We start from the raw sequence: 72,089 nt of genomic DNA on the forward strand, positions 1-72,089 counted from the left end.
ACGGAGATTTCATCTCAAAGAAATGAGGCATGGCCTAAAAACACTCTCCAATTTAGCCACTGTTACGACTAGGTTGAGAGCCTTCGAGGTCTTCATAACCTTGACGTTGGCCCACTGAGTATCTGTGTAGTGACTCTACATTCCCGATGTGTATCCAATCAGGGCTCTACACTGCCACCTAAATTGGACCAATAACTTAGAAGGTCTACACGCCACCTCAGCAAGCTAGCCGTGAAGACTACCCACTGCAGTAGGGAAGGGCTCTGCCCGGTCACCATCAAAACTTGTGGAAGCTCAATAATACAATATATGCATAGGAACCATAATGCCCAGATCCAGGACACCATCCTTATACCTGGGATGAAAACCAAATCCACAAGTCTCAATGGCAAAAGCATAACAATGGGTAAACATGTTCATAATATCACTTTTATGTCAACCTAAAATATAGTTATCAACCTTTGAAATTAAAACTTAGTAGTTTCCCATGTAAACCAACATCATAAAAAACTATTCAAACCAAATAAAACATACATTTAATACAACAAAGTCATTTTGGTAAATAAAATGAAATGTCCATGCTCAAGACAATCGTATACATCTTAAAAAGGAAAACTAGTCTCCTAACCACTCAACCCATAAGCAACTGATTACCAAAACACAATTCACATATACGACAACTATAATGAACATATAAATATATTTAAGATATTATATCTTCCTTTGCATGCAAAGGAATCAATTAAATCTTTTCACATATAACATTGCTTTTATGATTATGATTGCCATTAGATTCCATCATCGATTAACCTAATAAACTTTCTTTTCATCCATCTTTGAATATAATAAACAAATTTCCCAAATGCAATCCTCACAAGTTCAATGGATACATCATCAAGAATTAATACGATCTCTAATCTAAGACAACAAGTATAAGATTTAGTATAAGATCTTGATGACTGCACTTTGCATACATGTTTTCATACCCTAATTTCATTATTTTACTTGTTCTCAAGTGTACTTTTATACATGAGCAGTGCTATTATGGGTATTCTTGTCATATGTGCAGAAATCAGGGGTTCAATACGTTTTGGGGCAAATTCGGGATGAAAATACCCCACAGGAGTTCAAGTGTTCAAGCCTGACACGGGCGGGACACGCATGTGTCATACCCCCAAAGTTCTCATCCAATTGTTGACACAGTAATATTTCGGTACTGAAGGATAGTTGCAAGATCGACACGGTCAAGACATGGTCGTGTCAATGCCCCCGAAAAACCCAGGCCATCAGCGAACTCATAGGAAAATTTTTGACACGAGCTGGGTGCCCATGGCATAATCGTGTCATTGCGTCGCACGGTCACAACACAATCTTGTGCTTGCCTCTGAACTTTGCTGGTGAGTCATTCCTTATCGCTTATGTCATCCCCAGCATGACACGGTCTGAGATACGATCGTGCGCAAACCATGTCGAACACGAAAAGTGCCTTTTTTAACTCTAGTTTTTAGGGTTCTTCTTCATCTTGGTTCAGGGATCTGCTTCTCCACCAGGAGGACTTCGATGAGGACAAAAATCGAGCTTATCCACAACTTCTAGAGCATAAAGGAGCAAGTTGGAGGCACAAGGGAAGTGGTGTTAATTAGCAGAAGGAGCTCGACATCGGAGGCATATCTTAGAGTGAAGGGAGTCAAGTCTTCTTTCTCTAGATCTAGTCTTTTCTCCTTCATGTTGTACCCACCCATGAGGGGCTAACCGGCCACGGTGCCCCGGGGTGGGAACCTTGTACTTTGGGTGCTAAAAACACTAACACTCTTTTGTTCTATGGAGGTCTTTTGTTATGTTAATTTTGTGTTGGTATAACTCGATGTGTTTGATGTGCACAGTTGTTTGGGTATGACTTGATGTTTGGATTGCCATAGTTGTGATTACCTGGCGTGATTGCAAAACTTGATGTGCAAGAGGCCATAGTTACCCTAGCAAAACTTGGTGCATTTGAGAACCATAGCTGCCACATTGCTACTGAGTACACACCAGAACCTTAGAATGTACCTGGTAGAACTTGAGAGTGAGTGAGCATTTTCGAGTGCAAGGGGAACTTCCCAGGGCATTGTTCTCTTCTGTTGACACTTGATCCAATTGCCTTTATCTCCATCCTTTCTCTTTCTTATTTTCCCTTTAATTGTTCTTCTATTTTACTCAACTTCATCATCCATTTAATTGTCACTAGAGATCAGTGTTAGGTTAGTATTTTTAATCCGGTCCCTGAGGTTTGACAACCTTACCCCTCATGGGGTACTACTATATTACTTGTGTGCGACCCGTATACTTGTGGAGAACGCATCAGATCTCCACCTAGATAATATTAACCAATTTTCCACTAATAACAAATATACACATCAAGCTCATGAATTTCACTCAACTATAATTATATTCTTTATATACATCCCTTAGATTAATTATAACCTCAAGTTACATTAAGTCTCCATGCACTTTACTCATAACATCATACTTTAAAACTTTATCAATTCTTCAATACAATAGTAAGTAGATTTCTCCATAATTCACACATAGTGTTAAACAAATTCTATTATCAACAACATAAAAGACTATCCTATATCAAATTTAATTATTAATCCTCCTTATTAACATCATGACTTATAACCATACATTGGTTTGTTGAGATGACAATTTAATTCATCAAGACATAAATGATCGATCTCATTTATTTCTAATAAGCTCATTGTAATTAATAGGATATTCAATATTTCCCATTCATTCAATATATATATATATATATATATTCCAACATGCTTAAACTTGACCATCGTATCTCAATGTCATAACAAAGTTTTCCAAAGTATTAAAGATAAAATGCTTACCACCATTCTCATCATAACTATAATCTATAGAGGCCAGATCAACACCACTTTCAAACGATTAAAACATCAATTTAATACAACAAAGCCATGAAATATTTTCAATAAACAAGTCAGACATTTGAATATCCTAATAGATTATGCATTCAACTTAATCCGCTCACAACATAGGCGAGAAAAGACCTCAGTGGTGTCACTTCTCTACAGGCTCTTTGCCTTGCAATGAACCTTCACACCTAACCAACCAAGCCCACACACACACAACAGCAAGAAGAAATTAGACATAGAAGACAAGAATGAAACCCTAGGTTATCAAGCAACACAACCCTAACATGCCCTACGATTGGCTCAAAATTCAGTTTCAAGATTTTTCAAAGAGTTCTTAGTGTTCTTGGCTTCTCTCTAAACCAAAGAAACAAGGAAAACAACCTAAGTTCACTGGTGATACAGTAACTCCAAAAACAATGAAGAAGAAGGTTCAAGGATTCCACTAGATTGAAGCAATACAAATCAATCCAAACACTCCTGCCAAGATCCACCAACAATAAAAAGGAAGAAGAACAAAGATCAAGCTCCAATTTAAACTCACAAACCAACCCTAGCTTCAACCATCCAAATAATGAAGAAGGAAGGAGAGAATGAGAGCTTACCTTGAGCAAAGAATGGATTGATCTTTAAGCTCCATAATCAAGCCCAAGAAATCATCCAAACCTAGCCTTTAAACTCCAAAGAATGGCAAAAGATGAGAGGAGGAGAGGATGAGAGAGTTAGGGAAGCCCAAGAAAAAGCACTCAAAAGGGCATAAATAGTCCTCAAACGTGTGTGCGCGCCCTGATGCATGGCTCGCGCAGGAGGCCACACAAACACCTGGCCATGGTGTGCGGCTTGGTGCGTGACCACAAGGAGGACACACATGCAGCAGGAAAGGTTGTGCGGCCTGTACACAGCCCACACAAACTCTATGAGGCCTGTGCACAACCCACACAAGGTTTATGGACTCCATTTACACACTCCACACATTTTAACAAACTCGTTAAACCATACTGAGGTAAATACAAGAAAAACTCGAACAAAAAATTGAGTCAACATATAAGAAAAGACCAGAATCTCGCACTCTACATAAGAAAGAAAATCAAAATACCACAATAAAAATTATCAAAAGTCAAACTAAAAACTAAAAAATTTTCACCATTTATTTTAAATAAAACTTTATGCATCCTTGTGGTTCTAATTTTAAATAGAATTTTAGAATTTTATTCAATCTCATCGACATAAAACTTTGTATTGTTTTTGAGTAAAATCAAAATATCATATATATTTATTTAATGTACACTATTGATTCAGTGTATAATGCATTTTAGTCTTTAAATTTAGAATATGCATTATAATCTTTATATTATGGGTATAAAGTTAATTTTATCAAAATAGCTTATATTGCATCCACATGGAATTTCGTTCTCTAATTAGAGGTTTTTTTTTTAATTGATAAATGCTGAAGTGGATAAGATTATCTAAAATGTCTTAGACATTGGTAGTTTTTTTTTCAACCAAATATGGGCACACCATGTGCTAAGAGCATACAAAGAACGGAGTTAATCCCTCACACAAACTTATGCCCTCATCCAGCGTGTTCTAGGTTTTCAACCAAATATGGACACATGATGTGCTAAGAGATGAACACCTTACATAAAAAAGATCCAGTACTAATAGATTAACATGCCATTAGAATATGAGGTCATTTAGAGTTGATATATAAACTAAATTAGTGAAGAACTTTGAAGTAGCTTTGAGAGAGAACCTAAAAATATTGATTTTGAGATTACGTATATGTCGAAAAATATACATCATACTATTTAAACACTTAAAAAAATAAAATGTAAAATATATTCCTAGTTTTTTCAAAAAAAAAAAAATACTTGTTTAGAATTAATAAAAAAATTTGTAATTTTAAATAATGTCATACATTCTGAGTAAAAATGTTTTCCTAAAAAAACATGAAAATAAAAATATCCTAAAACAATGGTGCATATTGCCGTGAGCATGATATCCTTTTCTAGACGATTTTGTCCTTACAATGAATCAATAGTTTTTCAATATGTAAACAATAATTATAGTGACATGTATACTTTTATTATAATGTTATTCATATATATATATAATTTATGAAATTTATTATTTTCTTGACTTTAAACACTCTTTTTGAATGAACACCATTTTGTGTGAATAAAAATTGATGAATGTATAATTATTCATTATTTAATATTATTTTGTACACTCATTAGCTGTGTATTATAGAAATATTATGATATTCGATGCTTAGCATGGTATATTTTGCATTCTCAAGTTTTGGGCAGTGTTTAGAGAAGAGAGAAAACCAAAAGAAACAATCTTAAGCCAAAATGATGTAGATTGAGCTCTCTCGGTATCAATCAATGAAGAATAGGCCAAACAGGCTCACTTATGGGCACCTTACATTCTTGCTTACGGTCATAAATCCCTTCTAGAGAACCTTACGGGGATGCTTATGCTTGTAAAAGAGAGCATAAGGTCAATCAGAGGGACTTACGGGGAAGACTTATGCCCTTAAGTCAGATAATAAAGACTGTTCCAAAGGAGCTTACAAGCACAATATACGCCTGTAAAGATGGTCGCAAGAGTTATCCAGAGAAGTTTACGGTCCAATGCTTACAGCCATATGTTGGATCGCAACACTAGATAGAAGACCTTACGGACATGACTTACGATCGTAAGTGATCTCTTAATGCTCGCTACCCATCATCTCTAATTCCTTACGACCACGTTCTTACTCTAGTAAGCAGCCCCTAAGTAGCAAGGTATAAATATTTTTGATAAGGGCTTTGAGAGGATCTTTTATTCTATTCAACGGTGAGGCTTAGGGAAAGAGAGGGGACGGAAGGAGAGGGGGGGCAAGGGTGTGCTTGAGCACCCCCCCCTTGCCCCATGGAAAAGATTATATATATATATATATATATAATTAAAATATTTGCAATTATAATTCATATACATATAGTTCTATCTTTATTTATTTATTTTTAAAATTCCACACATGCTATTTAAAATAAATTAAATAAAAATAATAAAATTATTATATTAGACAAAGTCGATGTTCAGTGATAATAATAAATAATATAATATGGGTAGTGAAACTTGTATAAATTTAAAATTTTATATTTTAAATATTTATTTTATAGAATGTATCAATTTATAATTATCAATTTTTCTAAGAATATTGATGTAAAAAACAATAGTATGATAAAGAAAATAAAAATCTAAAAAAACACAACCACTGACGAAACAATATCTAAGAAAGACGTAATCAATTTCTCTTTCTCTTATAAATTAAAAGCGTGGTACTATAGTGAAATTTAACTGATATAATACCATAATTGGTCCATCTACTTTTCTATCTCTTCCCTTTTAGTCCCTCTACTCAAAAATACTCCCAACTAGTCTCTCTACTTCTGAAAATGTGCCCACTTAGTTAGAAATGGTCCCAACTAGTCCCTCTACTATTAAATAGACCAACAAGAAAACCTAAAAAAAACATGAAAAGAAAACAAATTGAAAATTTGCCAAAACTAGAAAATTTCCAATTGACATTATAGAAATAAAAATCATAACTAAACAAAGCGAATGCCAAAAACGGCACCTCAATCAAAGATTCATAGCCTAAGATATGGCTGGACGGAATCTTTCCATAAACGGCAAAATTACTATTTTCGATGCCCAGATGAAGGAATTTGGCCGAAAACTGATATGCTCACATGTTTTCCATCTAATGGGACCCTCTAATAACTAAAATTAGCCTTATAGAGAAATTACCAAAATGACCCTGCCTAGGTCATGTTCCACTTGTCCATGTAGGCACATGCTAGTTCATCAATCCAGCCCGCATCAGTATTGTACTGAATCAATTACTATTCATTCTTGTGATAGGGGTTTAGTATATTTTAGAATTTCTCTCGGTTCAGATAAGATTGCTATATTTATACAACCTTTGTTATTGACTTATAAAACCCTAGAGAGACTCTGCGCCCAAGAATCCTAACTCCCCTTGATTCAAGACCGATTTCATTTTCGTGTCCTTGCTTTTTATTCTCTTTCATTTACACACATCACAACTTTTAGTTAGGCTAGTTTTCGGAGTTAGGATTAGTACTAGTATTCTTGATATTCTATGTGGATCAATACTGTGCCTTAATTTGTACACAATTTAGTACTTGATCGGCGTGTATACTTGCGTCCCCTATCAAAAAAACTAAACAAAAAGAAGAAGCTATTTGTAGGCAAATTCATTTGAATAATGTGGGAGTATTATTAACAATGATAATTTATATTTTTTTATTTTAAAAAAATGGCTTTGTATTGATATGTTGGTGGAGACCAATTAGATATATGAGACTTTCATGCTCAATACAACAATATATGATGTAATAGCAACTCCATTTCACTTTTATTAGAATTTATATTTAAAATAGTGATTATACTCCTTTTATTTTTGCATTATATTTTTAATTAACATCTTGTTCCATTTATTAAACAAAGTGCTAACTTTTGCTTCTCAATTTTTTTTACTCATCTTAAATATTTAGACGGATATAAATAAATAGTATTAGATTAAGTCTCTTAATGGGCTTCAATACATGTTAATATACCTCAGGATTTTGTTGTTAGTATTGTAAATAAACAAGTATCATAATATAAAATTTATTTTGAAAATTTATTATTACTCATTCGCCACTACAACTGTTGAATTAGAAATAGAAATTTAGCAACAAAATTATTCTGTTACTAATTAACAACGAATCAATAACAAATTACTTATCCGTTTCAATTTTAAAAATGAACTTTACATCCGTTTCAAAGTTTGAAACGTAAATTTCGTCCGTTGCTAATTTGTTACAATTTACAAACGGATTTGTAATCCGTTTGTAAATTAGTAACAAATTACAAATTTGTTTTCTAATATTAGCAACGTAATATAATTTTGTTGGTAAATTCGAACGGAAAGAAATTCCGTTACTAAATTTGTATTTTTATTAAAAAATATTTTTTTTTCTTTATGATGATTTAGATAAAATGATAAATAACTTTTATGTATATGTATATGCATAATATGTGTTTAAAAAATATATCATAGAGATACTTATTCATAGGATTAGTATTTAATGAATATTAATATTAGACCAATATTTTCAAAATTTGATTATATTTTTTTAGAAAAATTTATTACTTGGAATCAATTAACCAAACCCAATTGGAAACTAGTTGAGAGGCATATCATTGAAGTGCACAAAGGCATAACAAGTTTTGGATAAAAAAGCACATAAAGAAATAGCCAAGACTACCGCAAAACACACACAACTATCAAGCAGTATTCCCAACAAGATAATTGTTTATAAAACAAGCCTTAGATTCAAATTGTTATTTATATTTATATATTTAATTGAGAAACAATTATTACTACCATTTATAAAAAAGTTAATTTTATTGAGAAACAATTATTATTAGCATTAACTTATTGAAGTTATTATTTTATATTATTAATATCTTCACTTTTTTAAAAAATTATTATACATATTTATATATGTAAGTCATTTAAAATCCAAATAAAATTATTTGTAAATTACAAACGAATTTTCAATTCGTTTGTAAATTAGTAACGGATTACAAATCCATTTCTAATATTAGCAACGGAACATAATTCCGTTGGTAAATTAGAAACGGAACGAAATTCCGTTGCTAAATTTAAATTTATATAAATTTAAGTAACTATCAATTTTCTTAATTGTACTCATGAAATATCATTTTGTAATTATTAATTAAAATTTTAAAATGTACAATTTTTATAGATATATTAACTCTTATTAGATATAATTTTTTATAGATTATTATCTCCTTTTATAAGTATATCTTTTTAGGATAAAAATTATATGAGAGTTTTTTAAATGACTTAGATATATAAAATAGACGAATAATTTTCTTAAAAAAAATTAATATATATAATTCGAATAAATACAATAAGAACTTACAATATAGAAATTTTCTAAATATACTGATTATTTCTAGGTAAAATGAATTTTAAAAAAATAAAAAATATATAATTGAAAAATAAAATTGCAAACGGATCCAAAGATTTGTTGGTAATTTTACAAACTGATCGGGGGATCCGTTTGTAATTTTCACCAACGGCGAGGATCCGTTTGTAAACTTACAAACAGATGGTAATTTTACAAATGAATCCCTGTCCGTTTCTAAAATTACAAACGAATATTTGGATCCGTTTGTAATTTTTTTTTTGGAATAAATTTTGTTACATATATAAATCATAAAATATTAATTTGTAATTATTAACAATAAATTAAGAAATTTATTATTATCGAGAAACAATTAATTTGAGATATTAATTGAGAAAAAAATTATTATTACCATTTATGAAAAAGTTATTATTATAAATTCATAAGAAAGTTAATTATTATTTATAAAATCATAACATATACCACTACATATAATAGTATTTTTTATAATTTTCATGATATATAATTAATATTGCATGATTGATAAATTTATAATTACCAAAATTTACTTTTGCATACGGATCTACGGATCCGTTTGTAATTTTATCAACGGATCTAGGGATCTGTTGGTAAATTTAGAAACATATATGGGGATCCGTTGGTAATTTTACCAATAGACAAGGATCCGTTTGTAAATTACAAACAGATCCTTTTAAATTACAAACGGATCCTTGTCGGTTGGTAAAATTACCAAACGGATCCTTGTTCGTTTATAAATTTAAAAACGGATACTCGCATCCGTTTGTATAATTATCAACAGATCCCTAGATCCGTTGATAAATTTACAAATGGATCCTTGGTCGTTTGTAAAATTATAAACGGATCCCTGGATCCGCTTGCAATTTTTTTTTAAATTAATTTTTTTTTTTTTTTTATTTTTCATTTTATCTCGAAATAATCAATACATTTAGAAAATTTATATATTTTAAGTCTTTTTGGAAACTTATTATGATTTTTTAAATATTTAACTTATTATCATATCTATTTAAATTATATATATTAATTCTTTTAAAAAAAATTATTGGTCTTGTTTATATATCTGAGTCATTTAAAAAATTTTCAAATAATTTTTATCCTAAAAAGATGTAAGGAGAAAAATAATGTATGAAAATTATATCTAAAAGGAATTAATATATTTGTAAAAATTATATATTTTAAAATTTTAATTAATATGAGTACAATTAAAAAAATTGATAAATAAATATGAATATTGGGAATTTGATTATTTTATTTTTTATTTGAATGAACTTATTTTTTGGAATAAATTTTTGATAATTACAAATTTTCTTAATATTAATTTATAATTATTACTAATAAATTTATAAGATAGATTTATTTGTTTGTTAATAAGTTTGCAATATATAAAATTATTAAATATATTATCTATTTTTTGATTGAGTGATTTTTAAAATTAAAATTATTATAAAATAATAATAATAATTTGTGAAATTCACATGACCCGTTTGTATCCGGATCTGTTTTCTCTCCATCTCTGTGAACCCTAGCAATCAGGAGAGCAATCGGGAGTTTAACTGAAGCCCCTTCCTTTCTCCGCTTTCCGATCTCTCCGAATCTCGGTGTGTTAGTTCTCCGATTCCCGATCTCTCCTAATCTCGTTGCCACACTTCACCGAATCGAGTGTTCTCCTTGGGTTGGCGGAGCCGGAGCTCCGGTAACTCGCCATTGATTTCGGTCAGGTAAAATCAAAACCCTAGCTCTAGAATGAAAGAAATCATGAAGAATTTGCTTGTACTTTTAAGTGATTGTTTTTCTGGTTTTCCTTTTTCAGCAATGCTATAGAGGCAAGCAGGTACATGAATCACATGATCTTCTTTACAAGACCAAGGCTAAGGAAATCCAAGATTTTAACCACTGTGAGCTTCTTCTTCTTCTTCTTCTTCTTCTTCTTTGTTTGAAATCTTATAATCCTTGAGGTTGGAAATGGGATGAAATCGGAGTATTGGCAGTGGCTCAGGGCTTCCGTGATGAACTCCGTGAAGCAGAGTGGAGAGTTGGGAGGTCACCAGTTCACCGTGCTGTTACTGCAGCTGATGGCACTATTAAGGTAATTGTTTTACTTGCATTTGGGTTTTGTTTTGCAATTCTTGATTGTGCTGTTGAGGATGGCTATATTATGCATACAATTAGTAATTGAAATTGCAGAGAAGTTACAGATACAATTGTTTATAATGCATATATCACGCTGTCATATGATTTTTCTTGAGGCTTGATAATTTTGCTTGTGTGAACCAACCAACCTTGAGCCGCTTTTTTTCTTATATATTTTTATCTCTTTGTTTTCTCCTTGTGCTGCTAGGTTCTGTGGCAGTTTCCTTTTCTTTGATTTTCATTTGCACATCTTCTATTTGGTTATGTCATCAGGAAAGTTTATTAGTTCAAAAATGAAAGCTTGATCTCCTATTATGAGATCTTCCTGCCATTTTTGGACCTCTTAGAAGAACCTGCGGTGCATGGAAATTTAAACATATTTGTGTGTGTGTGTATATACTATTAGATGATTAATGTATTATACAAAAAAAATCTAATATGATTTAATTAATACTTATTAAGGGTGCATATTATTGAAAAGAATATGCACCCTTAATTTTAAACATTAAAAACTATATTTATATATATACCAATATGAATTACTATTAAACAATACCAATATGATTTAATACTTATCCAAAGTCAAAAGAAGGAAAGGACTCAAAAGATTCGACTCTAGAAGTGAATTTTTTTGGAACCAAAGAGAGGATGAAAATAGTAGACGTATCATAGTAATACAAGAACACTTTGTTGAGTGTATGGGAAGTTCTATTCAATCTTATCATCATGCATGTTACATGCATGTATGTATATAATTCATTAATATATAAAGATGCTTATTCGATCACATTCATATATAAATCTTTTAATCATAAACTTGCATCCAATTCCATGAAAGCCATTAATTCAATAATATTATGCATTTCACTTATCCACGCGAGTAACTAATCTATTCAAACCACTACTTTTCTATTCCATATAATTGGCATGTGACCATGGAACATATTTATGTCTAGTATTGTCAAGCATATGATTTCTCTGATTTAGTATAAGTGGTGAGATTGACATTGTCTTGTAACCAAATCTCTTCAAAATTTACATGCACTTGAGTATTATTTCACACTCTTTTATAATGGTCAAGTATTATTTCACCTTCTTTTTATATAACTAGAAGATACTTTTGACATCTTAAAAATTATCTCTTTAGGATCTATTATCTCTCTTCTATTGCTTGAATTAATTGTGCCTCTGTTTTGATTCTTAATAAATTTTTTTGATGAGTAATGAATTGTACTACTCCTTATGTTTGCAGATCCTAAGAAGTGCTAGACAGCTTGGAGATTTTTTGCTTGTAGGAATATACAGTGATCAAACAGTGAGGTATTTTTATTAGATTTAGGGTTTGTTTTATTTTACTCTATTCATTCCTTTTTCTTGCTGTTCAGTGGGGCAAATCTTTGGATTTTTCATTTGGCCGCAAAGGTGGTGTTTTCTCGGCAATTCTGCTATTTTGAGCGGGGTTTGACTGTGGAGCAGGGGATGGGATTTTCTTTATTTACTTTGTTTTCCTAGGAATTCAAAAGTGGTGTTCTTAGGATTTAATTTGTAGTTATTTTTTTGTTTTTTTGGAGTTTCTGATGTGAATCAGATGTGCAATATATTAATAATGCAACAGTCTGTACGTCACACTGTCTCTTTGGACATAAGAAATGATTTATTTGTTATTTGCGACTATTTTTCTTTTGTTAAAGTTTATTTTGGACATTTTTTCCTAAATGCATTAATGAAATCATTTTTTGTTGGCTTTATTGGATGAAAAAATTTGTCATAACAGGTATTATTTATATCAATTATAAAAATAAATGTGATATTTTTTTTAATTATTTAGGTTTTTAGTAACGGATTACAAATAGATTAAGTTGTTTCAAAATTTAATTTTATATATATATATATATTTCTTTAATTTTAGCAACGGATTTGCAATAGAATAATTTTTTGTGGCTAATAAAAAAACAAATTTAAGACAAAATATGTTCCATTGCAAATCTGTTTCTAAATTTCGAACGCAATAATTTGTTGCAGAATGTAGCAACGCTTTTGAAATGGACTAGTTTCACGATTTTTTTTAAAATTTTGAAATGAATTGTTTTCTGTTACAAATCCATTGCTAATATCTGCAATGGACTATTATTTTGTTTATAATAAATTAGCAATACATACTTTAGAAACAGAAAACTTTCATTTCTAATTTGTTGCTAATTCAATTTAGCAATAGATTAGAAAAAAAAATGCTGTTTGTAAATTGCAATTCTCTTGTAATTCATTGTTCACATAAGTATATATGAATTAAATTTAACAAATAAAGTTTTATTGTATTGGTATGTTGGTGGAGGCACATTAGATATATCAGCCTTTTATGCTCAATACCACAATATGTGATGCAATAGCAACTCCATTTCACTTTTATCAGAATTTATATTTAAAATAGTAATTATATCTTTTTTTTTTTTACGTTATATTTTTAATTAATATCTTTTTCCATTTAATAAACAAAGTGCTAACTTTTGCTTCTCAATTTGTTTTATTTATTTTAAATATTTAGACGGATGTAAATAAATAGGATTAGATTAAGTCGCTTAGTGGGAAAGTAAAGTTTCCATTTTAATCCTTGTACTTATCGAAATGTGCCCTTTCCTTTCCTCTACTCTAATTTGTGCCTTTTAAATCCCCTTACTTTTTTATTTGAGTCAATGAGTCCCTCATGCTGACGGCTGTGAGATTTGCCGTCCAAATATACTGATATGGCGACATATGGCTTTTTATAATGTTTTTTATGGGTGAGGTGGCATACATATATTCCCTTTGGTTTTTATAATGATACATATATTTCCCTTTGCGACCCAGTAATTTGGTACAACAAGGACTTAAATAAAAATCAATATTTATGATACACAGATTGCATCCTAACCTCGGCTTCACCCCGGGCTTCCCTTTCCTCAACGCAAATTTAAATCTTGTTGGGCAGAGTTCTTCTAAGCTTTTTCGATCTGTCAGCCCGGGCTTCAGCCCCGGCTACCACCCATGTGGGTGCGCCCCTTGATTTCATTTCCATAGTCACCACAAGCATAAAAGGCATACATGTATATATATACAAGGGGAAATTACAAAAAAAAAAAAGCATTTTTCTTTATATTTCTCAACCAAATAATTAAAAACAAAATATAAACATCACAAACCACAAAATATAGTGATTATTTTAATTTCTTTTTTTAAGATAATTTTTATTTAGTTTACTTTGATTTCATTATGGTGGATGATTACTATTCAATCCCTTATATGCAAAAATTATTACATGTAAGCCCCAAAATTTTAATTATTCTTCCCTCCCAAAAATAAAATAAATAATTTTATTTTTCTTTGGTGAAATATTTCAACTTACATATCAAGTAAGCATTTTCTACAAATGTAAAATTTAAAAAAAAAATTATTTGATCATTATTTAAAGCACAATTAAAATTGAAGTTCAAGCAAAATAACATGAAATAAAATATAATAAAAATACATTTTTGCAAAAAATTAATAAATGTAATGTATCATCAATTATTAGTTAAGAATATTTGAGAATATTAATTATGAATAAATATAAATTAATAATTAAAATAACCCATATTGTAACTACAAGTTATTTCTTTTTCTTTAGTATTTTATTAATCAAAGTTGGTAATTAATTCAAACTAATTTACAACCCATCAAAATACCATCCATATGTCTTTTTTAGGTTTCTCACACACCATCTTCATTGTCTCATATCTCCATTTTTTACAAATTAAATAGATTCATATATTCCCTCTGTTTTAAAGATAGTGAATACTTATGTTTATTTTTTTTATTTTTTTCTTTAACAAAATTAGAAAGAACCAATTCTATAAATATTTCATTAAAAATAACAACTAATTTAGATGATATAGTATATGCGCTTCATATAAATAAAATAAAATATTTAGAAGATAAGTAAAATAAAATGTTCTGCTAAATAATTGGATTTTTTTTCATGATGCAACAGTTTTAATTTTTATTTTTCTAAGGTTGAAAGCTATGTGCATTGAAGCTTTTTGGTTAAAATTTTAATAGAAAATCTATTGATTTATAAAATCTAAAAAAATAAATACAACACTCAAAAATAACATTTAAGTGGGATTTATTTATATTAAATTTTATTTAAATAACTCTGATTCAATTAATAAAAATTTACACTTTTTTGACAAAAATAAATTAAACTATGAGTTTTTTCAATTAGAATGAACTAAATAGGTTTATTAAGAGAAAACACTAATGGTTACTCTCTCAACAATAACTTATTCTATATTTTGGCAATATATTTATGGTTTATTCTAACAAATTTTCCTGTTTTTTCAATCATAGCAATTTTGTATTTTTTAATATTATAGTTAAACATTTTTTTAATATCATTTCTTTCTTTATTTTATTTTAATTTTGCTTGTATACCCTTCCAAAACTATACTAATTATTTACTAGATCTTCAAAATTTTCTAATTATCTCAATATCCTCATAAAAGAAGTTGATTAACTTATAGTAATCTACAATTTTCTTTAACCCAACTATGGTTAGTGTCACAGCTTTACCAAAGGAAGGTTGCCGTTCTCAACACTTAGGTGGCGTTTGGTTGGATATAATTCTAAATGCAGTGTATTTCCAATTACAATGTAACTGGAAATACTTGATTTTCAAAATATAGTGCAGTTAAATCTTGTGTTTGGTTAGGTGTAACTGGAATTACTGTATTATAAGATTTTTTTGTTTGTTTGGAAGGATTTATATATCTAGAATTGGAAAAATACATGTGTATAAGTGTATGTATATGTGTGTGTATATATGGAAATCTATATACATGTATATCAATATATATATCTATATAAGTATATGTATATGTGTGTATATATGAATATCTGCATATACATATATGAGTATATGTATACATAAACATACTATGTATACATATATGTATATGTGTGTATATACATATATGAATATATATATATATATAAGTAGAAGTGTATATATTTATATATATGTATATGTAAACATACCTATGTATGTTTATATAAAATATATATGTATGTATATGTATATATATATGTATAAGTATATGTATGTGTGTATATATGCATATGCATATGTGTATATGTATGTGTGCGTATGTGTAATTTCTGTATATGTATATATATGTGTGTATGTGTATGTATATGAGTATGTGTGTGTATATATGTATATATATATATATATATATATATGCATATACATTAATATATACATCACCTAAGGATTTTCAACTACCAGGATTTCGACTTACGCCCAATTTGGGCGTAAAACCAAATCCCACATTGGATGTAATTTGAGTTACATGGGTTTTTAAAATCATGTGAACCAGACACTAGATTTCTAAAAACCAAGTAACTCAAATTATATGTAACTTCAAATTCATCCAAATAAACACTACCTTAGTTTTTCTCTTCTTTTATAGTGCGATGCCACCCATGCTTGTCACTAGCCAAGTCATTCCTCGTCACAAATATTACAATAGGCAAACGAAAGCAAACAAGAGAACACACAAAAGAAAGGCAACCCAAATATTTAGACTTATATTCATCACTCAATAATAAATCTCTTCATACAAAACTTCAGGCCAAAGACCTTGTCGAAGTTACAAGAGAGCATGGCGGATAGAATAACTAACCACTAAAGGCATGGGGTTGACGGCCACTCCACCACTTTGCTAAGTGGCCACATTACAGAGAAGGTGGCTCAACCAACCTTGGCAATTGCCCGGCGCAGCAGCTCCCGCCTGGCTCTCGGTCAAGCCATCTCACCACGTCCGGTGAGATCCCGCATGCCCCTTGATCATGCGCTAGGGAGAGAAGGTTAACCGTATCCACTAAGGTAGTGTTTGGATAGTGGGATATAATATTCCATGGATGGGAGATATCCATTGATAAAATATCCATGGATGGGAATATCCATGTTTAAGTGTTTGGTTGGAGGGATTTAATAGTAAGGATAAGATTGTCTGGTGTTTGGTTAGAGGAATAAGGATATGTACATATTTGGATATCCATTTTTAAGTATGTATTTGATTTAAATAACGGATATTAATAGATAATTTTTTTATTTATTTAGCATGAAATATTTTTAATGGATTATTAATTAATAACATAATAAACGGAAACTATTATGAATAACTAGAAACTACATCAAATGATCGGAAACTATTATGAATAACCAAAAGGTTAAAAACTAAAAATGTACTTTCAAATTTATCATTAAAAAATATTTTTAAATTGTTTAATTTAATTTAATTATTGGATGATATTTGTAATTTATTTAAATTTAAATATTTTAGGAAGTATTTAAATAACAGATAATTAATAAAAATATATTTTTTTTATTTAGTTTAAATTATTTTAATGGATTATTAATGAATAACATATTTATTTATTATTTAACTTAATTTTTTAGTTGAAATTAATTAGTTTAAAATATTTAGAGAGATGTAAATGGATGAGAGAAGGAGAGAGAGAAAGGGATGAGATGGTGGGATGAGTGGCATCCTACCAAATTGGTGGGACGCCACTCATCCCACTTTCAGGGATGGGGACATCCCATCCAGCCCTCATCTAGGAAACCAAATACCCGGATGGGGCTATAGCCCTGGATATCCCATCCCTATCCTGGGATATCCGGGGCATAAAACACTACCTAAGTGTCCAACCAATTTGGCAACTACTTGGTGCCAACGTTCGCACCTCAACCACCCCATGACCTTTAGCCACATGTGGACACCACTCTGCACATCTCCTGGTCACATGCGCACAGCATTTAGCCCACGAATGTGCCTACTTGGCCATGCACGCACCCGTGACTCTCGGTCGTGCCTGCCTAGCCCGTCCAGCCGAGGCATGATTACTCAGCACTCTCGGTCACGCGCCCACTCTATCATGCTTGATGGCCAGACCCAACATCCAGCCTCAGTAGCACCAAACACATGTGTTGTTGCCTTACCACCTGCGCCAACCATCTTTTGGGCTTCCCATACTTTGAAATTTCTTGGCTTTCTTCCCCTTGGCCAAGATCTACTCGACAATGCTGAGCCACCACTGGGCGCCTAGTTGGGCCACTGCAATTTGGGTCCTTTAAAATGTCAAAGGTGCCCTCATCCTCCTTTCCTGATTTCTCTACCTCAACTCATTAAACTTATTTTATAGAGCAAAAAATATTATGAAATAATACCAACCAGCAACATTATAAGTTATCGTGTATGATAGCCACTATAATTTGAAAATATTAATTTGAGTTGTTTAATTAATCAAGACTCATATTGATATTTCATTACTATATATCCTGAATAATGGTAACCTTAAAAGAATAGCATCATTTACCTGTCTATTAAGCTTCTACGTGTGAATGATAGAGAAATTAAAATTTGGTAATGATAAATCATTAGAGTGCATAATCTACTGATTTCCCTAGAATTTAAATCTAGGATACTTCACAACGGCCATTAGATGTAAATTTAACAACCACTATCCATTCGCATAGAGTGCCTAGTAATTAACAATACTTAACATTAAATCTACACACTACCCCCACAAATAGAAATCATTAAATCATGATCTAATAATTGTCATGAAACCTCCCTAGATTTTAAAAAGCCAAGGATGCGCTTGTTAGGTTGTGGATCACACATCATATAGGGATATAAGGATATATGTGCATAAATCGTATAGGCTTACACAACTAATGTTTATAATTGTGTTCATCTTATTATATTTAATTTTGAATGAACCCAATTGTGGTGACCTAATTAGGGATGGCAATAATCCCCAAACCCGACCCGACCCGACCTGACCCGACCTGACCCGACCCGAGTTTGACGGGATAAAACCCGATTTTACTGGGTTTCGGGTCGAGTTCGGGATAAAACCCGACTAATGTAAAGTGGGTGCGAGTGCAGGTATGAGAATCCTGATAGCCGACCCGTAGCCGAATCTGAACCCGACCCGAAATTAAATTATATATATTTAAATTTTTATTTTGTTAGGGTTATTTTAAAACTAAAATTACCAAACCCTATCTCATTCTCAGATCTCTCTCCATTCTCCAACTTTCCTCTCCGAACGCCGAAGACGAATCCAACCCGAACTCCGATCTGAAGCTTTCCTCTCCTCATTGTTGTTGGTGCTCGCCAGAGGCCTAGAGACTACCCTTTCTTCCCCTCATTTGAGGTCATCGGAGCAGTCGTCTTCCTTGGCGCCGGGGCCAGCTGGGTACCGTCTCTTTGATCGCGAGCGGAGTGTTCACCAAATCTTCGAAGGAGGCAGAGGTGATTTCTATTTTATGAAAGTAACTTCAGATTAGTGGCTTTTTCTTTTGATTTTGTCATTTGGAAGTAGAATTCTTGGGTGATTCTTGTGTTCTTTGTGTTATTTTTTTAGTGATTGGTTTCTTGTACTATTTGATGGTGAGTTTTGGTTTTCCTGTGGATTGGTTGAAGATGAAAAGCAAAGATTTGATAATTTTAGTGTATGATGAGTGCATACATATTCATTTATTCATTCTGTTAGTTCTCAGGCTTAAATCATTGTGTTGAGAGTTTTATGTTTTGTTGATTGAGTAATGGTCTTGTTTGGTTTGTAAATGGGAAGAATACATCTTGGGGAAAGACAGACATCTCTTCTTGTTTTATACAACTTGGATAAGTGGGACTGTGGGAGTTGAAAATTGAAATGTGTTTTTCTTTTTATTCTTTGATTGCAAGATAATAGAATTAAGCGTTTTTTTTTTTGAAAGAAATTTTGATTTTATTTTCAAAACCAGTTTTTAGTTTTCAAAATAATAAAAAAAAGGTTTATCCACATCATGTAGACTTCAATCAACTCAATTCAAACAAGCCCTTGAATTTGGAATCTTTTAAATTTTGTATTTAAAAAAATAAATTAGATTTCATATTGCAATCTTTTAAAACTAATCTACTTATATTGTTCCATAAATTATATTTTCAAAAACTAATTTAAAATTTTAAACTAAAATATTTCAAAGACAGATGCATCAACTGCCATGATTTACATTTTCACAAATGAAAAATAAATAGCACTTTTCTGTAAAGATAAAGTTTGCCCAAGTTATTGTTGCATAAGCAGATCATTGTTTAAAATTATATTTTAATTTAAATCGAAGAAAACAAATTTTGTATTTTAAAAATGTGTAAGCAATTTTTAAATATTAATTTGCCTACTTAATTTGCTATAAAAATATTACAAAAATGGATGCATCATAGTGGATCATTTATTTTTCCAATTCCTGCACATCAAGGCCAAATTAAAATAAGTTTTGGATCTCTTGCCACTACACCAATTGTCTTATCTAGTTCATCTACCTTTCTATTGGAAAATGAAGGATCAGTCTACATATTGATAAGACCATCACATAAATATATCAATCCATTAGATTAGACACCACACTCAATACTTTCTATTTAGTATCTACTATTAAAGAAGAAACTTAGTGTATATAGAATTTATATACATAACAAATTCATAGATATATGAGAGATGGAAACACATGCAATTAACTTTAGTAGCTTTCAACAACCTGCCACTCAATGCATTCACAGCAGGCAACCAGCTCTTTGCTTAAATGAACCCATTCCCAAGAATTTTAAGGAGTTTCATGTTGATAATTTTAGTGGCATTGAGTATCTTTATACAGTTAATATATCTATTTATATATTGAGTGGATATTCAGCGTATTGAGTGGAAGTATATAATATGCAAATGTGTGAAGGTTAATTATGCATGTGTGTTGAGTTCTTATATATATATATAATTAGCAGAGCATGTTGTAGTTACTCATTTATCTTTGATTCAACTGTAAATTTTATTTTTAATTTTTTTTAGATGGGTGACGATATTGGTTCTCATCAATCAAATGAAATTGAAAGTCCTAATCCTGAAGGTTCTTTTCCAAATGAACATGCCATTGAAGAAGATGTAGGAGATCATACGGAGTCTACTACACAAAGTGGAAGGTTAAAAAGTGTTGTGTGGTGTCATTTTTAAAAGACTCAAATTAATGGAGAGGACAAAGCTCAATGTAATTATTGTAAAAAATTGCTCGGTGGGAAATCAAAGAATGGAACGAAGCACTTGCATCTACATATGGAATCATGTATCCAACGAAAGATTAGCCTAAAAGGGCAAAAACTTATCACAACTAAGATGGTGAATGGCAAACAAGAAATGACAACTACAATTTATGATCCGGAATTTGCAAAGAAGGAGCTAGCTCAAGCAATCATTATGCATGAGTATCCACTTTCGATAGTGGATCATCTCGGTTTTAAAAAGTATTCATTCGCACTTCAACCACTATTTCAAATTTCCTTCTCGAAACACTATGAAGAAAGAAATTTTAAAAATTTATGATAATGAAAAAATGGTGGCATTAAAATTGATGGACATTAATGAAGGAAAAGTGGCAATTACAACAGATATGTGGACAGCAAGCAATAAAAAAAAAGGGGTACATGGCAATTACTGCACATTATATTGATCAAATCTTGGAATTTGCAAAGCCGTATTTTAAGGTAAATATAAATTTATTTTATGATTATATATTATTTTTTCATAATAATAATAATAATAATTGTTCTTTATTTTTTTTTATATATTAGAATGATTGATAGCCTTCTTTTATATTAGGTTCATTTATGTCCCTGCGCCTCACACAAGTGAGAGACTTAGTACTGTATTGGTTGGGTGTTTATTGGATTGGAATATTGATGGCAAATTATCCACCATAACTTTGGATAATTGTAGCACAAATGATTCCATGATTGAAAAAATAAAAAATAAGTTGCATCTTGGGTCATTGCTAAAGGATGGGTCTTTGTTTCATATGCGTTGTTGTGCACATATATTAAATCTAATTGTGAAGGATGGATTGGAAGTGGTGAAAGATTGTGTAGAAAAAATTCATGACTCTGTAGCTTATTGGACCGCAACTCTTAAAAGAGTGGAAAAATTCAAAGAAACAGCTAAACAACTACGCATGACATACACTAAAAGCTTGTGTTTGGATTGCCCAACTAGATGGAATTCAACTTATAAAATGCTTGATATTGCTATATCATATAAAGAAGTATTTTGTAGGCTAAAACATTGTGATGATATATACATTTGTTTGCCAACAACAACACAATGGGAATTTGCAAGTGAAGTTTGTGAGAAGTTGAAGATTTTTAATAGTGTCATAGAATTGTTTTCTGGTACTAATTATCCTACTGTTAATCTTTATTTTCCCAAAGTGTGAAATTAATTTGGCAATATCAAGTTGGCTTACTTCTTCCAATGTGGTGATTCAGATAATGGCAACAAAGATGATGGATAAGTTTAAATGTTATTGGAGTGTGATTCATGATATTATGGGAGTTGCTACAATATTGGATCCAAGATACAAGATGAGTTTACTTGAATATTATTATCAGAAATTGTATCCTGCTGATGCCTACCATGAAGCTAATAGAATTTGAAAGCTTTGCTATGATTTGTTTTTTTATTACGAGTTGAAGAATAAAGAATCCACTAGCTCTCAATTTGAAGATATCAACAGTTTTGTGGTTGATGATTCCTTGAATGATTTTGATGTATTTGTGAAGAGTTAAAAAAGGGCAAAAACAACACATCTTGAGTCAGAGCTTGATCTTTATTTGGAGGAAGATATTTTACCAAGCACATCTGATTTTGATATTTTGATGTGGTGGAAGTTAGACGGAGTTAAATATCCCACACTACAAAAAATTGCAAAAGATGTGTTAGCCATTCCAATATCTACTGTAGCTTCTGAATCTGCGTTCAGTACTGGTGGTCGAATACTAAGTCCGCATCGTAATCGACTTCATTGGCATACTTTAGAGGCTTTGATGTGTGCTAGAAGTTGGTTATGGAGTGAAGAAAATAAAGGTAAACTAGTTTTCATACATGTTTTATGTATTAATATTTTAATATGTTATGTTTTATTATCAATAACTCATTAAAATTCATGTGGCTTACTTAGGAATGAGTTCTAAAGGAATGGAAGACTATGGTAATTTACTTGATGAGATTGATTCCGAGGATGAAGGTAAAAAGAAGATTTTACAAATTAAATGATATTTGGTGCAAAATATATAAATTTTATTTTTCAAATCTAAAATTCTTTTTGTTTAATGTAGATGAACTATTAGCAAGTGGAGCTACTCATGGATTGGAAGATGATTTATTATTTGGTGATGAATGGTGATCACCTAAACACATAAATGCTTTTATTTTGAATTGAATTGAAGTTTTGTTTTATATATTAATAGTATAGTATTTATGTTTCATTATCACTAACTCATTAAATTTTATATGGGTTATATAGGAATGAGTTCTAAAGCAATGAAAGACTTCAATTTACATAATGGGAAAGATTTTGAAGATGAAGGTAAAAAGAAATTTTCACATGTTTAAAGATATTTGATATAAAATATATAGTTCTCGTATGCTTACATTTTAATATTTATTTTGTTTTATGTAGATGAATTATTGGCAAGTGGAACTACTTATGGATTAGAAGATAATTGATCTCTATGAAGATGATGATGAATGATAGTCATTTGAACAAAAAAAAAAAACACACTATAGTTTTGGATTAAAATTTTCTTATTCCTACTCTAACATTATTATGTGACTTTGAATGTCTATTTACTTTGAATGCCTATTTTGTGTTGACTTTAAATGTATTTTGAATTCCTACTTTGAATGTTCTATGAGTTAGGGTGACCATGAAGATGTATCAATGTTTAGGTGTTTGGAGGGTTATCAATGCTTGCATTTGATGCATGACAATGATACCATGGTTTTAATTTGGTTTTCTTTGGTTTGTGAGATCTAGTTGGTGTGTTTATATTAGCATATCTTAAAAATTCTATGTCTAATGTCTATTTTTAATTTTTATTTTGGTATTTTAATTTTATTTTAAATGTTTTTATATAGGGTCAAGCGGGGCGGGTATACCCGCGGGTACTCGATTACCCGTCGGGTGCGGGTGTGGGTTGGGGTTTTGAAAACCTGTCTGGTTCAGATTCGGGTTCGGGTTCAGGTATGGGGGCGGGGTAGCGGGTTCGGGTGCGGGTATGGCAAAACCCGCACCCGACCTGACCCGTTGCCATCCCTAGACCTAATTAAAGTTTAGATAGGGTCCTATTTATCTAATTTTTAATGTGTGGATTTACATATTAATAATATGATATGTGGAATTTATAGGGGCAAAATCGTCAAGTCTATAATGAGCAAACTTATAATTAGCCCCAAAAAGATTTATTATAAATAGGGTGTAGTCCCTGATTAAGCATGCAAAGATATAAGATTCAGAATTAGGTTTTTTTGAATTAGGGTTCCCATCTCCCCTCTCTGTGTGTGATCAGTTAGAAAAACCATAAAGCCCAATCATTATCATCATTATCAATGGATTCAAGTGCATGTATGCTTCCGCCATTTTCTTTGGTCCTAAGCAATCTCCAAAAAAAAATCCAAGGTTTTACAATATTTATACACATTAGATCCATCAACGCATAGAAAGAATATGATGGTATTTTTACTTAGTTTTATTAAGTGATTCAGTATAATGTATTTATCAAATACATTGAACCAAATGTAAATAAATAAATAAATATATATATATATATATATATTCCATATGTTAATTCTAAAATATTTTTGCAAAAACAACCAAATTTTATGAGAAATATGCAATTATAAATAAAAAAAACATAGAGCATTAACCAAATATGAAAAATTACAAGAAGATTTAAAAGAACACTTATTTTTAAAATAATAAAACAATATGGATAATTGCATAAATTTGCTCTTATTTATTGAAATTAATTTCAAATCACTAATCAAACAAAATACTTGAACTAAAATTTTTATATAAAAAAGAAATTAATACGCTGAACACTATGTTTAAAAATATTAAGAATATTAATTATGAATATATATATATATATATATATATTTTTAATAAAAATAATCATATTAATAACTAACACATATTTGTTTTAATTGGTATTTAATTGATCAAAACTATTGACATATTTTTCGACAAATATTTTAATATTTAAATTCTAATTAATCCCAACTAATCACAATAAAACTACAATCCATGTGTTTTTTTCACGCACTATCTTCATTTCCGCACTCTCAGTATGACTACTAATCTATTATAAGCATTGCCAACCATAATTTGTTTTCACAAATCAAATAGAGGCCTTCGTAATTTTATTGATTCATTTTATAAACCATGTATTTATTTTATTTAACAAAACTAAATTACTTGGAAGTCAAATATCTTGTAAAGGATATATTAGAGGGAACCAATTTAACAAATATTTTATTAAAATAAATTCAAATTTGCAACTCTAATCTAAATATAAAACTGTGGGAACATTAAGTTTGCTATTATAAATTAAATAATGAAGTTTTTAAAGTAATAGAGTTTACCTTAGAAAAGACGGTAACCATAATAAGGTCAGAACTGTCAACCTAATCATTTTATGCATGTTTATAGTCTTTCCCTCAATTAAATTATTTTCAAAATAACTCAACTTGGAAAATCAATTAAACTGGTGCATGAAATTTTAATATAATTCAATTAAATGATTATATAGATAACTACAACTCTCCAAAACTATTTCATTTTTCTTTATGTATAAATTTATAAATTACTTAAAATTCATGGAGGCGATCAATAAAATTTTAAGTTTGTTTTAAAAACAAATAAACAAACATTGAGTTTTGTTAAGTTAAGATGAGGTGATGGCCATTCTTCTAAATTTATGTTAACTTTATAAATTATATTTATGATGTAAAATTAAAGAAAATGGCGAATTGATTGGAGGTGATTTTTTTTATTACATGACCAAAAAAAAAGAAAAAGAAAAAACTTGATGAAACCAATTTAACAAATATTTTATTAAAATAAATTCAAATTTACAACTCTAGCCAAAATATAAAACTGTGGGAATATTAAGTTTTAGGAACCGTAGCCTAACCCAATGGTAATTATCTAAAGTTGTAATTTAGAGATCTCGAGTTTGAATCTTTCATATTACAATTCATATTTAGGGTCCTCTGTGCACCTCCATACCCATTTGTCTTTTTCTTTGTCATTTGTTGACTTTGTCAAAAAAATAAATAAATAAATAAATAAAACATTAAGATACCCGGAGGTAAGTCAAGCCACCATAACTTATGCACCTCCATACTCACTTGTCTTTTGCCTTGTAGTTATTAATTTTGTCAAAAACAAAAACATTAAGTTTCCTATTATAAATTAAATAGTGAATTTTTTAAAATAACAGAGTTTACCTTAGATTAGGTTGTAACCATAATAAGGTTAGAACTGTCAACCCAATCATTTTATGCATGTTTATAGGCTTTTCCTCAATTAAATTCTCTTCAAACTAACTCAACTGGGTAAATTAATTAAAATGTTGCATACAATTTTAATACAATTAAACTTTTAATATGATTTAATTAAATGATTATATATATAACTACAACCCTCCAAAACCATTTTATTTTTCTTTATGTATTAATTTTTAAATTACTTAAGATTCATGGAAGCGATGAATAAAATTTTAAGTTTGTTTTGAAAACAAATGAGGTGATGGTCACTCTTCTAATTTATGTTAACTTTATAAATTATATTTATGATGTAAAAATAAAAAAAAATTGGTGAATTGATTGGAGGTGATTTTTTTTTTTTTTGAAAATTACATGACTCTAAAAGAAGGAAAAGCAAAAAACTTGAGAAGAGGTGGAAGTCAACCCACTTACTTTTTTTTCTTTTAAGTTATAAACCAAATAGTTATAAACCAAAACTCATATTTCTATAATATTTTTCTATCTCAAATTTTTATCAATTGCAATTTTAAAGGTCCCATTTGAGCTTATGGCTGCTTTTTCACACGAGTAATTTTTGCACAATATGCTAGATTAGTATTAAATCTAACGTGGTAAAATTAGTTACTTATAGTGATAAATAAGCATCATGTCATTGTCAAAGTAAACAATATTATTGTCCAAGTGAAAAGATTGTGTCACCTATTTTAATTTCTAAAATTATTATAAAATTTACAAAAAATTGTCAAAAAACTCTCTAAGTTTGTAATATTACCAAAACACCCCTTTAATTTGGCAATCCCTAAAAACCCCTTTCTTTTAAACACAATATTTTCCAAACCCGCATAGCTTGTAACTGTGGTTAACAGAGTTATTTTGAATTTTCTGGATGAAAGTACCCATTGCATGGGAAGTCGTGGCACTGCAATCATTTCGCTGGTTTGAAAAGAAGTGGGGGGTTTTTTTTAGGGTAATCCCAAGAGACGACCTTTACTGGAGCTGAATATGTTTTTTCTCAACTTGCCTCTTTAGCTTTTCCCATCCGAAGTTGTCTCTATCCGGACATCCTCTGAAATTTCAGCTTTTTTTCCCTTTCCACCGGTGTCTTGAAGGAGAAGTCCCACGTAAGTATTCGGCATTTCATCAGTTTGCAGTCTAAGGTATTGAAGAAGTTGTGATTATCATTTTATTTTAACTATTCTGTTACAAAGAGAGATTTTTTGGTTTTATTTTGTGGTTTTATTTTTATTAGAAGATATTGAAGTCTGCAGGGGCATTTCTCGGCTAGGGTTTTGTTAGTCCATAGGGAGATTTCTCGGCTAGAGTTTTGTTTTGTTTTACATTTCGTCTGTGTACACGATCGAAAGAGTTTTCGATTGTTATGATTTGTGTAATGTTTATAATGTACGTTTCCCTTTTCATTTGATATCGTTGCAGTTTTACAAATGAGGTTTTCGTTTAAGAAATTAGTTTTAGTTTAAAACATTATGTCTCCATTTAAATATTATGGTTTCTGTTTAAGAAACTAGGTCTCTGTTTAACAAGTGATATCTCTGTTTAAGAATAGAGGTTTCCATTTAAAAACTTATCTTTCGCTTAAAAATTTGTGAATACTGCTTTGAATGTGTTGTTATTGTCGCAGGCTTGTGATTATGGCGGTAAATCTAGTTAATAGGCGATGCTACTTGACACCAGTAGTAGAGACCTTGGCTGAATTGAAAGTTCACATGACCCATCGACGCTAGGAGATCATCCAAAAGACACCGTTTACAGCATTCACTGAGCTGGAAGCTGTCTTCCAAGAGACGGCCCTTCATGATTCTCTGTTACAAAAGTACGATGGCCGCACCAATAAATTCAGGATCGAGGCAAGCCTGCTAAGTTTCAGGCCTGAAGATGTGGCTCTCGTTCTTGGTCTGCGTTACGATGGAGAGGCAGTCGTGTTTCATAAGAAGAAAACACGCTCAGCTTTCGAAGAGAGGTATTTATCAAAAACCTACGAGAGACACAGAGACTCCATCAAGAGAACTCTTGAGCAACTTGTTCGACAGAGGAGAAAAGAAGAAAATTTTTTCAAACTCCTGATGGTGTACCTCATGCTCGGTTCTGAATTGGCTCCTTGATTATGTCGATGATCTACCTGCCATGTGGCGATACGCATGGGTGCAAGCGACACTCAAGTGGCTTATGGAGGATGTTCCACAAACTGTCGCTCGAGTGCAAGCTAGATGCGCGTGGAAAAAGACCAACACGGGGTATATTAAGGGTTGCTCGATCGCACTGAACATCTGGTTTTATGAGCTGACCGAAACCGAAAAGAAAGTCCGTTTTGGCAAGACCCCAAGGATGTTGTGCTACAATGAAAATAGTTACCGGAAGCAAACGTCGATAGAAATCAGTTTGTCATCTCTTGAAGGAAATGAGGTAATAAATCATGAACAATATGTTTAACAATAGTAGTTAATGTTTAAATATAGTATTTAACGTTTAACAGTTGTAGTTTTTGTTTAAACATATTATTTAGTGTTTAAACTTTTTGTTTTCTGTTTAAATATATACGATACTGTTTAAATATATAAGTTAAATGTTTAAACACATTTGTTAGTGTTTAAATTGAATGATTTCGCTAAGATTGTTTTGTTTACATATGTTAGTTTCTTGAGCTGTTCCCGGCGAGTGTTGATGAAGATATATTTGTTTTGACCAACCGCCGGGGCGATTTTATTTGTTCGGAACCACCTGCTCGAAAGCAAGATGAGAGGCCAACCTCTTCCGTGCGTGCTCGACGTCGTGCCCCTACTTCTAGCCCAATGTGTGCACACATTCCTCGGCGCTAAAGAAGCCCCCTTACCCAGCCCGACGGCAACACCCCCCTCCCCCGACCACGATAGTTCCTGCGATCACCATAGCCCCACCGACTGCGGCAACCCCCCCAACGGCAATAGGCGACGATGTCACTGTAACTCTTCTATAGGCGTGCCAGATATTGATGACCAAGTGTTCTTACCTCGTCGCTTGGGTTGAGGCATTGAAAAGACAGTCATAATCGACTGCGTCCTCTCTCCAAACAAATGAAGTACCCGAGACGGACGTCAGTGGGATGGACTCGGATTTTGACGACGAGGACGTCATCGGAATGGCCATTCGAAGATGGCCACATTTGAAGAGGCTTGCAAAAAAGAGGAAAACAATAATGCCTTTTTGCCAATCACCGTCACACGATAAAACAATAGCAGCACCATCAGTGGGTGATGCTATTATTGAGTCTGTTGCTATTGGTGACATGCCCGTCACAGTGGAACCGGATGTCGACAGTTCCTCACCGAAGATACACACAATCCCTGAACAACAAGAAGTAGCAAAGGATGTGTCTCCCGTTGATGTTGTTGCCATGGCTGTGGTTGAGAAGATCGTTGACTCTGTTGTCAATGAAATCCCCGTCATGGTAGAACCGGCGGCCGACAATGCCGCATCGAGGTTAACACAATCCCTAAAGAACAAGAACCAACTAAGGGTGTGTCTCCCGTTGATGCTGTTGCCATGGCCGCGATTGACAAGATTGTTGACTCTGTTGTCAACGAAATCCAAGTCACGGTGGAACCAGCGGCCGACAGTGTCGTATCGAAGTTAGACACAATCCCACAACAACAAGAAGCATCTAAGGATGTGTCTTTGGTTGATGTTGTCATCGTGCCCGCATCGAAGGAAGATGCTGCTTGTGCTGAACACCAATAACCGTCAATAACAGTGCTGCATGATGATCCCAAAAAAACTATTGACGAGGGGCAAGGGAACATCACAGACATAAAAACGAAAGATATGATCCTTGCCAACGAACAATATGAAGAAGTTCAAAAAGACTTTATTCGATGAAGAAAAGATACCTTGGACAATCGCACCTCAACAAATTCGAGCAGGAGTTGATAAGGATGTTCCTCAACTGCTTTATGAACATGTAAGTATGAAGTTTTTATGTTATTGTTTAAATATATTTGTTCCCATTTAAGTTTTGTAGTTTCTATTTAAATATTAGTGTTATCATTTAAAAGATTGTTTTACCATTTAACCTTCTCAGTTACCATTTAAATATTCACATTATCGTTTAAAAATATATATATTCCACTTAAGATTATATGTTTTTGTTTAATTATATATATTATCGTTTAACCACAAGGGCCAGACTATTCACACTACTTGACGGGAAGGAGATGGTGACAGGCGATGTGATGCATAATACAAAAGTCTTTAACCAGAGTACCATATCCTTATAAGAAGCGCGCCTCCATCACACGACCACTGGCACTGTTTATGTCAAAGCAGGAAGATGCCGCTGACACGATGTTCGCTATGATGGGAGATGCTACGAGCAACCTGCATGATGTTGACATTGTCATCCTCCCGATAATCATGAATGGCCACTTCCATGTCGTGGTCCTTGATAATAACAAACAAGCATACATGCATTATTCTTCATGCCAAAGTGATGAGTATGATAACGATGCATTCCAAATGGTGAGTTCTTCGATAAATAGAGTTTGATAAATAATCGGTATTTTAATCTCAAATTGTATACCTCAATAGCAGAGACTATTCGACTGCATAATCGATATGGAGTTCGGCTATACGGTGACCGTAAGGTACCCGCTAGTTCACGACACTGAAATCCCGTGATAAAAATAAGAAAGTGTCGACTGCGCCATCTATGTCATGCGGTTTATCTAGCAATTACTCGACGATGAAAAGCTATGGCTACTACAAGCAAAAGTCCCTTATTTGATATTAAGTATGTTAGCCGCATACTTATAGAAGGGAGCGCAATCGGTATCACTGCGAAAGTGGGGGTCTTCGACTGCGGGGAAACAGAGTTGACCTGATATTGTTTGTTTTCAATTGTAAAACAGTTTTCTCGTTATTAATTTAAATTCAATTCATTGATTTCAAAGTTTTCAATGTTTAAATATCAGTGTTTCTTTTTAAAATGAAGTATTCTCTGTTTAAACAACAATGTCTCTATTTAAATATGTGTTAATGTTTAACAATATACGTTTCTGTTTAATTTTCAGTGTCTACGTTTAAATAACAAAGAATGACAAGGAAATTAGATTTTCTCTGTTTAAATATCAAAAGTTGACACTTAAAAATTTGTTTATTTACAATGCCTAGTCGGCGACAATTTCATTGTAAGATCTACGATTGTGACCGGACGCGTGGCTGCGGTTGCAATGTAACTCGCGAACCTCAGATACTTACTACTCGATCCTCTTTCGTCTAGGACGCCCAGGTTGCCTTCTCGTCACAGCCGGTCACAAACGCAGTTCGTGATTTCTGTCCATAGGGTTATCATTATCAGGTATGGGGAATATAGCTTCCTTATACGCCAGTTTATAATTGTCGACAGTGAAGTAGCCGCTAATAAATCGATGAACGTTGGTGTCTGTCTGCATTAATGTAGTGCAAGCGTGTTTGTACGGGATACTATAAACTTGCCATCTGTTATATGAGCAAGTTCTATTGGCAAGATCTACAGAGTTACAGCACTGGTCAATCACTTCATAATGATCATCGACACAATGACCAACATGAGGACTTCGGCTTTCCTCAACAAGTATCTCTACCTTTGAATGTATGTCCGGGCATAAGTAGGTCTCCTATTTGTTCACTTGCTCACGGCGGTGGCATAACATGCGCATCAACTTGAACCTGATCACGTAGAACATGAAAACTTAAACAAAGTTAAGCAAAGACATTGATATTTAAACAGAAACACAATGTTTTAAACAGTAGGATAATAAATTAAATGAAGATCGAGATAGTTAAACACAGACAATGATATTTGAACAGTAAGTAAAAGTTTTAAAGGATAAGAACAATTCTTACGCGTTAAATAAAATTAACGTTCGAATACCTTATGGAGTCGACCATTTTCGTCATCAGTAAATGTCGAGCTTCTTTGATCCACGCATTGAATGACTCCGCGACATTTGAATACATTTCGCCCCAGCGTTCACCTCTGAATAGATAATTCGACCAATGTGACATATCCGATTTTATGAATCAACCACTGATGGGCTCGGGTGATGTGGCTTGCAGTTCATTCATGGTATCATCGAATTTTTTAGCCGTGGATACCCACGCAAAATGAAAGTATATGGACCAGCACTCCTCTCTCAATACCTTCTCAAGTCTGACATTGGCTTTCATAAATTGGCCTCCAAGTGTCGAAGGCAGTATGCATGTGGGGAAAAAAGGAAGACTCTCGCAATAGCGTTCACAAAGCCCTTAGACCTGTTCGAGACGAATGTAATTATCTCTTGATAATCTCTTTCATTGTATAAAGCATCACCTAACTTGGAAATGAACCACGTCCAATTGGCATCGGTCTCGTTGTCGACAATACTGAAAGCAATGTGGAAAAAACCATTGCTTTCATCTTTGCTTGTGACACCCAGTAGAGTACCCCGATACTTTCCAAAGAGGTGGGTACCATCGACAAACAATAGCGGCCTACAAGCCCTCTTGAATCCCACAATACAAGCATTGAAAGAAAAGAATACACATTTAAAACGTTCACTGTCTCTTTCCACAATTGCAATGATGCCGGGGTTTGTCTCAACCACCTTATCCACGTACCAAAGCAACAAATCGTAGCTGGAGATATCGCTACCGTTGAGGATCACCCGGGCATGCTCTTTTGCCAACCAAGCCTGCTTGTATGGAATGTGGACACCATGTTCCAGCAACATGTCCTTCTGAATGTCGATGGCCTTGTACAAGGGCCGGTCCTTGAGCTTCTGAATCACTCGTGCGCTTGCCCATTTTATGGACGCTTTCTGATGTGACGCCAATCCAATTCCACCACCGCAAGAGTGTGACGGGTGCATTGTCTTGATTCTGAAAGTATTTTTATTATATTCATTTGATGTATGAAGGCGCCATTGACAACCATCGGCAGCGCATTCCACAGTCACCCGATGTTTTTCATTCTTTAGGAATTTGAAGTCAAAATTCCGTTTGATTGCAAAATTCGAAGTGCATCTTGAAATGTTCAATGCCTTGAAAACATTGTCCAATATCCAACGACAATACTTCAGACTGATCTGACGAGGAAGAAAGGCATGCCACACCGTCAGGGTCGCCATGAGGTGGAACAGAAGCGCTCCCAGAATCCGAATTCCTGCAAATACTTTAGTTTAAACGAAAACGATCAAGATTTTAAGCATAAACATAAAATTGTTAAACGATAACTATAAAATTTAAAGGTAAAAACAAATATTTAAACAGAAACAGAATATTTTAAGCGGAGAAGACAGTTTTTAAATGGAGGCTTGATACAGGATAAACAAAAAATTGGGATAATTAAACAATAATTAACTTCTACAACTAGATAAACATAAAAGAGAAGAACCTTACAACGAGAAGAACTCATTTTCAGTAAGATACGATGGCACATCATCTGTCTCAACAATAAGATCGACTACAGAGTTTTTGAAGATGGAGTACACATGACACATGTGTTGGAAGTTAACCTCGTTTTCTATTGGACAAACCGTTTTATGTCCATCGGATGTGATAAACTTCACCCTGACACGGGAAATATCGAGACCCCATCGCTCACATATCTCAACTAACACTGATTCCCTAAGAAGTCAACGCCATGAACATTAGCACTCATCCCTCTCGTTGTATCTAGCAATAGCACAAAAACTCTCCATAATAGCCCTGTATTTTTATAAATTGTTACTCCCTTTCGCAGAATGATCAAAGTGACAGCAACGAAGAAATTCTCACCTTATCGGAAAACCAGCAGAACTCAAATCCAACAAACCAAATGAGAAGAAGAAGAAGAAGAAGAAAAAGAAGAAGATGTAATAAGCCTTCTAAACTTTGTTTGATAGAAAGCAAGCAGGAAGGCAAAAAATGCAAAATTGCATGCATAAAGGCTGGACATAATGTGATTGGGCGGTATTTTTCCCACTATTTGCAAGGGCAAAAATAAAATTTCATAACATGGACCCACTTGAAGTGACCGATAGGGGGTAAAAAGTAATTTAAACTATAATGGAAGGGTTGTCCAGGGTATGCAAAAGTTGGAGGGGGGTTTTTAGGAATTTTTGAAAATCATGAGGGGTAAACAGTAATTTTCCCTAAAATTTAACTTACATAACGAAATAGAGACAATGCATTGCACATGATTTATGTTTATTTAATTAAGTATAAATAATTTTGAAAATAGTTATGGGATAAATCTATTAGTAATAATTTATTTAAGATATAATTATGACTAGTATAGTTGGTCCTTGAACAATCAAAAGTAAATTTGAAGAAGAAAGAGATTTTTCACAGAACTTTCCATCTCTTATCAATTGCTATAGAAATAAATTTAAAAAACAATCCTGCTCTAAAGTTAGTTGTTAATTTATATATATGTCCATTTCAAAATTTCAAAACAGATTTTTCAATAAAATTAAATAGGTTTTTAAATTAAAAAAAAAAAAATGGATATTAGAAAGAAATTTATATTTGTTTCAGAATTTGAAAATAGATTTGAAATGAATTCGTTTTGTCTAAAATTTGTTACTAGAATTACAGACAGACTTAATTATGTGTCTAATATGTGGGTAAATATTAAAGAAAATAAAAGAAATAAATCATATTTTGAAACAGATTAATCTTTTTGAATCTTTTTCTAAGGATCAAGAATAAAAAAATAATAAATTTATTTCATTAATCGAAACAAATATAATTAATTTAATTTTTGAATTAATTAACAAGATTTGTCCAACAAAATATGTTGATAAATAGTAAACAATAACGCAAGTCATCAAAATGATCATGGTCATAAGCATTATCCAAAGTGTGACAAAGGCACAACTTGCCATGTGGCAGTAATTCAAAAGTGCAATCCAACAAATGTTGCTCTCTTTTCCTAGTTAGAAAGCTAAGGATGGTAGATTGCCTATTCCAACAATGCAACCTGCCAATCTAACCAATCTTCGAAATCACCCCAATTAGAAAAATGAAGAAAAACATAATTTGGAAGGAGTAATGCTATTCCTTACTACTAAGCTTCCTGAAATGCTCACCAGAATGATGTGGCGGACAATGAGTCAGCAAGACATTAATAATAATAATAATAATAACAGTAACAAATTCTCTTTTCTCTCTTTCTTTTTCTCTTCGCTCTCCCATCGTCCTACTCTCGCCGCTCACGCCGCCGTCACCACATCTTCATCATCATCGTCACAACCATCAAACACAAGCTCACTACTGCACTACCATCATCCTATTTCCGCCGTCAAACACAAGCTCTCACCATCTCCGCCGTCATCACTCTCTCATCACCTCTGTCGTCATCACTCTCTCACGATCTCAGCCGGCATCGTCACCGTCGGCATCCTCATCCTATTTCCATAGTCCCCTCACCCAATCCCAGCTATTCCGGCAATCGCCGCCACCGTTGTCAGTCTTAAATTTGTATAAAATCTCTACAAGCTCTCACCATCTCCGTTGTCATCACTCTCTCACGATCTCCGCCGGCGTCGTTCACCCAATCCTAGCTATTCCGGCAATCGCCATCACCGTTGTCAGTCTTAAATTTGTGGAAAAATCTCCATTCACGAGAAGCACACAAAGGTATGCTTTGTTTTGATCTGGAATTTGTTTATTTACTCGGGTTGATCATCCATGCTTTGTTGATGAGTAATTTTTTTGGAATTATACAGATTATTTTTTTGTCTACAAATCTTAAAAAGAGAAGGAGTTATCTCAATTGTTTTTCTTGTGCCACTAGTTTTTCATCTCTAGGTGAGTTTATATTATTTTGAATTGGTTTTATTGTAAGACCATTGTTTTTCATTTTCAGGTGGTAATTTCTGAATTGATTTGTTGTTTTGTAGCCCATCATCCAAATCAAAGAATACTATGGCAGAGCAAAAAATTGTCTCCTCTGAACTATGCAAGAAGGGGATAGAAGCTGGGTCTTCAAGTTTAGAAATTTTGAATGAAGAAAATGAAGCAATGATAAATATGGAAGTACCAACATGTGGAAAAGTTGTTCCAAAAGCAGGCATGAAGCTCAATTCTCAAGAAGAAGTATACAATCTGTACATTGAATATGCTCGGCAAGAAGGTTTTGGTATTACCAAACGACGTACAAGATCAGGAGAAGATGGAAAATTGAAATATTACACATTTGCATGTGTAAAAGGTGGCAAAAGAATATCAACCGTCAAAAATGCTTTCAACCCAAGACTATCTACTAAGATGAATTGCCATGTCAAGATGAATGTTATAATCAGTGATAATGGACAGTGTACTATATCACGTGTTAATTTGGAACACAATCATGCACTTAGTCCATAGAAATCTCGTTTTCAGAGATGCAATAAAAAAATGGATGGATATGTGAAAAGAAGACTTGAGTTAAATGATCAAGCAGGCATAGGCTTGAGTAAGAATTTTCATTCTTTAGCGGTTGAAAGTGGTGGTTATGAGAATTTAACATATACTGAAAAAGATTGTAGAAATTACATTGCAAAAAGCAAGACAGCTTAGGCTTGGTGTTGGGGATGCTGAAGCCCTTGGCAATTATTTCCCTCGAATGCACCAGAGAAATTCAAATTTCTTTCATATGATCGATATAGATGATGAAGGTCGTTTGAGAAATGTATTTTGGCAGATGCAAGGTTCATAGCAGCTTATGAGGCTTTTGGTGATGTAATATCATTTGACACGACATACTTGACGAATAAGTATGACATGCCTTTTGCTCCTTTTGTTGGTGTAAATCATCACGGGCAAACTATATTATTCGGATGTGGTTTATTGTCAAAGGAAGATACAAAAACTTATATTTGGTTGTTCAATACATGGTTAGAATGCATGGCTGGTAAAGCTCCTAAGGCAATAATTACATATCAATGTATGGCTATTCAAGGTGCAGTTAAGGCAGTTTTCCCGAACTCTCATCACCGACTTTGCCTATGGCATATCATGAAGAAAGTTCCTGAGAAGCTTGGAGGGTTAAATTAGTACAAAGCAATAAAGAAGGTATTAAAGAGCATCATTTATGAGGCAATGTATATTCAAGAATTCGAAGATACTTGGTTGAAGATGGTAAAGGACTACAATGTTGAAAGAAATGAGTGGTTGAATTTCTTATACAATATTCGTCATCGATGGGCACCTATCTATGTTAAAGGAATTTTTTGGGTTGGAATGTCTACCACACAAAGAAGTGAAAGCATAAATGCTTTTTTTGATGGCTATGTTTGTCTAACATCTTTAAATCAATTTGTGGAGCAATATGACAATGCATTAAAAAACAAGATTGAAAAGGAAAACAAAGCAGATTTTGCTTCATTTAACACAAGCTTTCACATGATAACCGACTGTTATTTTGAGAAGCAACTACAAGAAGCCTACACAAATGAAATTTTTGGATTGTTTCAAGATGAACTGAGAGGAATGCTATATTGCAATCTTGCACTTATAAATTCAGATGGGCCATTACATATATTTCAGGTGACAGATATTTTCAGAGGAAAAGAAGGCATATTTAGAAGACAAGTGGCATTTAATGTCTATCATAATGAAGTTGATTTTGACACTAAATGCTCATGCCATTTATTTAAGTTCAAAGATATTATTTGTAGACATATTTACAAGGTTTTCCTTGAGAAGAATGTCAAAGAGCTTCCACCTCAATATATTTTACCTCGTTGGAGAAAAGATATCAAACGCAGGCATACTTATGTGATGAATTGTTATGATGATACAAACACTTGTGAGCAAAAATTGCGATACAATAATTTATGCTCTCATTTTTCCAAAGCTGCTGAAATTGGAGCACAATCTATTGAGAAATATAATTTTCCAATGAAGTTTGTGGATGGGGCAATTGAGAAGTTGATGGATGATACAAATTATTGGGAGAGCCATCCAAAGCAACATTCATTGGAAGTGGATCATGAACAACACCAAGCAACATCTTCAACAACAAAGTTTCAAACTCCTTTAAAAGTTTGAACTAAGGGCCGACCACCATCGAAGAGGAAGAAGTCAAAAGTCGAAGAATTAATCATTAGAAATAAGAAAAAGGTACTCATACAAACTTCATATCATTTTTAATAATTGCTATGCTAAAATTTATTTATTTTTATTTACTCAGAAGTTCATCTTAAGGGAAATGCACAAACTCCAGATGGCACACAAGAACTTTGTACTCAAGAAAGTGTGGTAATATGATGTTATTTAAGAGTATATTTGTTATGTTGTTTCATATAATATTTTTAATATAATAGACTAAGTTTTTTTCTTAGGTGAATTCAAATTCTCTTCCAAATGCTTTGAATATGTATGTCGCTAGCTTCACTTTATAAAATATTGGCACTGATTCTTCATCACAGGTAACTAGAAAGCTTTATTTCAACACATATGATTTAGATGACTAAAAGTTCATACAATATTTGCAGCAAAATACACCATCAACTCATCTGACAATGACTAATAGAGCACAGTAGCCTTGTTACCGAGGTAAGCATGTTGTTGAAGAAGTTATACCAATAAGTGTTTTTATTTTGTTTTTATTTTTAGCTTGATCTTTAATAGTTGGTCATTGTTTTCTTTGCAGATCCAATGTTGTTTTGGATTTCTAGTTTGTTAGATTTTATGCAGAAATATGTGTTTTGTACTGTAGTTATTTGGATTTCAAAACTGTGTTGAATTTTATTGTGCCTTGGATGAAAGTAACTATGTGTATTGAATTCTATCATGGCTGTGATGAAAGCAACTGTATACTAAATTTTTAGGTTTCATGTATTCCATTTTCATAATTATGAGTTTGAATTTCTCCACATTTATTTATGTTTATATTTGCAGATTTCATATATTTCCCTTGTGCAGAAAATCCTATTTCAGCAAAATCTTGTTTCATATATTTGCAGATTTCATATATTTCCCTTGTGCAGAAAATCCTGTTTCAGCAAAATCCTGTTTCATATATTTTCAGATTTCATAATGATGGAGATAATCATGTGCAGAAAATCTATATTTCAGCAAAATCTAGACAATTTTCATATTTACAAGTCATAGTTTTCATATTTACAATATTATTGTTAATGCAAAAAGCATTCTGATTACACAATTCTGATTCCAATTCACATAACTGCCAATTACAATTCATATATTTCATATTTACAATTCACATAATTGTCAATCACAATTCTGATTACAAAATATAGTTTTCATATATACAAGACTGTTGTTGCTGTTAATTCTGTTCCTTGTTCATTTAGAAGTGTTTCTAGGCTCGAACCCGACTGCATCTCTTTGTTTCTCTTGATATCTTGACAACCTATACAACACTGAAGGTTCTAATGTCAATAAGAATTGCTCCCATTGTCCACTTTCGAGCATCTGTTGCTTCTGCATTTGATGAGCATCTGTTGCCACAGGGTAAAAACCCTGAAAAAGAGAGATACCAACATACTTGTCAATGCATTTGGGTATAACTGGCATATACGAGCAACAAGCAATGGCCAGTTAATGCCACCAAGAAACTGTGCAACCTGGACATAATGTGGAAATATGTCATACAGAAGTAAAAGAAAAAATCATGCATACACCACCATCATGCAGAAGTAAAGACAGCCATAGAACATCAGTAGACACCTCATGAAGTAACATGAGCCAATTGGGCCAATCGTGTTAAAAGGATATAAATTTCAGTTATGCTAACAAACTAGCATATTGCAGCATGCATATTATTAACAACACATAAAAATTTGCATGACATACACACTTGGTAGCAACAAAACTTACTTCAGAAATGACCCGAAGTGAAAGCCTTGCATAAAGAAGATCTATGGAGACACCATTACACTTGAACCCCATAACAGGTACGTGAGCATCAAGCACAGGATGCAGTTCTGATACTTCTGTCATCTCTGCTAACATATTATGAAGTTCCACAAAAAATTCTTCCTGTATAAAGTGATAAGGTATCTTAGCCTTAACTGAAAACTATAAATATTAATAAGAGCATTATTTACTTATGCATTAACAGAACATAGGTTCAGAGCTCTCTAGTTGCATGTTTAGGTCCCACACACAATGTATCTATATCTGCACCAGGTCCATGCACCTACAGCAAAGATGAAATGTATTCCTCCCATCAGAAACCTTCCATTCATATCTATAAGCCCTAAACTTTTAATGTTTCAGAAACTACCACTACAACAACTCTGTAAAACATTGGCAATTAGAACAACATATCATACAAAACAAACAAGATTTAGGCGTAAAATTTTTCATCTTTCTAGAGGGTCAGGAATAGTTGTCAATAAAAACAACAGTAAGGGATTCTACTATTTAGTTGCTTCATTACTACAGAATCTGTCCCCAACCTCTGTTCCAAAGCTTGATGCATTTGTCCAGTACCTCCACACTCTCACAAACTCATCATCACCTACAATACAGATGAACAAACTTAACATTGAATTTATAGTGAAAATAAGAACCTCAATGATGAAGAAATAATAATGAAATGCTTGAAAACCCAAAACCATTAGTTAACCCCATAACATTAATGGGAACTCAAATCCCACAAAACCATTAGCAAAATTTAAACCCAAAGTTAAACAACATCGATATCATCAGCCAATCTCCATTTGAAGTCCCAAACAGCAAAATTCAAGCAATCGAAACCCTAGCGCACCTGCAAAAACGCTTCAATCCAGACCCCCAGCCTAATAGCTCAAGGTCTGCTCAAAACCCCTGCGCCAAAAGAGAATGAAAAGCATTAACCCATCACCATCGACGATGCAAAGCATCAAAACGGAAGATCAAAGCAAAACAGTGATCACACCTCCAAATCGATATTGAAAGCGAAACCCTAGCCCTAGTTCCCGACAATCGGAGCCAAAACGAAGGGAAGGAGGAGAAAGAGAGGAAGAGGAGTAGTACGGTTCCGGGAAAAGGTTTTAGGTACTACACTACACGGGAAAAGGTTTTAGGAGTAGTACGGTCTCCCTTGCCGACGGTGAGAACTGAAGCAGAAGCACAGCGAAGGCGAGATGGGAGATGGCCAGGCGATGGCGAGAACCGAAGCGGAAGCACAACGACGGAGAAATGGCCCCGGTTGACTGCAAGAACCGAGACCGTGAGACGGGAGAGAGAAGAGAAAAAGAAAGGGAGAAAAAGAGAATTTGTTACTGTTATTATTATTATTATTATTATTATTATTATTATTATTAATGTCTTACTGACTCATTGTCCACCACGTCATTCTGGTGAGCATTTCGGGAAGCTTAGTAGTAAGGAATAGCATTACTCATTTGGAAGGGGTGTAGAATTCAATTTCAACACATATAAAAAAAATTACTATGAATAAATAGCAAAATGAGATGGTTGCACTACATCTATTTATGGTTTGTATGAGCGAGTCTTGTTGCACAAACAAAAATGGAATCTACAACTATGATATGATTCATATCCATATAAACAAAATTTAATTTCTTCGGACTACTTTTCTAATTTTTTTTTTTTAGATTTAGATTTTATAGTGACAAATTAATTTACAATAGATTAACAAACAAAAATTTTAAATATCTGTGCAATTAATGATGTTGTTTTTATTTTCTTATAAAAATAATATTTCTTGTATAATGTTTTCTTCTAACTTAAAAAAAAATATATATATGTGGATAAACAACAAATATAATTTGAAAACATGACTATTGAATTGAAAGGGAAATAAAATATCAACCACCATATTATAAACGATAGTGTTTTAAATAGTTCTACTCGATCTAGTTGCGAGGGTTGTTAGCTATCATTGTTGTTTGTTAGAATTATTATACTAATTTTAAAAACACATTTTAAAATTATGAACTAGGCATATAAACCCACAAATCAAGAAGTATATTTATTACAATGTACTAGAAAAGCTGTCATCATTATTTCTTCATTTCTAACTTGTATCATAAATTTGAAAATTGCTAATACACCCTTTAGCATAGATATCATAATTATTTTTATTCCTAAAATCGATGCTGACGTATATTTGTCATCTAAAGATGACAACAACAAGTCTTCCAAATATATATATCCTATTATGATGATTATATTTTGGTGAACATATTAAATTTAATGGCCAAATGTGTACTTAAAAAAACTCAACAATTCACTCACTATATTGAAAAAATAATAATTTAGATAAATGTATTATTATTATTATTATTATTATTATTATTATTATGCTATAAAGTAAAAGTTTCAATATAATGTAAAGTATTGTCCAAGAGGTAGATAATGATCGCAAAGATATTGAATAAAGTTAAGCTGCTCAAAAGTTTGTAATGTTTGAAATCTCTAACATCAAATGTTTTTATAGTGGCTAGATTTATATATATAGTATCCAACACATGCATTAATTAAATTAAAATAATATATATTATTATTTTGATAAATTAAATATGACGTATATAGAGTTAAATACATTATTTTTGGTTAAGAGGTTTTTTAAATATATATATATATATATATAAAAAAATGCTAAAACATCTTATATGCACACATCCGCCACTTGTTTGCATTATAAGTAATCACAAATAAATATATTGTATTATAATGATAGTATACTTCAATTTAATGTGTTGATTTGATGTTTTCGTTCTTAGTATGAGTAATTAAAAAGTATTTGGCGTGTATAAGACTCAATAAATAAAATAATATGCATTCTTTTTTTATATATAAATGACTTGGTTTAGTTTGCATTTATCTCCTTCGACGGTGCTATATTTATATATAGATATATTTATTATTGTTATTTTTCATGATTAGTTATTCTCATGAGTTTAAACAATCTTTGCATTTACACAACTTTTTTGTATGAATCTCAAACTGAAAACTTAAGCTATTTATTTTAAAATTCATTTTGGAATTATAGCGGTGTCATTATATTAAGCACCTCTCTTGCATGAGCACTATGAAGAACAAGCTAAGAAGCAAAGTTATTCTATTCATAAATTCATTAAAAAGAAAATAAGAAGGCATCATTATATTTTATTATAATGATCATTTTTACTTATTTTTATAGTTTTTGAAAATAAATAATTTAAAAAATGACTTTGAATTGATATGTTGAATGAAACCTGTTAGTTCCGTCGGTGTGGTTTGTGAGTTTTAGGTAACACTCAAGCACTCATAGAAATCTCACACAAACCAACAAAAAAAAAGACACACGACGTTGATAACCTCAGTTCGGCGTCCACTCGCCTACGTCTGGGGGCCAAGTCCGGAGATAAACAATCCGCTAAAAGAGGTGAAAATACATGAGTACAAACACTTGTCACTCAACACTCACAAACAAAGATCACTACCCTCTCTAGATTGTCTTGTGCACCCACTCTCTAGCTCCAGTCACCCCTCAATCTACGAGCAAGGTAGCTTATATAGACGCCTAAATGTCCCAAATACTGCTGACTTGACTGAGTTCTGGTTACGTTGCGGATGACCTCAAGACCTATTAACCTCCACTTAGTCCGAGTCGATGCAGCCAAAATCTTCTGATCCCGACTGCAAGCAACTAGCCTACCTCTTCAGTTCCTCATCACGCAGTCCCCTCACAAGGGGCGCACGTCCTTATGCGTCTTCATAAAACTTGCCAAACTTAGTCTTCAACCTTTGGTCTTTAAAGATTCTCTAAACTTAATCTTCAATTCACCCAAGTTTGGTCCTCAAATCTTGCCCTTAATAAACTTCAATAATCTTCATCAAGGATTCTTCAATTCATATCTTCAATTTGCCATCATTAATACAATGAATAGATATTTCTTCAATTAAGCTCCACCATATTTAGTCTTCAATCAAATCACCTAAATATGGTCTTGATATGATCTTCTATTCAAATTGTAACATGTTACCAAGAATAACTCCACCAAGATATTCAAGATATTTTTCTCCAAAGTTATAAACATACTAAAAATAGCTCTACTAAGATCTTCAAGATATTTTGCCTTGCAAACCAAGTCTCCTTGCCATGTCACCATACTTTTCATGTCATCAATTATGCCTTGTCACCATGATTGCCATGTTATCTTGCCTTGGTGTCAAATCATGCTAATTAAATAGTGCAGTTGCATTAATAAAACCGATTAAATATACTCAAATGACTTGCAAAATGTTAAATATGAGGTTCATCTTTTTTTTGATGAAAAATTTTCAATTAATATTTATGTTTTCTCATTTAGTTCTACAAAACTGGAAGACTTTCTATGGGTTAGGCGGCTATATGATAACTTAACACAAGCCAAAAAAAAAATATGTAGGATTAATTAAATTTCAAACCGGGTTTAGGTTCTACAAATTTTAGCCCGGCCCAACTCAATCAAAATAAATAAATTACATATAAGATGTATTATAATTTGATAATATATGTGCAACCTTTCAGCTTGCCTCTCTTATATTTTGTATTGTATATGTTTTGTTTTTTACATGATTTAACAAAATATATAGATTGCAATAGAGCTTTGATTTAGTTATTTGTATTATTTTATAAAAAAAATATAAATTTAATTTATTTTTTGGCTGGACTAAGCTGGGCCTAGGCATAATAAAGTTCCGATATGGTTGAGTTTTGGCAACATCATCTATCCCGAATATAGCCGGCTCAACCAAATTCGTATGTATGAGCCCTTTTGAGTCTAGCCTAACCAGGCCAGGTTTAGCCCAACCCAATGTCCACCCTAAATAACATTATCATTTTGTATTTGTAATTTAAAAATAAAAAGTTTATATGCCCAATTTGAAAAAGATTCTATATAAACTGCACCATTTCAATATTTTTATAAAAGTGAATACCATATTTTACCTAAGAAAGTTACACTCTAATGCAAAAGAAATGTTTACTTTTGGAATAATACCAGAATTGATCCCTCTACTTTTCTCTCTCTTCTTTCTCTTTTTTGTCTTTCTACTCAAAAATGCTCCTAATTAGTCCCTCTACTTTTAAAAATGATTCTACTTATTAGTGCCTTCTACTAAAAAATTGGCCAATTAGTGGTTGTATTTTCAAAAGTAGAGGGAATAGATGGGAAGAAATTAAGGGTAGAGAGACTAAATTGGGCCATTTTTAAAAATAAAAGGACTAGTAGAGAGCATTTCTGAGTAGACGGACTAAAAAAGAAGAGAAAAACAGAGGGACAAATTTGGATATTATACCTTTACTTTTCAATTCATATTCTAACACCAATTAACATTTAATATAATAATATTTTTATTATAATAAAATAGGAAATATAAATTTAATTGATATTATAACAAAACAAGACCCTCGATATAAATTATAACAAATAATCATTAAACTAACCAAATATGTAAGCAAATATCTTAATTAATTAATATATTAATATTATAATTCTTCTTCAAAGATATTTAAGCTTTCATATGTAATATAAAAATTAAACTTTATTCAAGGGTTGACCAGAGTTAAATTCATCACCTTCTTATTTCTATAATAAAATACACATCAATAGTTTTTTTAAATTTTAATTTAGGGTTATTTTTTCACTAAGCCAATCAAACCGATAAAAAATTAAAAACCCACCAAGAATATAACCATTTTGTAGTAAAATTTGTGTAAACACTAATAAAAACTAAAAATTATATTTATTTTGTAAATATTAGATTTTCACACGAGTAAAATTTAAAAAATAAACAAATGAGATATATACTAATAATACTAATTATATAGATATTTTATACATAGAATTAGCATTTAATTTATCAATAATTGTTTCATTTTAATTAGCATTTAATTTATCAATACTAATAATATAGATATTTTATACATAGAATTTTAAATTTAAAAAAATCTAATCATTCCCAACTAAATATAAAAACAAATCCATGTGTCCCTTGAAACTTTCATGCAATCCTTATTCTCAGAGCAACTTTAAACGGGCTCTTCACATGCACTCAATGAGCAGATAATGAAAAATTCAACCATTAGAGCAACTTTAACATCATTCAGTGGCAGTGGCGAAAGCAGAACTAAAATTAAGGGGATATTAAATTTAAATTTAAATTTTTTTTTAAATATTAAATAATTTCTATTAATTTAAATTTGAGATTATAATAATAAATATTTTAAAAATAAAAAATATATATATCTAAAAAATTTGGTTTATGTGTAAAACCGCTATTATATCTACAAAATTTGCGATTAACTCAACTAGTTAAACACTAAAATTAACAAATACTGTAATTAAAAAATAATTTTAAACAAATTCATATATGAGTCAATTATTAAATACAATAATTATTCCAACAAATAATCTAATGAATAATTAAAATTTCATAACAATTAATCACAACAAGTATATAACATTTTTTGACAATAATTTTCATAATGAAACAAATATTTAACAAATATCTAACAATCATTCAACAAATATAAATATTTTTACACAAAAAATAATCACACAAAAATTAAAAATTTAAATTAGATATAAAACAAACAGAAAAAAATTTAATCCCTATAATGAAAATAAAACATAAACTTGAAGATAATTTATCAAAGAGAAAAAAGTCACCAAATCCATGATATTTGCAATGTTTTTTTTTTATTTTAAACATTTTGCGATAGCAATTGCATTTTTTAGGATTTTATTTTTATTTTTATATTAATATCCTAGCTAAATATTGATAATTATGTATTGATAACTTCAATAAAAAAAAATATATATAAAGTTTAAAAACAAAAATTTTTGAGGATTTATGTTTGGCTAGCCATATTATTTATTGTTAGTGCAACCGCACTATTTATTGGCATAATTTGACAGCTAGACCAAGTGACATGGCAACCAAGGTGACAAAGCATAATTGATGATGTGGCAAGTATGGTGACATGGCATGGAGACTTGGAGTGCAAGGCAAATATCTTGAAGATCATGGTGGAGATATTTTTAGTAAGTCTACAACATGTGAGCCAAATATCTTGAAGATCATGGTGAAGCTATCTTAAAGATCTTGGTGGAGTTATTTTTGGTAATGCATTACAACTTGAAGACAAGATCATATCAAGACCATATTTAGGTGATTTGATCAAGACTAAATATGGTGGAGCTTTAATTAAAGAAAGATCTATTCATGGTGTGAATGAAGGAGATATGATTTGAAGAATCCTTGATGAGAATCATCTGAAGTCTATTAACTGAGAAGATTTGAGGACCAAACTTGGGTGAATCGAAGATCAAGTTTGGAGAATCTTTGAAGACCAAATTTAGGTGAATTGAAGACTAAGTTTGGCAAGTTTCATGGAAGACGACTAAGGACGCTGCGCCTTGCTAGGGGACTCGCGTGATGAGGAACCGAGGAGGTAGGCTAGTCTACGGGCAATCGGGATCGGGAGATTTTGGGCCGCATCGACTCGGACTCAAGCATGACCGGGAGGTTGATGGGTCTTGAGGTCGTCCCGCAACGTAACTGAACTCGGCTTAAGTCGGCATCAGGGCCATACGTTGCGAACTTATGTTACAACAGAGTTGCAATGACTAATTTCAGCGTGTTTTTTTAAATTAGTAGCCGCTGAGATTCTAAAAGAGGTATGTGCTATATTTGGGACGTTGAGGCGCTCTATATAAGTTACCTTGCTCGTAGACTCGTAGGTGCGACTCTTGAGTGACTCTTTGAGGAGAGTGTGTGAGCACCAAACAATCTAGAGAGGGTAGTGATCTTTATTGTTGAGAGTGTGAGTGACAAGTGTTTGTACTCATCTATTTTTACCTCTTTTAGTGGATTGTTTATCTCCCGGGCTTGGCCCCCAGTACGTAGGCGAGTGAGCCTAACCTGGGTTACCAACGCTGTGTGTCTCCTTGTGTTTGTTTGTGTGCTTTTTTTCTTTATTGGTTTTGTTTGAGACTTCTATGAGTTCTTAAGTGTTACTTAATACCCACAAAACCACACCGAGGAACTAACAAGTGGTATCGAGGCCTCGATCGCCGTTTTCACTTTGGTTTCAAAGTCGGCGAGGTCCTAACAAGTTCCATTGATGGCCGGAAAAAGAAGGAGCTTCCGTACACGACCACCGCTGCTAAATGGATCCAACTATCTATATTGGAAGGCACACATGAAGGCGTTTATCAAGTCCATTGATGAGAGTGCATGGATTGTTGTAGAAGAAGGATGGTCTCCTCCTACTCTAGTTGATGAAGACGAGAACGTGATTATGAAGAAGAAAAGCTGTTGAGTGTCGAAGACATGCGCAGTTAATGCTAATGGAAAAGCTCTCAATGCAATTTTTGGGGTGTCGATGAGAACCAGCTCAAGTATATCAGAACATGCGAGAGTGCCAAGAAAGCTTGGGAGATTCTTCAAACCATACATGAAGGTACCAACTTGGTAAGAGAATCCAAACTTCAACTCGTAATAACTATGTTCGAAAAATCTCAGATTGCGTAAGATGAGACGATAGCCATGTTCAATGCCAAAATTGATGGACATTGCAAATCAAGCCTACCAGTTTCCTGGCAAGGAGTACTTGATAAAAAGCTAGTCCAGAAGACTCTTAGATCACTCCCAAGAAGATTTGATGCAAAAATTTCGACAATAGAAGAAGCAAGAGATATTTCAACTATGAAACTGGATGAGCTGATGGGGTCTTTGCAAGCATATGAGATGAATCTTAATCCTGAAAGAAGAATAGAAGATATAGCCTCAAGGTCGAAGCAATAAAACAGAAGGAGTTACAACAGGCTGTTATAACAGAAGATGAAGACGAAGAGGATAGAGAAATTGTTTTCTTGTCAAGAAAGATGCATGACATGCTTAGAAGATACAAGACACAAGGCAAGAAATTTCAAAGAAAAGATGGTCTAAATAAAGAAAAGGAAGAAGTTGAAGATCATCACAAAAAGGGATGAAATTGAAGATCGCCCTCACGAAGATCAAGCGTAGAGAATGTGGAGGCTTTGGGCACTATCTGCCGAGCGTGCTAATACTCTCGAAAAGAAAGGAAAATCATCAATGCTAGATGGAGTGACGACTCGATGGTAGCACTCAAGAAGACGTATGAAGGAAGTCTCGAGCAACCATCATACGCCCTTTCCTCGCCGCGATGAATGGATCTCACGCCGCTGCAGTAATATGCTGCAACATCGCCTACAACATTCATCGAAACCGATAAAGGAGTACAATGAGGGAAGAGTTGAGTATATGTAAAGAAAAAACCTGCTCAATGCCGAGAAGACCTTGGACTCTATGAACAAGGGTAACGCTAAGCTCGATCGAGATTCTTTCTGCTTGAAGAACTAGAAAAAGCCCGACATGGTATTGGGTATATCGAGAAAGCTCAAGTGTCAAGACATAAGACTCAGGAGTTGTGTTTGTCAAGTCAATTGCCCAACAAAACGTTAAAGAAAAACAAGTCAAAGCAAGGGAAAAACCTAAAAGTGAAGTGCCTACATGGTTTCATTGTGGAGAAACTGGCCACATAAGACCCAAGTGCAACCAATTGAAAGAAGATTTGAAAAGTGGAAGAATAATTGGACATGAAGAAGCAATCATTAAAAGAAAAGTCAGAGGGAAGACTATTGTAATCAAGAAATTGTGGATTCAAAAAAGGTGAAGTACCAAGAGAAGAAAAAGAGTCCTCCAATTCAGGTTTAAAGATGGTGGTAAATCGGGCATGTGTACAACAATATGGTACAACAATCAATATGTCGACCGAGGTCCCTATGAAGTCAATAAGCAAAAACACTCCAACGAGTGAAAAATCTCTGATGTCTCTCAAAGTTTATAGGAAATAAAAAGGAGGGAAAAAATATATATATTAAAAAAAGGAGAGGGATTATTTTTGAAAAAGAGTTTATAAAGGGTGTCTTGGAAGTTATAACTAATTAATGGCGGCATAAAAACCCTAATATCCCAATTTGTTTCCAAAAATTGTTTTTTGAAATCGAAGTAAGCAAAGGAGAAGGCGAAGACGAGAGAAGAAAAGATGAGGACAAAGAAGATGGCTCAGCTGTGACTCCACCGACCCCACAAGAAATTGCCGCCTCAATCATGGGAAGTAAGGACGAGAGGGACCTGATCATCGGAGGAAGCCCACCAAGGAGAGAAGAATCAGAAGATTTGGGAAAAGCGATTGTCCCTTATGTTTCTTCTCGTGATGTCAAGTAAGAGAAGCGGGAACATCGCCCTCAAGACTTGCCTTCGTAGTGTCAAAGATAGAGATGATCTCTCGAGATGGGTTCGTGAGTCTTTTCCAGTGCTTATGTTCGTGAGAATGCAGAGGAAGATGAACAGGTGGACTCCACTACTGTTCCAGTAGGAGAAGGTTCAGAAGAACAACAGGCTAGGGATGAAGATGCTGCAGAAAAAGAAGCAGACCGAGCACAAGCAGAAGAAACTGTTGAAGAAAGAAGTACAGATGCTCCCACTAGTGCTGAAGAAGAGGCTGCTACTATTCTAAGTGAAGTTCTGGGTGATCTACACCGACATGCTGAAGCACCTATAGAAACAGAACATGTCACAAAACCGAGTTATAACATCTTCTCGCAACATCCGCCAGCTCACATAGTTCGACGAGATCCCACTCAAAGATCGTGTTGCACTTTGATTGCTAAAGGGAAGAAAGTAGCGCTCGAAAAAGAAGGCCCAAATCAAGGAAGAAAACCCGTAAGAAGGAGCAGGTTAGCAAAAAGAAAGTCTTTCTCTCGATCCCAAGTAGAAGCTTCCCCTAGGTACAAGAGAAGGTGTACTGAAGCAGCAAAACAGGGGGAGAAAACATCAGCAAGCTCTAAGAAAGAAATGAAGAAAGCAACCCAACAGGCAAAAGACAGTTATGAAGACAGATTTTATGACAAAGTATCCAAGAAGAAGTTTGAATCATGTGAAGGGAGAGGAGTTGTGGTTGAAAGGATGATCGATGAAGGAGCTTTTGAGAAGTATGGCTCGACCGAAATGCAAGCAACAAAGAAGTTTATATAAGTCCGCCACTTTTCCGAGAAAAGCTATAGTTTGTCTTTAGTGCTGAATTTTACAAGAATTTGCCTGTCCTCGACAAAGGGATCACTAGAGTTTATGTTCGAGGTAAGTGGATCCCTTTTACTCCCACTTATCTCGAATAAATTCTGGAGTTTAAAACCAGAGGTGAAGGGAAACTATGAAGAAGGACTTGAGTTGAATGAAGAAGTTCTGAAAGAGATCACTGGAGGAAGGATAGTAGTCATGGGGAGAGGAGACAAGACTCCCAAAGATCCACCCTTACGGCCAAGTACAATGTTCTGCTTAGACTTGGCATTCGGACTCGTTACCAAATTTCACAATTCCGAAAGATAGTGAAGGAGCTCGCGCTTTTATTGTTTCGTCGTGGTACTCGGCAAGAAGTTCAACTGGGAAGGTCGATTTTTCCGAATATTGTAAAAAGAAGTCGATCTGCACAAACTCCTCGACATCACTGGATATCCCGTGACTCGCCGTCGCAGATTTGTTACAACATGGAGTACAACTCGTGAAGGGAGAAGCGATACGCAGAAGAAAGAAGATGAAGATTTCGTAAAACTATTCACCCTGGGTAAGAAGATTGATTTACTGAGAAAGGTGTCTCCACCATCAATGCCTCGAAGATGAAGAAGAGGCAAAATCTATCGGTAGAAGAAGAATATGAGAAGATGTCGAAAAGAGCAACTAGAAGATGTGGAGAGGAGGCAACGAGCATTATCGCAGTAATTGTTTATCATCGCTAAACAAAAGCGTAAGATTATATCTCGCCTGGAAATTCTTGAGAAGAAGAAGAAGAGAAAAGACAATGGCCACGACTCAGGGGGAGATGAAGACCGTGAAACCTCAAGAAAGGAGTTCGTCAAGATGGTATAACAAAGCTTAGCAACAGCTCACTGAAGACTTCTGCATCAATTACGTCACAAAGGGGGAGAAGTGTGCTTGCACCTGCATCGACTAGTTATTTGTTTTTCATTTCTTAGGCTTTTGAACATTTAGTCTTATTGTGTTGAACATTGTTATGTTTGTCAGTTCATTATGGTTAATCATATTTTGTCTCACTAGTATAGCTTTTGTAATATTTTCTCAAGTATTTTTGTAAGCAACTAGATGATATCTCATGTCGACCCCTAGTTTCGCTTCTCCAGCTTGATGTTGTACCCGGAAGTTAGTAATGAGTCAGCTTAGTCCGTGTCCGAGTCGGTGTTGTAACAGTAATGTTGTATCAGAGTCGATCTCGGGTGCAAAGTCAAAGTTATGTCAAATGTCAGGGGAGATTGTTGAGAGCAACCGCACTATTTATTGGCATAATTTGGCAGACTAGACCAAGTGATATGGAAACCAAGCATAAAAGCATAATTGATGATGTGGCAAGCATGGTGACATGGCATGGAGACTTGGAGTGCAAGGCAAATATCTTGAAGATCATGGTGGAGATATTTTTAGTAAGTCTACAACATGTGAGCCAAATATCTTGAAGATCATGGTGAAGCTATCTTAAAGATCTTAGTGGAGTTATTTTTGCAATGCATTACAACTTGAAGACAAGATCATATCAAGACCATATTTAGGTGATTTGATTGAAGACTAAATATGGTGGAGCTTAATTAAAGAAAGATCTATTCATGAGAGTGAATGAAGGAGATATGATTTGAAGAATCCTTGATGAGAATCATCAAGTCTATTAACAGCAAGATTTGAGGACCAAACTTGGGTGAATTGAAGATCAAGTTTGGAGAATCTTTCGAAGACCAAATTTAGTGAATTGAAGACTAAGTTTGGCAAGTTTCATGGAAGACGCATAAGGACGTCGCACTTGCTGAGGGATCTGCGTGATGAGGAACTAAGGAGGTAGGCTAGTTCTGCGATCGGGATCGGGAGATTTGCGTGCATCGACTCGGACTAAGCACTGACCTGGAGGTTGATGGGTCTTGAGGTTGTCCGTAACGTAACCCGAACTCGACGTCAAGTCGTGATCGTAGGCCATGTTGCAACTTATGTTACAAACGGGAGTTACAGATGATTTAATTTCAGCAGAGTTTTTAAATTAGTAGCCGCGGAGATTCTAAAAGAGGTATGTGCTATATTTGGGGACGTTGAGGCTGTCTATAGAAGCTACCTTGCTCGTGAGATTGTAGGTGTGACTCTTGAGTGACTCTTTGAGGAGAGTGTGTGAGCACCAAAACAATCTAGAGAGTGTAGTGATCTTTATTGTTGAGAGTGTGAGTGACAAGTGTTTGTACTCATCTATTTTTACCTCTTTTAGCGGATTGTTTATCTCCGGGCTTGCCCCCTAGCACGTAGGCGAGTGGGACGCTTGAACTGGGTTACCAACGCTAGTGTCTCCTTGTGTTTGTTTGTGTGCTTTTTCTTTATTGGTTTGTGTGAGACTTCTATGAGTTCTTAAGTGTTACTTAATACCCACAAACCACACCGGAGGAACTAACATTTATTATCACTCAACATCAAATTTATTTAATATAGTAATTTTATTATTTTTATTTAATTTATTTTAAATAATATGAGGTAGAATTTTTAAAAAAAATAAAAAAAAAGCATCTTTCATATTATAATAATGATTAATATTTTAATTATATATATATATGTGTGTGTGATGGACCAGGAGGGTGCCCCCCCCAAATCCCCCCAATGCCCAGTGGTACTAAGCGCTCAATGATTGGGACCTATGATCTTTTTTTAATAAAAAGATATTTTTCTTATTTAAATTAAAGCATGGGACCCACAATAAAATTTTTAAAATTTAAATATTGGCAACCGCTATAAATACGCCCATATACTTAAACAAAACTTACATTATTCTCCACTTCTTCATCTTCCAATTTTCAACGATGTTATGGATAAAAATACTCCTCCATCTTCCCAAGTTCCGAATTTTCCAAATAATTTTCAAAATTTTCCATATTCTTTCTTCTCATCAAATATGCAAATTTTTTAAAATTATCCTCAAAATTCACAAAAATTTTCTCATTTTTATCAAAATGTCCAAAAACAACCAAATTTTCTATTTGGTTATCCTAAAATTTTTGGACCTGGTTTCTTCAATCCAAGCATGGGTATGACAAGTTAACAAACCAATGCAAAAACAAGTGGCTTTCAAATTCCTTCAAATGACACCGAAAATTTGGATAAAAATTCTCTTGACGATCAACAGAATACAACGGAAACATCTTCATTAACTGACTCTTAATTTCCCCCCTATTTCACACAACCAGAGATTGAGAATATCATTTTGGATGAAGACAAACAAGAAGATCAAGTTGAAGAGCGGCAACCATGGAACTTGGAAGATGATAAAATGCTCGTGAGTGTATGGCTTACAATTTCAATTGATAATATTGTAGACACTGCCCAAAATGGTAGGATATTTTGGAAACGAGTGACCGACAATCATATAGCATGATGACAATATATTAGCATATATATATATATATATATAATATAGTTTATAGGGAAGTTGATAAATATATATTAGAGGAAACCAACTATTAGGGTCTATTTGGTTGGTAGGCATGGGAATAATGAGAATAGAAATAGGGAAGGGGGATTGGAAATGGGAACAAAGGTAATGTTTGATTAGAGGGAATGTTGATAGGGATAGGAGAAGATAGGGAAAAATTTTAGTAAAATTACTTTTGTACCCTCTCATATTTTAATTAAATAATATGTTTTAATTGTAAAAAAATATTAAATGGCTCCAATTTCTATAAAAATTTTTTTAAATAAGTTATTGATGTATTCATTTCTAAATAAATTTTTAAATTTATATATTTTAATAGATGAATAAATTTTAATTATTTTATTTAAAATAAACAAATGTCCAAAATTAATTATTTTTAAATCACTAAATATTAATTAATCTAATATTTCAAAAATGAATACAAACCATAATGTAATTTCTATCCAAAACATTATTTACAAAATTAAAAAATCTCAATTTGAGGGGCATAAAGGTAAATACATTATCTAAAAGGGGTGTAAAGTAAACTTTTTATCAAGGCATGCTCAATCCCTCCAAAATGAGGGGGATGAGCATGAAAGGTTTGAGGGGTGTACACTTCCCCCTCATTCCCTTCCCATACCTTGGGGATCAACCCTTGTATCCAAACATGGACATGCACATGCCACAAGGATTGATCCCCATTCTTTGGTGATCAACCCTTGCATCCAAATACACCCTTACTCTACACTTTAGGAAGGGGATGAGAATGAAAAATTTGGGAAGGGGGATGAGAATGAAAACTTTATTTGGTTGAGAAAGTAATTCATTGGGAATGAGAAACGTAGATAAATAATTTATTGAAAATGAGAAAAGTAAAAAAAAAAAAGATATTGAGTAATTACGTTTGTGCCCTTAATATAAACAAATAATACTAAATAATATATAGAGTTTTTGTTTAATGATAAATAATTTTTATTTATAACAATATTTTGTATTATTCATGTTAATTATCATAATTAACTAATTAAATTAATAAATTTTTTAGTTATAAAATATTTAATTAAATTTCTCACTTTATGATTTAATTATTATAATTAACGGTTAACTAATTAATTTTCTTTAATTATAAATATTTTAATTATCATTTATTAATTTTAATATTTAAATTAAATATTTAAATAACATATCTACATTTACTAACTATTGGAATTAATTATTCTAATTACTAATTAAATTAATATTTTTTAATAGAAATCAATTGGATTAGTGTAAAATGAAAATTTTCTGTGAAAAAATGGCCATTAGTCCCAAATATTTATTTATTCAATATATAATTATTATCTAATTATTATAAATTAATTATTTTAATATTAATATTATATATATTATATATATACATTGGGAGAGGGTAAAATGGACATTTCATGTCCATATTACCCCCTCCCTCCCCCTCATTTTCCCCAGAATTGGGGGGAATGTTGACCACCCCCCCATGGTGTGATAACATCACTCCATGGAGGGTAATCATAGAATTCAATGCACACTCAAATATGGGTGTGTATTGGGATTAATAAACATCCCCCTCTAGAGGAGGATGATTACCTCCATCCAAACGAATGGTTGATGCATTAGAGAAAACAAGCTTTAGTTTTATCTCGTAGACTAATGCAACCACTTCTTTTACCTACTTGCAAGGTACAACTATTACACCACATATGATAATTATTTATTACCGTTATATCAAAAGTATTTTTCCTATTAACCTAAATAGTCATCCTTAAGTTATACATCAAATAGGAGATCGGAAAATAGACTCATAGACTTTTTTATACTGTTTTCAGGCAAACTTATACCTTTTCTTATACTATAATAGTTGAATCATAGGTAATCGCAAGTATTGGCTATAAAATATGTTATAAATTTCTGAGAAAAAATATTATTTTCTATGGATTAAAAGAACATATGATTAAATAAATCAAATATGTAAGGCTCCCTGCTCAAATATTATCAAATATTGTTTTCCAAATATCCTCTTGTGTAGACTAGAGGGAGCACGGGCCGACTTTTTGGCCTCGCCCAGTCCCAGTCCAAACCTTGCGAGTTCATTTGAGCCGTGGGCCGAGCGAACAACCGTGTCAAGCCCTGCCATGAGCGGGCCCGATTACGGGTTAAAGAATTTCAAATGGGATTTGAACGCACAACCTTTTATTGGAGATACAAAACATCAACCACTCGAGCTATAACTTAATTTGGTGCCTTTAAAGGGAAAAGTATATATATATATATAGGTAGAATGTTGACTTTATTTGCACATTTTCCATTTGTTTAAGCTCATATAAATATCAATTTCAATGTTTTAAATACTAGTACTTGATAAAACACACACTATATTTATTTTGATTAATTATAAAATATATTTTGGTGTTCTATGTTGAAAAACCTTCCGTCTAATAATCTTTTATTTAATAACAACATAATGAGTACAACGATAACAAATTTTAGAATTCAAAACTAAATTTAAAAATAAAAGTCAATCTCAATTATAATGGATAGATAAATAAATGACAACTTTGATCTAAATAAAAAGAGAAAAAAAATTTATAAATAAACCCCATTTAATTTTTGCAGCAAGTTAACCACTAGACCCTTTAGTCTTTTTTTAAAAATAATAAAACTATAAATCTCTAACAATTTTTATTTTTCAATTTTTCTTATAATCTATGTGTATGCTCCTCTTGATCCAATTATTTTGTATTTAATATTGTTTTATTTACTTTAATTGTTATTAACATAGAGAAAATATTCATCATTCAATATTAAAATCTATTGTTTTTAAATTTATTAATCATCTCCATTATTTAAACAAAATATAATTTATATCAAATTATTTATAAAAAATATAATTATATAAAACGACATAATTTCATTGATGTGATGTACTATAAAATGATCCTAGAAAAAATTAAAATTTAGTTCCATATCAAATAATATTGGTTTTAAAAATATTGTCAACAACATTTAATAATGAACATTTAACAAAATAATTTGCAACTTTAAAATTTTTTAATAATGCAATTTTTTGAAATTATCTTAAATATTTTTTTAATAATTATTGAATTTTATAAAAAAAAGGAAAAAAAAAACATGGTTGGCAAGGATTGAACTTGAGACACAAGCATTGTTTTGCATTTTAAAACCATTACTTTAACCAACCCACCTATAAATAATTTATAAAAAGAGTTTCTTTACAAAAATATATAATTAATACATAAATCTTAAGTTATTGACATTTAGCCCCAAAGCGACTATTTTATGAAAAACAATCTAATAATTGCCTATAAAAGGAGTGATGGTCATCCTAACCATTATATTTGAGTTTTATTTATTTTAAATTATTTTTAAATTATATTTCATAATTTAATTTTTTAAATAAAAAATTAAAACAAAACCGTAGGTGACACTGAGGCAGGCGCATTTGACCCGCCGGACCCGGTTTTGGTGGAGTGGCGGGCAGGGTCGGGTCGAGTTCCAGTGACCGGGAACCGTGCGGTTCGCCAGGCCAACCTGGCCCTTGATGCAGCACTATTGGTCGGGCCGGTCTTTGGCCGATCCGGACCCGTCGGGTCGGGTCCGGCGGGCCCGATTAACCGGCCCGTGCCCCCCTCTAGTGTAGACTAGTCATCTCCATGAGGATGTTCTTAGTAATAACAGATTTTTGTCACTTGTATTAGTTAATTGTGTAGATGTAATTATTAGGATATAGTTAATTGTGTAGATGTAAGATTATTTAGCAAATTATTTTAATTGATTAGTTATATATTCAAAATAGCATTTGAAAATTTTCTATAAACCAATATAATCTTATCAAAATGAGTGTAAATCCCTCAAGTAGGTATCAAACTTGTTTCAGCCATTCATGGATTCACGATTTTTTTTCTTGTTTAAAAAATAACCTCTCAAAATGAGTGCCATTTTGTGGAATGGATAATTTACTTGATAATGTACTTTGGATGCAAATGCTCTATTTTGAATCATCTGTCCCATTATATGTTCTAATTTTGTAAATATAAATAAATCACAAATTACTTAAATTGTTACATTAGCGAAGACCAATTTAATTAATACAAAATATGAGCTTTTGGGGTTAATTAATCTTACTCAAAATTCACTTTATTTATTTATTTATTTTTTGTATATTTTGATTATAATACCACAACAATCTGTCTTCGTACAGTTTTCATTAAATAATTCCATTATGTTATGAAACATTCAAAATGAATGTCCATTATGTTTCTCTCAACTCCTCTTGACTTTTGGTGTTTCATTTTTTTTTTTTTTTGAATAATAGACCACAAGTGTCCTTGTTATATGAATATAAACAGTACTAAACAGTGCTGGAACCCGGATGTACATTATATGTACAGTATGAGAATAGTATAAAAATCCCGGGTGAACAGTATATAAACAGTACGGTGAACAGTACTGTTTGAGGGAGGGATTTGAACCCATGACCTCCCCCTTATACTTTGGTGTCATACCATTGGACTATCCAATGGTTGACTTTTGGCGTTTCATTTGCCAAAGGTTTTTTCAGTTTCTAATTTAAATGCTATATATATGTCTACCAAAAGAATGAAATATAACAAGAACGAGAAAGAGAACTTCCACTGCTTTATCTTTGTTTTATATTTGTCTTGCTATATTATATAGTTTTATAACACATTATCAGCGCGAAGCTTTAACCAAGCTCTGACTAATTCAATTTCTCGGCAAATCCTTTTAACGTAAGTATACAAACATTTATTTTTGTCATGTCAAATCTTGCAAAACTTGATTTTGTTGCCCTTGACATTTCGGGAAAAAAATTGTTTGTCATGGGTGCTTGATGCTGAAATACATTTGAATGCTAATGGACTTGGAGAAACCATCAAGAATGGTAATCAGGAATCCTTACAAAATTGCGCAAAAGCAATGATTTTCCTTCGACATCATTTGCACGAGGATTTAAAAATTAAATATTTAACTGTGAAAGATCTACTTGAATTGTGGAAAAATTTAGAGGAAAGGTATAACCATTGTTTATATAAAAAATATTGCATGTCCTAATTCAAATCAAATTTAAATTTTAAAACCACATGTGACCCAATTATGCTCAAATTAGGACAACATGTGGATAAGATAAATAAATTCCATAATATTTGAAAATATTCAAGATCACCCAAGAATACATATCCTGAGGCGATCTAAATATTAAAATTCAAAGATCAGCCTAGAATACAGATCTCAAGGAGATCTAAATATATATATATTCAAATATTCAAAACACACAAATCTCAGGACCAGTCGAGAGCACCGATCTCAAGACGGTCTAAAATACTCAAATCTCAGGATCAGCCGAGAGCACCGATCTCGAGGTGATCCAAAATAATCAAATATCAAGATGCGCCAAGAGCACAAATCTCGAGGCTGATCTAAAAAAAATATTAAAAATCTCGAGATCGGGTCTATAGCTACGGATCTCAAAGGGTGATCTTAAAAATACTCAAATCTCGAGATCAGCCTAGAGCACCGATCTCGAGGCGATCCAAAAATATTCAAATACCTAGATCAGTCAACAGCACAGATCTCGAGATGATCTAAAAATATTCAAATATCCGAATCAGCCAAAGACACATATTTCAAATCCCACTATTAGCCGAGAGCATCGAGGTGATCTTAAATTTTCAAATCTTAGGATTGAGTTAGAGCACAATCTTGAGGCGATCTAAATGTTCAAATCCCAAGATCAGCCAAGAACATATATTTCAAGGCGATCTAAATATTTAAATTTCCAGATCAGCCGAGACGAGGCGATCTAAAAAAAATACTCAAATCTCCGGATTAGCTAAGAGCACCGATCTTGAGGCAATCCAAATTTTAAGACCATCCTGTGGCATCGATCTTGATGCGACCACAATACCAAGATCAACCGTGAATACAAATCACGAGGCAATATATATAATAAATTAAAATAAAAAGTAATAATTAATCAAATAAAAATAAAATAAAAGATAAAAAAAGCAAATAAAATAAATCAAATCGTATAAAAAATAATATAATAAGATAATTAATATAAAATAAATCAACTTAGACAAATATATATATATATATATAATTAAAATAAATAAAATCCGATAGTAAACTAAATAAATCAAATCAAATCGAGATAATGATAATAATAATAATAATAAATCAATCAATCAAATTAAATTAGATATAATAATATACAAATAAGATAAAATCAATTAAAATCAAATCCAATAAAAATGTATATAATAATTAAATCAAATTGAATGAAATAATAATAATAATAATATATAAATATTAAAATTAAAAATTAAAAAAAAAAATCAAATCAATAAAAAATATATATATAATAATAAATCAAATAGTAAAATAAATAAATAAAATAATAAATAAATAAATAAATAATAATCATAATATATAAAGAATGATAAAATGATATTAATAACAAAAACAAAATCATATGTAAGAAATATATGTACATATATATAATAATTATAATAATTATATATTATATATACATATATATATATATATATATATATAGGCGTGGAGACGGGGTGTTCATCATTATCACTGGGACGTGGGATACTCGCCATGTCGTGTTGTGACTCCACCATCAAAGTAACCGCCCCACGATCTTCACACGACGAGCGCGGTTGGATGATTTTAAAAAGAGAGAGCTAGGCAAAGATCAAGGAAGGAGGAAAGGATCCAGGGTTTTCTCTCGGCCAAAACATATACCCTGTTGAGTAGAGAGAGAATATATGGAATTATTTTTATTAAATAATTCGAATATTTTACATTCTACACTATTACTCTCTCTCTCACTTTCTCCTACTCTCACACACTCTTACTATGCACACTCACTCACTCTAACCACTCTCTCTCTCACTCTACTTTGCTTAGCAATTATCTAAGCTTGCTTGGTTGCTTAGCTTAGGGACCTTAATATTTATAGCAATCAAAGTCGGTGGACTGATAACTCTAGATACTTAGCATGCTTGAATATTCTAGACTAATGAGGAAGCTTCAGGATTCTTGAGTCGGTGCAACCTTCCAAATTCTTCCAGAAGGTGCTGCTGTTCATCACTCCCCCTCAGCACCGGCTTCGACTGACTATTCTGGGTTGTGCACGCATGTCTTCAAACTTCTTTATGTTGAGCCCCTTTGTAAATATATCAGCAATTTGCTCTTCTGTAGGTGTCAGCTTCATATGGATCTCACCTTGTAGCACCTTTTCTCTTAGGAAGTGGAAGTGCACCTAAATATGCTTGGTTCTAGCATAAAACATTGGATTTTCTGCTAGACACACTGCTGACATGTTATCACAATGAAGTATTACCTGTTCAATCGGTTGATGAAGATCTCTCAGTAATTGCATCAACCACGTGCTTTCTTGTGCTGCCACAGCTGCTGCTCTATACTCAGCTTCAGTGGTGGAGAGAGATACGGTAGGCTGCCTCTTACTAAAGATGTAACCTGTAGTCGATCGCCTCGTATCACAATCTCCGGCATAATCAGTGTCACAGTATCCAGTTACTTGGCATCCTTCACCTTTACGGTATAAAATACCATAATCTATAGTTCCTTTTAAATATTGAAGTATCCGCCGCACTGCTTCCAAATGTGGCTTCTTTAGATTTTGCATGTAACGGCTTGCTACTCCAACCGCATATGCCAAGTCAGGTCGAGTAAGAGTTAGATAGATAAGACTATCTACCAATTGTCGATACATCCTTGGATCTTCCAAATCTTTCCCCTCTCCCGCACGAAGCTTAATGTTTGGCTCCATTGGTGTAGATAGTGATTTGCACTCCAGCATCCAGTATGTTTCTAATAGATCCTTTGCATATTTTTGTTGACATAGGAACATACCTTTCTTTGTTTTCTCAACTTCGAGCCCCAGGAAATGCTTCAATTCTCCAAACTCCTTCATCTGGAACCAGATTGAAAGATTTTCTTTTGTGCACTGGATTTCTTCAGTGAGATCTCCGATTAAGATGAGGTCGTCAACGTACACCAGTACTATGGCCATCTTGCCGCCTGTGTGCTTGACGAATAGGCTTGAATCTGATGATGTTAACCTGTAGCCACTTTGTACAAGAAATTCTGTAATTTTTTCGTACCATGCTCTTGGAGCCTGCTTCAAGCCATATAATGCCTTCTTGAGCTTGCACACATACTTTGGATGAGCCTTGCTCTCAAATCCTTGTGGTTGATCTATGTAGATGTCTCTATCAAGCTCTCCATGTAGGAAGGCATTCTTCACATCCATCTGTTAGAGCTTCCATCCTTTGTTTGCAGCTAGTGCCAATAGTACTCGTACTGTTGTTATCTTTCCTACTGGGCTGAATGTCTCATCATAGTCTATTCAATACTGTTGCGAGAAACCTCGTGCCACAAGTTGAGCTTTGTACCTTTCGACTGTTCCATCTGCTCGAGTTTTCACCTTATACACCCACTTACATGAGATTGTTTGCTTCTTCTGGCTTTGGCACCAACTCCCAAGTCTGATTTTGCTTGAGAGCAGCTATCTCTTCCTCCATAGCTTTCTTCCATTTATTACTTTTAATTGCCTCTTGATAGGATGTTGGTTCTTCAACTTCCATGATTAGTGCAGCATTTGCATACTTAGGATTGGGATGTCTTACCCTGGATGATCTCCTTAAGGGTGGAGGCATTTCTTATGGCAAATATGCAGGGTCTTCTTAAGCTTCTCCATGAACTCCTGTCTTCCATGGGCTCTTAGTCTTTGATGATCTTGGACTTATGTTTTCTTTAGTTATTGTTGGTACCTCTTGAGCCTGGTCTTGTAACTGTTCTTCAACTATTGGCTCAGTCTCCTTCATATTTGGTTGAACTGAGTCTGTTGAAGGCCACCAAGTTGAAGCTTCATCAAAGACCACATTCTTGGATGTGTAGATGCGTCCAGACGTCGGATCACAGCATCTCCATCCTTTTCTCTCATCATCATAGCCGGCAAAGATGCATCGTACCGCCTTCTTGTCGAACTTGGTACGAAGATGATCTGGCACAAAAACATAACACACACATCCAAAGACTTTGAAGTGACTTACTGTAGGTTTGATCTTCCACAGTCTTTGGAATGGAGAGAGGAAGCCCATCTTCTCTTGTGGAAGCCGGTTGATGATGTAAGCTGCCGTTCTCATGCATTCAGCCCAAAATCTCCCTGGCACATTCTTGGCGTGTAGCATGCTTCTGCTTATCTCTGCTATATGCCGGTTCTTCCTTTCAGCAACACCATTTTTGCTGTGGAGTGTTGGGGCAGGTCAGTTGTCTTCGAATCCTATGCTCCTTCAAATATGCATTAAACTCTTGAGAGAGATATTCTCTTCCGTTGTCAGTATGAAGACATCGTACCTCCTTGTTGAGCTCACTCTCCACCTTCTCCTTAAACTCTTTAAACTTGGAGAATGCTTCAGATTTTTCTTTCATGAAGAAAACCCATACATACCTTGAGAAATCATCAATAAAGGTCACCATGTATTTGGCACCACTAATAGATGCTTGTTTGACTGGTCCAAATACGTCAGAGTGCACCAACTCTAAAGGCTCCTTAGCTCTGAATTTAGATTGCTGGAAGGGAAGTTGATGAGCCTTACCGAATTGACACCTAGCGCATATTGTGTCAGTTCGTATTTCTATGTCGGACAGGCCTTTGACCATTGACTTCTCCACCATTAATTTTAGCTTGTGGTAGCTCACATGCCCCAGTCTTGCATGCCAGAAATCAGACGTCTCGTTCTTGCCGGGTCTTGTCCACATAGGCTGATTCTGCAGACATCACATAGATAGACTCCAGTTTACGACCTTCCATTACTGGAGTGCCTAATGCCTGTAGATTGCGGTATACCGTGACTTCTTGTGGCCGGAATACCACATAGTTTCCTTGTGCTGTCAGTTGTGAGACTGACAACAAGTTCTTCTTCATCCCGAGAACGTGATAGACGTCCTGCAACTTGATTTGATCTGAATTGAAGCGCGGGGAGATAAGTGTCTTACCAATGTGGGTGATGGGCAGCTTGGAGTTATTAGCTGTCACAATCACCTGCTTTCCCTTGTACCTCTCCAAGCCCTATAATTTCTTGATGTCACCTGTCATGTGGTTGGAGCAGCCAGAGTCGATGATCCAGTCATTCTCATCATTGATCTTCTTTTGCTTTGTTATTGCTGTCAGAGCTACCACCTCTTTCTCTTCTTGCTCCTCTACTTTGGTGGTGACCACTGCAAATGCTGCTTCAACATCCCACTCTTCTTCACTATCATACCTTCCTTGATGTTTGATATCTTGGAAGCTTCTTGATGTTACTGCATTTCCTTGGCCTTTCTTTTTATGCCAACAGTCTCGTGCATAGTGCCTTTTTTTTCCACAGTTGTAGCAGCGGTCATCTCGACTGTCACCTCCTTTGGATGGATGGTTGCTCGTACTTATTTGACTGCGAACTCCCCCTGAAAAGTCAGTCTTTTCCTTTGGCCTTCTTTGCTGTCTTGTTTTGTCTTTAGTTGTTGGTCTCTGCTTTGGGTTAAATCGGCCCTTCCTCCTACCACTAAAGAGTGCCTCCTCCTCTTGCTTCAAGGAAACACCAGCCATCTGCTTAGCTAATGCTTCTTGATTGGCGAGCATATTCTCCAGCTCCAACAATGTTGGTTGTGTTGGCCAGCCTCGAACAGCAGCCATAAACCCACTGTATTCAGGTTTAAGGCCATTGATAATTATCCTCCTCATTCGCTGCTCACTGATCTTCTCTTCAGGGGTAACCTGTGCAATCTCACTACATAGTGATTTTACTTTGGTGAAGTACTTACCAATCGTCATACTTCCTTGCGAGATTGTCATCAGCTCACTTTCAAGTAGTTGGAGACGGGCATCATTCTTTTTGGAGAATAGTATAGCGAGAGTGTCCCATGCAACTTTTGGTGTAGCAGCATCTCTGATATACTCTAACAGCTTATCTTCAACAGCTGTTCTCAGAACAAACATTGCCTTGCCGGCCTTGATGTGCCACTTTCGCAGAGCCTTATCTTTTGACTTTTCTACCTCCAGAGCCTTCTTCTCCTTTGATTTAGAATCACCAGCAACATCTGCCACTTCTTCAAAAGTGACATATGGAGGAGTCATTTTCGACCCACCTACGACCTCCCATAGGTCCTGTCCTTGTAGATAGGACTCTATGCAGGCCTTCCAATTTATATAATTATTATTATTTAATTTTTTTAAACCACCAGTCGTACCTGTGGACTCCATTGTTGTGTCTGGGTCACCTGACGTCCAGCAATCCTTCTCGGTAGAATACCGGTACCTCACTTACTCCGACTGGCAAACTTCTTGCAACACAAGTGAATTCCTTATGCTCGGGCACTCGTCGATGATCTGGCAGAATCTTCCCTGCAACCTGTCTCTGATACCAGAAATGTTGAGTAGAGAGAGAATATATGGAATTGTTTTTATTAATTAATTCGAATATTTTACATTCTACACTATTACTCTCTCTCTCTCTCACTTTCTCCTACTCTCACACACTCTTACTATACACACTCACTCACTCTAACCACTCTCTCTCACTCTACTTTGCTTAGCAATCATCTAAGCTTGCTTGGCTGCTTAGCTTAGGGACCTTAATATTTATAGCAATCAAAGTCGGTGGACTGATAACTCTAGATACTTAGCATGCTTGAATATTCTAGACTAATGAGGAAGCTTCAGGATTCTTGAGTCGGTGCAACCTTCCAAATTCTTCCAGAAGGTGCTGCTCTTCATCATACCCATATAATAAAAAAGAAGAAAGCGGGAACCTACGATGCAAGGAAGTCGCCTCGGCAAAGAAATTTGGGAGAAGAAACTTGCTAATCAAAAGATGGAGAAGAGAAGGAACGAGGGCCAAAGAAGGTAACTAGTGAAGGAAGAGGAAGAGGTCGCTGCTTGCTATCGTTTCCGCTATTGTCACCGTCACCGCTGTCGTCATCGCTACCACCACAATGGAAGAAAATAGCAAACGACGATTCTCCATCAAGAAAAGAAGAAGACAAATAAAAAAAATGAGGGAAGGAGGAGGCCGGTAGAGAAAGAAAAAGATGACAAAGTCGCCACCATCGCCATCGCCCGTGGTTGCCGCTATCTGATATGGAAGAGTAAGTCTGAAAAAAATAAAATAAAATAAAATAAATAAAAAGATAAAGAAAGCATCACTATCTCATTCTCGTTCTTGTTCTCTATCCGAGCTCCCAAACCCTCGGATAGAGAAAGTTCCTACTAAGAAAAAGCCTATGTCCGAGAACCGTCTCCATTCCAAGAACGTTATCTCTAAAGAGAAGAAGAAGAAGAAGAAGAAGAAGAAGAAGAAGAAGGGGAGTGAGACTTACAAGATTTGCATTTTGAAGGTTCTCAAGTAGGTCCATCCCCTAAGTCTGGATCTCCAGCAAAGTTACGGGCATTTTAAACTCTCTTTCATTAATGACATCTTGGAGAAGCTCACGCAGGAGGCATTTCACTTGGCTCGCTACAAGAAGAAGCCGATCATCGCGTCCCGACGTTAGTAAACTTGATCGAGTCTTCTCATGACATCAGACGACATGGTCTCATTGTTTACGCTTTGTATCTCATAGAGTTCTCTGAGAGGTCCTCAACCATATATACGTGGTGCACAGAACTAGACGTAATGGACTCCCTTTCTGGAACAAGATGGCTAATCCCAGCAACAAATACCATTCCGTGGCGTGCATCTCTAAGCTCCAAACCATGCATGAAGACATCCTCATGAGCGCCCAGCAAAAATGTGTGGCACTTATCATGATGCCTTTCCACAAAACCATGTAGCCTAATGGCTAATTCCAGTCACTCGGCTGCTCTTAACGGAAGATCAACCAGCGGTGCTTGAGCGAACCCGTGCTCTGTCGGTATCCTCGATTATCAATCATGAGTTTGGTGGCACGGCATAAATACTAATAAGAGATGTGCTGTATGGGATCGGGGTCATCTTCTTCGGCGGAGCTGATGATTGTGAAGAACTAGCTTATGGCATTTACATGGCCGAGCATCCTGGCGTTGCTTTGAAGTAAGTGTAATTGCATTCATTGTAGCTATGTATTAAATTCAACTAGAGGCTTGATTCAAAAAGGTTGTCGTGACATTGTTTATAAAGAAGATTATGTATAATGAAGTACATACAAGGGAGTGGCAGCAATATGCAGTAGCCTTACAAGATAAGCATCAACTTATGTATATATCTTCAAATTAAAGGGAAAAGTCAATTGAGTTAATTTTCACATAATGAGGGGTGCCTAATTAGGCTATCCAAACTCCACTGTATGTATGCCATCTTGTATGAATAATCAACTATGACTAGACCCTTCCATACATGACGCATATAACTATTTAGCTCTTCATGTCAGACACACACACACGAATATATATATAGACATATACAGTGGCGGAACTAGGGCCAAAATCAAGGGGGGTGCTAACTTTAATTTAAAAAAAATTATAATAATTAATATTTCAAAAAATATACCACGATTATATCACCATGAGATAAGAGTTTAATTATTCGGTCAAATCCAATCTAGTTTCAATTTAAATATGAATTTTTTTTATATTAATTCAAACTAAATAATAATAATAATAATAAATATTTTAAAAAATATAAAATATATATACAGCTAACAACTATCATTACTAAGTAAAAGTTGAATCATTTGACCAAATACAATCTAGTTTTAACTAGTTCAATAATAAGACTCGTAAGATTATGGCATTCAACAAAATCAAAACTGATTATAAAGTTGTTTTTTAAAATTTGAAGATTTTATATAGAAAATTCATTAGAGTAAATTTTTAATTGGGTGAAGTAGCTTGTTACTATAGAATCTAAAAAATAAGTCCACATGATATCCAAAATTATATTAAATATAAACATATAAATACATTCATATTAATTAAATATATATATATATATATAGTATATAAGTATATATGTCATATATATGTATATACATAATATAAGATGGGGCCAAGGGGGTGCTCAAGCACCCCCTTGACCCCCCCTTTCCGCCCCTGGACATATATATATAGAGAACACTATCACCACAACTATTCTAATGGAGGACTCCCCCTCCCCCCCCTTTCCGCCCCTGGACATATATATATAGAGAACACTGATGAGTGTTCCGCAAGTGCACGGAGTCGTCAAGTAATACCTCTCGTGCAAGCACGAGGAGGGTCGTATTCCCCAGGGCCCAAGGATCTACCCTTACTTCCTCTTCGCTAATGTCTAGCCGACAGATTCGAAAGGTTTCTCTAATCTATTAATTTGAATAAGATAACTACAAGTGGAGACTAAAAATACGGAGAGGGGTATAAAAATCGGGGAAAGGAACGGTCACGGATGCGGATTCCCTAGGGGCTACTAAAGTGCACGGGATGCTAAGAATGTCATGCAATTGAAGGTTTGGACCTAGAGATTTCCTAGATTAGGTCAACCCGATGGTCACGGCCATTGACCCCTAATCCGGTATAAGTATTGACACGTAATTTCTTCCGATCAAATCCTCATACGATTGCATTAACAAGTGGGGAAATCCCTAATTAGAGCCGGAACACAACTCGGGTCTCAGCCCTAATGGTGGAGGGTGCAGAATCACCCGATGGTCACGGCGTATTCGTACATGAATCCCTTCCAAACTTGGTGTGTCTAGTACAAGGGCGATGGTCACGCTACCAAGTACAACCTAACAGCTTGGTTTACTGAGTTCTCATGTAAGCAACACATCAAATGCACCAAGAATGAATCTCAAAAACACAACAATTGCAATAAACAAACTTAAATCATCCAAATACACAGTTCACCCCTAAGGTTCACCGGCATCCGGTGACCTTGGGGTCTACTCATCCATACAAACAAATCCAAGCAACAAATCCATGCAAACAACTACAAAAAGGCATAATAAAAACTCCCTCAAACAATGGAAGAAGGAAGACAAGCCAAGCTAGGTGGAAAGGCTTTCCACGGACGCCTGCAATGGGGGCGGCTTCCCTCGCTCGCCTACAAACTCCCAAAGAAGAGATCGATGAAGATCTAGCCAAATCCGAGCTTCTCCCTTAGATTTCCCTTCTCCAAAACATGTAATCTTGCCTCTCAAAGATTGGTGAAAAATCGGCTTGAAGAACCCTCCAAAAACTCCTCTCCTTGCCCTAGAAGAAATCGGTTTCTTATATACCCCGTCGATCTCATGCGGGCTCCATGCGGGCGCATGGAGCCCGTGAAGCTCATGACCAAATGCCCAAAAACCTCGCAGGTGCTCGATGCTCAGCTCACGATGATTTTCGCTCACGTAATTTTTCTACAGGTGTTTTGCTACAGATCGAGACTTGAGAATTCCCAAGAAACCTCACGGGCATCCATGCGGGCGCATGGAGCCCGTGAAACTCCCAGCACCAAATGGCGCGAGCAAGAACAACGACTGCACATGTTGTCGCTCATGATGTCGCTACGATGACGGGACCCCAAAAATGCCGCTTTTTGATGTCAAATTCATCCGATTTGCATTTTTGAGCATTGTTTGACTCATTTAAGACCTGCAACACCGAAATAACCAATTTAGACATAAAACGGGCATCAATTCGTTAACATGTTCACAAATAATACACGATTAATACATATAAAATACATACATTTAGGCGTTTATCAAACACTATCACCACAACTAATCTAATGGAGGAGACACATTAAGCCTTGACCTCGGATTGGCATCAGTCCAAGATACAACTCATCCAATGAGAAACTACATGCACTATATATAATATATCCAACAAACCCAAAATAAAATGCAGCTCACCATCTATGTAACTGATAATCTTGTGATATATATATGTGCGCTGGATTATAATATTTGAGGGTACAACATTATGGATGTTACTAGATACTAGTAAAACTTATGAGCCTGAAATGTTGATATAAATATATATATATATATATATCCAAACAAGCTGGTGAAGTCTCCATCACCCAAATATGCAAGAATCAAAGCATTTACGAAGATGCTTGTTTCTTTATATTTTATTAAAAAAATTAAAATAATAAAAATAATAATTAACATGGGCCCTCCATGAAAAATATATCCATGCAAATTAGGGATGGCAACGGGTAGGGTATGGGTAGGGTATGCTAAAACCCTTACCCGTACCCGTAACCCCTATCCCATACCCGTACCCTTACCCGTACCCTCCAGGGTAAAAAAATTCATACCCTTACCCTTACCCGCAGGGTACGGGTATACCCGCAGGGTACCCTTTTACCCGTTGTTTAAATTACCGAATTAAATAATAATAATAATCTATTATTTTGAAGATGGTATATTAATCTCCATTTATTTAAAGTTTGTTTGTTTGGTTTTTTTATTTTTTTATTTTTTTATTTTTTTATTTTTTGTTGTTGCATATACTTATGTTTTTTTAAGAAAAATTAGATTTTATATAATTGCATGTAAGTTTTTAAGTAACTTCTTTTAGGTGAGGAAAAACCTTTAAAAAGAAGAAAACTATTAATACATAAGGAAAAAGAATCTTGGATTTTTCATTTGTTAAAAGTTAAAACCTAACATTGAGGCATTTGGATCATTTCATATATTGGGCTAAGAAGCATTCTGGTTAACTAAGTTTAAACATATGTTACAGAAGAAATTTTGCAATAATAATGCATATTTTAGAAAATTATATATAATCGTAAAAAAATTAGAGATGATAAAAAAGCCCATAAATATAGATGATGACTTGATGCAGCAGCCCACTTTTGAGTTTAAGAGTTTTGAGTTTAATAAATGAAGGCTTGAAAACTGTAGGCATAAACAAAATTTAGAAAAAAGTGTTCTACCTGAAAACAAGCAGCTTTTTCAAATGTAGCAATTTTATGAACATATCCATAAGCTGAAAACACCTAACAAATAAAAAATCACATTACTAGCATAAGTAAAAGAAAAGGAGGGAAAAAAAAATAAACAAGGCTTTTATGAACATATCCATAACAC

The 72,089-nt window shown here is 33.6% G+C and overlaps 3 long non-coding RNA genes across 7 annotated transcripts; 2 read left to right on the forward strand and 1 right to left on the reverse strand.

The window, feature by feature from the left end:
• Positions 1–10,433: 10,433 nt before the first annotated feature.
• On the forward strand, positions 10,434–12,757 carry LOC120278806. Of its 5 annotated transcripts, XR_005541771.1 has the most exons (5): positions 10,434–10,671; positions 10,764–10,848; positions 10,909–11,039; positions 12,336–12,403; positions 12,506–12,757. It is a non-coding gene; the product is annotated as an uncharacterized LOC120278806 (long non-coding RNA). The 5 variants fall into 5 exon arrangements; XR_005541773.1 differs by lacking the exon at positions 12,336–12,403; XR_005541774.1 differs by lacking the exons at positions 12,336–12,403; positions 12,506–12,757 and adding an exon at positions 12,469–12,490.
• A 25,941-nt stretch (positions 12,758–38,698) lies between these two features.
• On the forward strand, positions 38,699–39,293 carry LOC120279619. The gene is made up of 4 exons (XR_005541970.1): positions 38,699–38,758; positions 38,842–38,928; positions 38,995–39,055; positions 39,153–39,293. It is a non-coding gene; the product is annotated as an uncharacterized LOC120279619 (long non-coding RNA).
• A 390-nt stretch (positions 39,294–39,683) lies between these two features.
• LOC120278781 lies at positions 39,684–41,718 on the reverse strand. The gene is made up of 6 exons (XR_005541766.1): positions 41,388–41,718; positions 41,238–41,296; positions 40,927–40,988; positions 40,573–40,664; positions 40,343–40,504; positions 39,684–40,089 (listed from the first exon to the last, which is right to left on the reverse strand). It is a non-coding gene; the product is annotated as an uncharacterized LOC120278781 (long non-coding RNA).
• Positions 41,719–72,089: the final 30,371 nt, after the last annotated feature.

The sequence above is a fragment of the Dioscorea cayenensis genome, chromosome 16 (assembly GCF_009730915.1).
Source record: "Dioscorea cayenensis subsp. rotundata cultivar TDr96_F1 chromosome 16, TDr96_F1_v2_PseudoChromosome.rev07_lg8_w22 25.fasta, whole genome shotgun sequence".
NCBI classification, from domain to species: Eukaryota; Viridiplantae; Streptophyta; class Magnoliopsida; order Dioscoreales; family Dioscoreaceae; genus Dioscorea; species Dioscorea cayenensis.